This window comes from Etheostoma cragini, chromosome 12, assembly GCF_013103735.1.
Source record: "Etheostoma cragini isolate CJK2018 chromosome 12, CSU_Ecrag_1.0, whole genome shotgun sequence".
NCBI classification, from domain to species: Eukaryota; Metazoa; Chordata; class Actinopteri; order Perciformes; family Percidae; genus Etheostoma; species Etheostoma cragini.
This window is the reverse complement of record NC_048418.1, coordinates 13,259,155-13,320,102: the sequence shown is the minus strand read 5'-3', so window position 1 is coordinate 13,320,102 and position 60,948 is coordinate 13,259,155. Positions and strand designations below refer to the sequence as shown.

The 60,948-nt window shown below is 41.3% G+C and overlaps 1 protein-coding gene and 1 long non-coding RNA gene across 5 annotated transcripts; one reads left to right on the top strand and one right to left on the bottom strand.

The window, feature by feature from the left end:
* The first annotated feature begins 323 nt into the window (after window positions 1-323).
* mib1 (mindbomb E3 ubiquitin protein ligase 1) lies at window positions 324-59,076 on the top strand. 4 transcript variants are annotated; one of them, XM_034887257.1, is made up of 23 exons: window positions 324-1,242; window positions 2,111-2,282; window positions 6,034-6,163; window positions 10,055-10,159; window positions 11,253-11,319; window positions 12,975-13,179; window positions 15,070-15,253; window positions 16,536-16,680; window positions 16,809-16,942; window positions 17,859-17,966; window positions 18,117-18,314; window positions 18,449-18,600; window positions 47,855-47,987; window positions 49,348-49,434; window positions 49,910-50,068; window positions 51,409-51,590; window positions 52,440-52,629; window positions 52,727-52,805; window positions 52,917-53,003; window positions 55,430-55,498; window positions 56,181-56,281; window positions 56,771-56,916; window positions 57,314-59,076. In XM_034887257.1, the coding sequence occupies exons 1-22, from the start codon at window positions 1,014-1,016 to the stop codon at window positions 56,909-56,911; spliced, it is 3,057 nt and encodes a 1,018-aa protein (XP_034743148.1). In that variant the 5' UTR covers window positions 324-1,013; the 3' UTR covers window positions 56,912-56,916; window positions 57,314-59,076. The 4 variants fall into 4 exon arrangements, with proteins under 4 accessions (XP_034743148.1, XP_034743147.1, XP_034743146.1 ...); XM_034887256.1 differs by having other exon boundaries at window positions 55,427-55,498; XM_034887255.1 differs by having other exon boundaries at window positions 52,917-53,069.
* On the bottom strand, window positions 25,642-32,214 carry LOC117953859. The gene is made up of 2 exons (XR_004658700.1): window positions 29,474-32,214; window positions 25,642-26,120 (listed from the first exon to the last, which is right to left on the bottom strand). It is a non-coding gene; the product is annotated as an uncharacterized LOC117953859 (long non-coding RNA).
* Window positions 59,077-60,948: the final 1,872 nt, after the last annotated feature.

Below are 60,948 nucleotides of genomic sequence, written 5' to 3'. Positions count from 1 at the left end.
ATGTAAATAGTAAATGGAAAAATGTATATTTTGTTCCACAAAATCAACAAAAACATTGACTTTTTAATGTGTAGCCTATTGTCTGTGCAAATAAGGACTTTAAAAGAGTTAGTTAATCCTCCTTTAATAAAAATAATAATAATAATAATAAAATAAAAGTCAAAAAAGCAACGCATGTCTGTTTCTACATCATTAAATGACTTTAAATACTAAAAGTATGTTTATTTTTTCCTCACAGAGCTGGGATTGGGCTTGCATATTGCAGATGCACACGCGCTCCGTCGGACCGACCGCGGACTCGTGCTTGTTTTCCAAGCTTCGCATCTTCGGGCTTTGTCGTTTACCTCCGTAGCTAGTTGTTGCTCGTCTGAGGTCTGAACGATGATTGACAATAATGGCGACGCGTTTATTCTGAGTTGACTCCAGAGAACCATCTCTGGTGGACGAAGGGAACATCTTGGTTGGCTTTCTGCACCACAAACAACAACAATAAGGATAAGCAACCAAGGACTACATTGACCTCAACGAAAAGGACTTGCTAGCCAGGAGAGGTTTTTCTTGCTAGCATTGTGTTAGCTAGCAACTCGGCTCGCTAGCTTGCTAAGTTGAAGAGGTGGCATTCTTGCGTGTGGAGTGGATGAGAGAGAGAGACAGTCTGGTTACTGGGTACTCATAGCTGGCTAAGCTAGCAATGTGGCTACCTAAAAGACTTTTGGAGTATTAGTTCCTCAGTCTAAAAGGAAACACCGGGAAGGTATTGGCTTGCATTTAACGTCAGCTTGTGGGAATAGTTTTTGTAAGAGGATCCAACAGCCTTCCTCGGTAGCTAGCTAACTTAGCTAGTTAGCTAGCTAAGAGACTAGCTTTGTGGATTGTTTCCGTCTCTTTCCTGTTAGTCATTGCTCGCACTTACATTTGAAAACTGACCACCAGCGCATCGATTTCTGGCTAGCAAGGTCTGCTAGCTTGCGAACTTTAAGGAATTGTTGTGGTATTGTACGTCCTTTTCTTAAATGACTACCGGCAGGAATAACCGAGCGATGATGGAAGGAGTAGGAGCGAGAGTGGTCCGTGGACCTGACTGGAAGTGGGGAAAGCAGGATGGTGGAGAGGGACATGTTGGCACCGTAAGGAGTTTTGAAAGTCCAGAGGAGGTGGTTGTTGTCTGGGATAATGGGACGGCCGCGAACTACCGTTGTTCTGGAGCGTACGACGTGAGGATATTAGACAGTGCTCCAACAGGTAACGCTAACTTTACATTACTTAAATGTTGTTTGTCAATACTTTAAGACTAATTTAAGACAAGTGTCTTTCAATGCAAAATAGTTATGCTCAACATACAAGGTACTGAATCTGTTTGGCCTTCATTTGGTTGGCTTTGGTGGGTGCAGGAATGAGTGATTTAACAACCAGACAGCGTTTATTAATTGTTGCTGTAATTGAAAGATGATTTAAAAATGCTTAGGTTTGTTGAAGAGACTCTTTGTATAAAATTCCTAGAAGCAGCAAATTAGTTGTAGCTAGTTTATGATGTGTGTTGAAGGCAGATAACGTTTGCTTGACTATCCTGATTTGTATAAAAATACAAGGTGATTATTTTATTAAATACATCCTCAATATATTAACAATACATCCTCAGCTTACATCATGGATATATAAAAAAAAACGTTTACATCCTGTAAGTTTACAAAAAGTATATACATAAATACTTAAGGACCATTTTGCCTTTGTTTACCTTTCTCTGTACTTGTCATAGTGTTACATTACAATTACAATTTTCAGCATATAGCATGTGTATGTTGACTGGCTTCATTCAGTTCCATTTATCTTTACCTGATGATAGTCGTGTGAGGACGAGCAATTGAGATTTTTGTAGTTCTTTAAGTATCAGCCCGATCTAAAAAAAGAAAGTGATAAGGCATAGGGAATATATAGAAGTTTCATAGTGGACACAATTATGTCAAACTATTCCAAATACATAGCATTCAGATTGCATACATATTATCAATAGCAGGTTGTTCCAGTAGTACTACTACTGATATACAATGTACACATACTACCACAAAATACAACTCCAATGTAATAATGTTGACCAATACAACCCCCACAGGCATCAAGCATGATGGAACCATGTGTGACACCTGCCGTCAACAGCCCATCATTGGTATTCGCTGGAAATGTGCTGAATGCACCAACTACGACCTTTGCACAACATGTTACCATGGAGACAAGCATCACCTGAGACACAGATTCTACAGGATCACCACCCCAGGCAGTGAGAGGTTAGTTAACCTAGCAATATTTACCAGTATGGTGTCTCATCTTTCCGACCCATCAATGATCAAATAGACACAGGGTAGCCAGCTAATCTCTGCACGTCAATGTGATTGGTCGGTACTTCCTTAGTTTGTGGTTTATGTTGCTTTGTGTGTGTATGTGTTTGTGTGTGACATTTGAGAAGTCTTTTGTGCAACCTGCCTCTCAGGCAGACATAATCTATCTCTATGCTCCCGGCCCTCAGTTGCCAGGCAACAACTCTGGCTCGTTTTAAGATCCAGTTATACCTTTTTTTTAAATTATATTAATGCAGCACTCCCCATATGTAGGATTCATTAAATCAATTTTTGTATTTATTTATTTGAGAAGATTACCCAGATGTTTTAGTATTTATGTCTTTAGAAGACTGCATGCTCATAAAACATAAGTGCATATTGATTGAAAAGTCTGTTTTGCAGCTGACTTTCAAATTTCAGAATTTAGAGCTTTGACTGCCGAAAGCATTGTAATTGCATATGATAAACAGAGATGATATATAATACTGTTTCACTACATTACAATAAAGGGTGGGGAAAAATTAATTTTTAGATGCATGGTGATTCTCTCTTGAAAGATTACAATTGTTACCACGTCCACTTGCCGTTAAACGGTTGGCCGGTGGAACACATCCAGCACAGGAAGGTGAAGTTAGCTGCCAGTCCCGCCAAGGGATTGGAGTGAGCAGCATGTCCTGCCAGGGAGCATATGCCTCTTTACCACAGTGGCCGACCATCAGCCACTTTTTGAATTCAGCGCCACTCCAACACTATGTCTTGATGCAGAAATATCAATCAAATTTAAAACCCAATTCTCAACATTATGATCGCCTTTAAGAATTTTGAAAGACAAGACTGTCTAAGAAGCTTATGGAACCAATTGGATGGTGATAACGGATGTAAAACATGGGTTTTGGTGAGGATGGCTTAAGTGTGAACAACCGCAGATGGATACAATATGACCGGCATTCCCTGGCTTAAAAGCTAGTGTATGGAAGCATTTTGGCTTCTTTGAAGTTGAAGGGAAAGGTAGAGCCACACTGTATGCAAGTTGTTGTCTACCTAAACAAAAATATTTTGGGAACATAACAAACATGAAAAACCATATGTCAACTTTCTTGAATTAATAAATCATATTGTAAGTCAGTTTATCTGTTTGTTTTAAGTACGGATCATTTGCATGTTTTAAAAGCACCAAGTACACAGGAATACAAAACAAAAAATGTATAAAAATCAAAAATGTTGATGCATCAACATGCACTAATTATTTCTTTTTTTTATGTGCCCACAAACTTTTGTAAATGCCCCGATTTTTAAATTAATTGTAAAAAAAAAAATCTGTAAATACAAAAGTTACAAGTTTGTAATAACTGTCCCAGAAGTTACTAATTATATATTAATATGAAGAACAACACTAGACAGGTACAGCCCAGTGTTTTCACTTCATTCCGTCGCAGCAGGGTGCTACAGAAATCCTTTGTGCTTAATAGTTGCACGTTTCTACTCGTTATGAATCTTTGGCCTGAACTGGGCTTAAAACTACCATTTATATGAAATCTACAGCACTACTAACATGTATCTGACATTAAATGCAATTATTTTCTTTAAGATTATTTTTTGGGGCATTTTTGGTTTTTATTTGATAAGAAAGCTTAGACATGGAAGGGATGAGAGAGGGGGAATGACATGCAGCAAAGGGCCGCAGATTGGAATTCAGCTAAAAATAGAATTAGTCTTAGCTTTTAGTCAGGACTTTGGAAGTTGGGGCAGCAGAGTTTACAGTTTGTGGACAAACTTCAAACCAGGGCATGATCAGTGGTAATCAGATTAAGGGATCTGTGCACAATACCATTAATCCTACAGGAGGTACTGTGTGTTTTGGTGCATGTGATGTGTATCTACCCTTAGGTCTTATGGTAAAAAAATGACCTATAGTTTCTAGTAGAAACAATGTTTTAGGCGTGGTGTATGGAAACTTGAAACATTGTTACCAATTAATTCAAGTACAGACAAGATCAAGTCAAATGTTTTGAAGGCAGCTTTACTCTCTGCATTCAAATATGCAGATTGTGCCTCATGTGTTGTGGGAAAACAAGCAATCAAATCAGTCACTGATTTGATTTAAAGACTTAAATTGTATTATTTGGACCTGTATGTGAGTATGCACACTCACTAAATTCCACAACATGAATTTTGATTGCATCATAGCATTGGCTGTCATTACTGTGATGGTGCTTCATCTGTTTCAGGCCTATTTCAGCCAAATATCATAGTTTACTAAATGAACACATGGCCCAACAGCTGGCAGCCTTTTCAACTGAGTACGACTTCATTTCCCCCGAGACGCACCTTGCATAATGCACAATGGGTGCTGGAGGTCTCCCCAGCTCAAACTGCTCCAACAGCGTAGTGGGGTGTTTTGTTACACCCCATTAGATTCTGTCACTAACTGCCGAAGAGGGAGTGGTTAGAGGCCACAAGCTGTTTGCAGTGGTTAGACCTACACTGTCCAGCTGCCGTGTCTGCCATCAAGGCTCATACTTGTTTGATGGTTAGAGCTTAGATATTAATTGCTATTACCTTTTTATTTGTTAGACTTGTAGCTAAACCGGAGTTAAGACTGCAGCTCACAGCAGTATAGTGATACCAAAATGTTAAAAAAATAAAGGCATTTGGATGCTTAAAGGGATAGTTTGGCTTTATTAAGGTGGGGTTGTATAAGGTACTTATCAATATTCAGCTACAGTAGATGACGGTTAGCACGCCGCCAGTTAAAAGAAGCCGGCAGGAGAGTACCAACATGCAAGCTGCTGTGGACGAAGTAAAAACTAATTTTAGCCAACTTACAAGCCCCACCTAAAAACTCAGTTTCAGTATAAGTGTACCCTATATTTGTAGTATTTTTACCAGTTTACTTTGCCATCAGACACCCCTCTCCTCCAGTTCCCACAGAAGTATCCCCTCTCTCTCTTTCGGCCCTTCAATCTCTCTCTGTAAAAGTTATTTTTCTGTATACTCCAGTCTCTTGTCTCCACAGTAAATGGCATTTGCTAGTCACTCTCATCTCATTTTCGTTTCATATTTTTTTGTTGATGAAAGGGATATTAATTTTCAATAAGATATGAATGCCATGCTATTACAAAAATCATTGTTCTTTATTTCTAATAACAACATGACACCTGCCGCTCAATGACACAAAGAAACGTTCTTTAATTTAGCTGCATGAAAATACCATTCCTAAAGGCAGTAGAAAGTCACAATTCATTCTGAGAAAGGTCAGTAGTGGTTTGTTGCTTACTACTCTGACAAAAGTTTCTGCTTGGATTTGTTTTGCTGTCATCAAAAATCAGTTACACAATTGTGACCGTTGAGGATTGTCTGGGACTGTATGGTTGATACAGCAGATTAGATGCTGTTATGGGCAAATGCTTTACAGTAAGATGTTTTTCTTCTGTAACCATGTCCCACGTGGTCATTTACACCATGACTCTAGAACAGTGGGCACACAGGGATGGGCCGTTAACGACACAAAGTAGCAGGAGGGAGACACCGGCATCCACTTAGCAGTGCATTTTTGCTAGTAATTGGGGGGGGAAAACTGTGAATAGATCCATGTACACAAAGGGCCTGTAAACACCTGTTGATGATTACTCTGACCGTTTTACATGAGTGATTAAAGCTTAACCCAAATGAAAACAATTGTGTGTTTTTCTCTGAGCAGAGTACTTTTGGAGTCACGTCGCAAGTCAAAGAAAATCACAGCCAGAGGAATCTTCACTGGTGGCCGGGTGGTGAGAGGAGTAGATTGGCAGTGGGAAGATCAAGATGGAGGCAACGGAAGGAGAGGAAAGGTAGGGTTCCTGCCTAGAAAATAAAGATGCAAAGCAACCAAGCCCCCACGTTACATTTAGAGAGGTACACGTCAGGCTACGGCTTAGGGTAAGAAAAGAGAACAAACAAAACAAGAAGGCCAATTAAGAGAATTGTCTCACAGAAATCCTTCTTTTTGGTAAAAACAAGGACCCCTTGATTTGATTTCATTGTCATTCATATGCAGGGGCGTCAATCCAAAACAGAAATGGCACTGCCTTACTCAACATGTTGGTAGCGTGGTAATTTTACTTGCAAGTGACACAACCGGTCAGGTCCTGTGATGCCTTGCAAGGTGTGCAACATTATGCTGTAGTTAAAGTTATAATTGTTCTGCAGCCTTTTTTAGGTTCTTAAAAAATATAACACTTACCGGCAATCTACTGTAATGGATACTACAGTAACCTAAATCACTATGTTATTTCATATCACTGTGTCAATAATGTATTGATACCAGACACCTGTAGTTGGAGAAGAGAGATAAAACTTAGTGAAAAAGTTTCTGCTTCATTTTCCTTAAGTGAATAACACTAAGTTTGCTGTGTTGGTAAACTTTATCTGTTTTAGCCTATAATCTAGATTTAGTGCAAAATAAAGGCTGATGTGTTGGATCATTTCAAAGTTTTTTCATGTTGACAAGAGGTTGACTTTGACATGGTGCAATGTGTTAGAAAATGATCAAAATGCAATAGTAAATTTGTTTAGAAATGATGACAGGAAAAATAGTTAAATGCACCTCTGAAAACCCTTACTTGGTTTAATTCCAAGGATTCCTATTTAGCTCTCCTGAGGCTATTCATAGACTTCCTTGCTGCAGGTTGTTTTAGGCTTAAATACATCATTAGAAAATAATACAATGTTGTATGGGGTTGCATTTGTGTAGGACAGTCTATTTAGATTTGTACTGTATATGTGCTGTAAAGTGCTTGCGTTTTGACTCTGGTCCAGACCCCCAAGTATTAAATTGAAGACTTAATTTTGCTGTGTTATTTAATGGCATGTCTCTTTACTGTTTTATGATGCTGTAAGCAATATGCTCTCCAGAAACCTGCTATTGCATGTCCTGCAGCTAAGATGTTCCGTTAGTTTAGCATGAATAGATCCTCCTGAGGCCCATTAATCAATTACCTCTGAAAGGGGCCTGAAAATAATTTAACAATTTGGTTTCTTTACTTCCTTAAGGCACAGCTTTTTATTAAAGAATTAATTTACTCTAATACAGCTCTTCTCTTCAGACAAAGCGTTGGGCTGTTTGTGATGGAGAAAGAATTGTCTCATGTCAAAATCCCAACCTTATCTTCCAAACAGAATTGATTTTGCGATCCCCCATTTGTAGCTCATTGCTTATTCATGCTAATAACAAATCATGTTGCGTGGCTTACGGTGCCCTTTAATTTTCTTTAGGCAAAATCTGTGAGCTGGTTCTCACTACAGAAGGCAAAAACCATAGCGATAATGTAATAACTCAAGAAACTAATGTGAAAGATGTAGTGGCAGATGTTTGTTGGGATGCTTTTAGTGGTTTTGATCAGTCTCACACACTCATACTGAAGAGAGGAAGGTGAGCCTGGGATAGTTGTGGCAAAAAAAGTGGACTGATTGCTGTAAATTTCACATATACAGTGGCAAGAAAAAGTATGTGAACTTTTGTAATTCATTGTATTCTGAATAAATATGTCATAAGATGTGATCTGATCTTCATCTAACTCAAGAGTATTGACAAAAAATCTTTCATGTCTTTAAGAACAACCAAAAACTCATAGTGCTTGTGGAAAAAGTATGTGAACCCTTGATTTGATGATCTCAAAAAAGCTAATTGGAGTTAGGTTTTAACACACCTGGAATTTTGTTTGATAAATAGTTTGGAGGGGCGACTGATGCTGCTTTCAACCTCCTTGTTTTCAAAAATAACTTTGTGCACACATATCAGTTTTTTTTAGAGAAGTGTGTTTACATGTACCTGTGTATATGTGCCATTGCCTACAAACCTGTAGGTGGGAGTGTAACAATAAACTCAAGCCCACATTAGCCAATCAGAATCCTGAAAATAGCAACAACAGCAACAAATTACTTCTTATATCTTCTTTCGATCATTTCCTTGTCTGCTTAAACCTCAGTTTACATGCAAACGAAGATTACCAAAATCTTCACTCTGACCGTAGTTTTTAGAAAGACTCGTTTTCAGAGGTGAATTCTCAGTTTTTGTGTAAACGAAGGGCTGAAACAAAGGTAAATGTCTCCCGTTTTTTTTAAATAACCATGTGCGTGTAAAGTTTGCTAAAGAGCACATTGACACTCAACAGCGGTATTGGCAAAATGTTTTGTGGACTGATGAAACTAGTACTATCTACTATATAGATTGAACCATTTGGAAAAAACGCAGCACTACATCTGGTGTAGAAAGAGCATGGCATGTGATCATGAAAACATCCCACCCGTAAAGTATGGTGGAGGAATCCTCATGGTTTGGGCCTGCTTTGCTGCATCAGGGCCCACCTTGCTTGGAATCATTGAGGGGAAGATGAATTCCCAAGTCAGTATCCGACAATTCATCAGGATAATGTGAGAATGTCTGAACGTCAGCTGAAACTCTGTAGAAGGTGGGTGATGCAACAGGACATCGACCCAAAACACCGGAGCAAGTCCACAACAGAATGGCTTCAGAAAAACTAAATCTACCTTTTGGTGTGGCCAAGTCAGAGCCCAGACCTCAACCCAATAGAGATTCTATGGAGTGACTTGAAGAGGGCCATACACATGAGACCAATCTCAGGAAGAATGGGCTAAAATTCCTCCGCAACGATATAGAGGTCCGATTCCCAGCTACAGGAAGCGCCTGGTTGAGGTTATTGTTACCGGTTTTACATTAGTTTGACTTTTTCTACTGCAATTTTGAATGTTGAATTAGTTCGTTCGATACAGACATTAAGGATCAGTTTTATTATTTTAGACACATTATGTTTGTCAATAACCTTGACATAGATGATGATCAGATCACGTTTTATGACAAATTTTTTCAGAAAACACTGAAATTCCAAAGGGTTCACATATTTTATCTTGTATGTACATGTTGGAAAGGATCAGTACAATGGCATGACGATGAAGAGAAAAAGCTTTTCATGCTGACCTAAGCATACTGTGACAAGTGAGAATTAAAACTAAATCCAATTGGGCCCCCTAGAATTGAAGCCTAATCAAATATGTTCTTGATCAATCCCACTTCTAGTATTTCTCAGTAGTTAGGGAATTCAACTTTACTTTAAACACAGTGACTGTGCAGCATACAGAGCTTCTACCACTACGCCCCCGTTTTCACCTGGTATAGAAAACCGATCTGAGTGCCCTGATCTCAAGTGGAAAGCTCTAGGTACGTGTGTTCCCACCTGGTAAAGTAAAATGTATCTCCAAATGTGTCATTAAAAACCATGGTACAGAAATCTGAAACTCTAAGCTTGCAAATTAGAACCCTGGACATGGCCAGAAGATGTTAGACCCCTCAACTTGAGGAGGTCAAGTTCAACTTGTGTTAGCTGACATCTCCTTGTCTTTGAGCTAGGCACTGAATACTTGCTTGGCTCGAGGGGTGCTGTCCTGTAATTCAACCTTCAACCTGACCTTCAATTTCAAAAGATAACTTCCCTACAAAGATCAATAAAGTATCACGTTTTTATATCATTATGAAGTTTTAAGATGACAAATACCTTCTAGAAATGTCACACTAAGAAAATTATTTTTTTATGGTCAATTGTGACATACAGTAAATGTACAGCCAGTCAGATACCCTTTTCACTCTAAAATTATCATGACATTAGGATACAACTGCTGTTAATGTGTCCTTATCTGTCTCTATCATCTCCCCTTCTCCTCCACAGGTGACAGAGATCCAGGACTGGAGTGCAGCCAGCCCTCACAGCGCTGCCTACGTACTGTGGGACAATGGGGCCAAGAACCTGTACAGAGTTGGCTTTGAGGGAATGGTGAGCAAACTTCCACCCTGACCCTCACGCTTAGCCGGCTCACTCACACACACACACACACACACACACACACACACACACACACACACACACACACACACACACACACCAGAGTCTCACAAAAGATCAGCTGTCAGGTGGCTTTTGTGTTTGACCACAGGGCTGAAGCTCTTTCTTTTGCTGCCGGGCCTTTGTGAGAGCCACGCAGCCAGCATGAGTAAGGCGGCATTGTACAGGCAGCTGGAAGGGGAGGGTATCTGCATGATAAAGGCAAGCTGTCCTTACTGCTTTTTAGGGGTAGAGGGTAAACATGGAGGTCAATTTTAGAGGAGGGGGCCCACTCTAGGGGTTGTTACAGGCGCCGCTACACACGTGTCTCAAATGAATAGCATCTTCCTCATTGGTGGAGACTGCCCTGGCCTTTTTACAAAAGAGGCCAATCAGGTTTCTTGGTTGCATAACAGATTTCCCTTTGTTATTTTAATAGGCTGGTAGGAACGTAGACGGCATCTGCCTCTGGGTTAAGTAAATCACAGATTCTACCCCCCATCTTGACTGTTTTTTTTTGGGGGGGGGCTTTGTTTCTTATTGAGACAGTGATTAAATCCTGCTGACACCTGCACAGGTACCTCGAATTTGGATGTGTTCCAAATGCAGCATGACACACCAACACCTTTTCCTGTTTAGTAATGTCGGTTTTGTGCTCATAGCATCATAAGATCAAAAGTATCTTGCTGTCTGAATACAGTAGGATAGACTGAAGTAAAAAATTTGTTGAGACTTGTTGTACTCGGGTCTTTAGTGTTCAGTCAGTTCAGAGGAATGTTTTCTCTGCCTCAGGATCATCTCTACCCTCTAACTCTGCCACAGTGGCTGCACATCTGAGATATGTTGCCTTCTCGTTGTAGCAATGTAATGTTTTATTGTCCTGCCTTACCCTTAGGGCACTGATATTGTTGGTATTCTCTGCAACTACACTGACACTGCAGCTTTAAGTGTGGATATCGGTTTCTTTATTCAGGATCATTGGGACCCTCATCTAATAGAATTACCCCGGGTAATTATCTAACCCCTTCTCCCTTTTCTCTCTCAGTCGGATCTGAAATGTGTCCAGGATGCCAAAGGTGGCTCTTTTTACAGAGACCACTGTCCCGTTTTAGGTAAGTAAGCCTGTGATCTGTGTCCATCGTCATTATTGCACCAATTCTCTCACCTATCGTTGTGGTGCAGTGAATTCAAGGGCATTAGGAGAGTTTCACTTTTAGTTAGTTTTTTTGACCACTAGATGGCAGCTCTACATAATCACCTGGCTGCCAAGGCCAAGTACAGGCTCAGGTCATGCAGTTAGAGTCTTCCCCAAACTCCAGGATTGAATTGTTTCAATTCAACACTGCAGCAGAAGTCTCTCATTAGGTTTCGTAGTGTCATTATTCATAAATAGCAGCAAGTTTTATGTGTATTACTTGCCTTTTGTTGTCACCAATTTGCTGCCACAAATGTACTTAAAAAGATTTGTAGTACTATTTCTGTTTCTCTAAAAATTTTTTTTTCCCCAGATATACAGTGAGGAAAATAAGTATTTGAACACCCTGCTATATTGCAAGTTCTCCCACTTAGAAATCATGGAGTGGTCTGAAATTGTCATCGTAGGTGTACGGCCCCTGTGAGAGACATAATCCCCCCCAAAAAAGTCCAGAAATCACAATGCATGATTTTTTAACAATTTATTTGTATGATACAGCTGCAAATAAGTATTTGAACACCGTAGAAAATCAATGTTAATATTTGGCACAGTAGCCTTTGTTTGCACTTCCAGAGGTCAAACATTTCCTGTAGTTTGCACACACTGCAGAAGGGATTTTGGCCCACTCCTCCCCACAGATCTTCTCTAGATCAGTCAGGTTTCTGGGCTGTCGCTGAGAAACACAGAGTTTGAGCTCCCTCCAAAGATTCTCTATTGGGTTTAGGTGTGGAGGCTGGCTAGGCCACGCCAGAACCTTGATATGCTTCTTACAGAGCCCCTCCTTGGTTCTCCTGGCTGTGTGCTTTGGGTCATTGTCATGTTGGAAGACCCCGCCTCGACCCATCTTCAATGCTCTAACTGAGGGAAGGATGTTGTTCCCCAAAATCTTGCAATACATGGCCCCGGTCATCCTCTCCTTAATAAAGTGCAGTCGCCCTTTACCATGTGCAGAAAAACACCCCCAAAGCATGATGCTACCCCCCAGTGCTTCAGAGTAGGGATGGTTCTTGGGATGGTACTCATCATTCTTCTTCCTCCAAACACGGTCTGTGGAATTATGACCAAAAAGTTCTATTTCAGTCTCATCTGACCACACGACTTTCTCCCATGACTCCTCTGGATCATCCAGTCAAATGGTCATTGGCAAACTTAAGACGGGCCTTGACATGTGGTGGTTTAAGCAGGGGAACCTTCCGTGTGTTCAAAAACTTATTTGCAGCTGTATCATACAAATAAATAGTAAAAAAATCATACATTGGGATTTCTGGATTTTTTTTTTTTTTAGATTATGTCTCTCACAGTGGACGTGCACCTACGATGATAATTTCAGACCCCTCCCATGATTTCTAAGTGGGAGAACTTGCAAAATAACAGGGTGTTCAAATACTTATTTTCCTCACTGTGTATATATATAATCTGAAAATTATTTAAAACACAATACAGAGAGGTGTGTGTGTGTGTGTGTGTGTGTGTGTGTGTATATATATATGTGTCTCTCTGTATTGTGTTTTAAATAACTTTTGTAGTGCAAATGTTATTATTAATAAACTTAACTTGACCTACATCCCCCAGGTGAGCAGAATGGCAACAGAAATCCTGGTGGTCTCCAGATTGGAGACCTTGTCAACATCGACTTAGACCTGGAGATTGTTCAGTCCCTCCAACATGGCCACGGCGGGTGGACTGACGGAATGTTTGAGACGCTCACCACCACCGGCACAGTATGTGGCATCGATGAAGATCACGATATTGTGGTTCAGTACCCCAGTGGGAACAGGTGAGTCTTTAGATGGACTGGCTCAGATGTATTGGCTGCCAATGAGCGGAACCAATGAATCTGCATCTCATCACCACATTGTAGCATCCTATGAATTGAGTTTTATATAACTCTTTTCTTCTCAGCTCAGTCAAAAGCCACTAAACACTTAAGTACTTCACCACAAGATAAAATGATGGTTTGGATCCCTTGAGAGAAGAGACTCTAAAAATGAATGCTCAATTTAAAAAAAATAATAATAAAAAAGTGGATTTTCTTAGCATCTTAACTGCTAATTATCAGTCACCTTCTAGTATTCATACTTTTTTTTTATCGCATAACACTGTCTAACTTTGATCATTTAGGCTTTTTAATAATCCTGTTGTTACTTAAAGTGGCTATATGTAATTTTCAGTTTGTGTTATGCCATGTTCAAACTGCTACACTGCAGTGCCCTGCTACGTCCTGCTGTGCCTTGTAATGCCGCACAGCGTCCTGCTATGCCATGAACTACTACAAAGAACTGCTACAGACTACTAATTTTTTCTATTTTTGTTATTGCCACTCTTCATTCTAACCCCAACCGGTCGTCAGACACCGCCTACCAAGAGCCTTGGTCTGACCGAGGTTTCTGCCTAAAAGGAAGTTTTTCCTCGCCACTGTCGCACTGTTGCTTGCTCTGGAGGAGACTACTAGAACTGTTGGGTTCTTGTAAATTCTGGAGTGTGGTCTATCTGTATAGTGTCTTGAGATAACTCTTGTTATGAAATGATACTATAAATAAAATTGAATTGAATTGAATTGATTCTAGCAGCCGCTTTGGACAAAAGCAGTAGTGTTTTTACAAACACTTGCTATCAAGAAGATATTATCTTGACGGTGCTGTATAACTGAGTTAGCGTTACCGGGAGGTCATATAGTTATGATGAATGTTTTGCTCCAACAGAAAATGATTTACAATAAGAGAATACGTTGCATCGTTGCATTTCAAGTGTTGCACACGGTAACTTAGCCTACTTTGGATGTATAATGAGCTAAACCGGGTAACGTTATTACTGACACTGTGTGACAAGCCAAAGCATTAAGAGTTTTTCGTAGGAACAAACCTAATAACTTAGATTACTATAGTGTAAAAAAAAAAATAGTACGCCAACACAAAGATAAAGAAATAAAGATCTCTAACCAGGCGCCAAATGGAAGGGGGGGTGTAATTTCATGTTGACTACTGTTCTACAACCACATCACGCATTGTAAAGTTATTTAATGAATGAAATAGTCATAGTACATACCTGAGGGCCAATTCGGTTTTGAGTAATGCACAATTTCGTAATTACCTCCACCTGTTAAAAACCCGACCGAGGTTGACTCGGGATTTCGTCTGTCACTTAGCTTTTAGTTGTTCTTTGTTTAATTTCCTTTTTTTCTGTGATTGCCCTGGCCCAGTATCAGCCGTAACTACAACAGACAACGTTTAAAATCAAAATACAGTATGGCCTGTCTAAAGAAATTTCCAGGTACCCTTTACCTGGCTGAATACATTAACACAGGTTTTTCCAGCGTTACGCCAAAATCTGTGACCCATTAGAATGTGTTACTGTAGAGCTGGTTTGCCTGCCGTAAATCATTTTGTGACTTTGCGGGAAAAATTGGACCCGGGCAAAGGCATTAATAAAAACTATATAAAAATTGCGTTCTTTTCACTCTAAGTCTCGTTTGCTGTTTCTGGTCATTTATGATCATGAGATGAAAAATGTTGGAAACATTTAAAAGTTACATATTGTTTCTTAAATCGTAGCTTGCAAACCCCCAAATAGCCCATGGTCATAGCTATACTTGGTTAGGTATCATATGTTATGAATTGTGAGTGAATTAGTCTGAGTTGTTTGATTGCATCAATTTCTGTATCCTCAGATGGACATTCAATCCAGCCGTGCTGACAAAGGCCAATGTAGTGCGCAGCGGTGAAGTAGCAGCCGGGGCAGAGGGGGGCAGTTCCCAGTTCCTAGTGGGAGACCTGGTGCAGATTTGCTATGACATCGACCGCATCAAGCTGCTACAAAGAGGCCATGGAGAGTGGGCCGAGGCAATGCTACCTGTAAGTCTGAAAGATGTTCAAACACACTTGTTCAAATTGAACCACCATTAAAAGGCCCCTTATTTATTTAAATCAGTTATATGAATTTGTATGCTAACATACATGTAAAACATGTTCACGTTAATAATAAAAAAAAAAATTAAAAAAGAGTTTGTAGAATAAAATTTAGAATAGGGCCTGTGGAGATTTATTTATTTATCTCATCTGATCATCTTATCACTGGACTGTAGTTGTGAAGTTTTGTGAGTCACAAAACATCTTCAATTCTGAACTACTCTCCAGTGGATAGTTTCATTTAAACCTGAAAGGAAAAATCTGTTATATGTTTGGTACTTCAAATTATTGTTGTTGATATTAGACTTCATCACGAGTACACAATTTGTATGCAAGAAGCTTCCGTAAATTAGGTTCTATTCTCCGTAATTTCCTTCTGTTCGCCTCAACTCAGCCATGCCAGTCCATTATCCTCTTTAAAGAAATTTTGCAGTATTGCAACATGAAGAGACACAATTCCTCCCCTCAAATCACTCTATTGCTGTTTTACTGCCATTTTGTTGTTGTTGTATTTATCTTTTTTTTGGTCTCAACGCAACATTATTCTTCCCTTATTGTGAAGTGTGTTTATTGCTGCCCGCCATGCCTTAGATTATGTAATGTCAATCCACTCCAATATGTCACCTGTCCTTGCCAAACTGGCCCCCTCAGCAGCTAATGAGCCTTAAAACCCTGAGATGGGTCGTAGCTTTGAACACTAACCGAGGCTTATTGTTGCCTGCGGTTGCTTCTGCAGCTGTCCTTATTATTGATGGCATCCTCCAACTGCCCAAGACCTGGCTTGACAGACTCAAAGTGCCTCTTTCTTATATAGCTAAGATCGAGATGATATGATTCAAAATTAGAAAGCATTATGCTCTGTCCTCTCTATATAGTAGTAATAGTCTAGCCAGTAGAAGGGTCTCTTTCATGTATATCCATCTTCTGTCTCGTGCAAGTAAATGTCCTCTGAATAATGAGAACACAGCTTAATTAAGTAATATTTAGTTTTTTTCTGTCTGTTCTTATTTTTTGCAACAAGCTTGGTTTCGGCTCCGGGTAGAACAATTGTTTTGTGGAGCTGGTATTTTCTCCTCTTTATCCTTTCCTCCACCCTCTCATCCTTTGCTCTTTCTAACAATCTCTCTCCATCTTTCCTCTGCCACTTACAAGCTCTGTTACACAGAACGTAGCCCAAAGACAACAACGCACCATATACTAATGAGTTTGTCACAACATTTACCAACAGACCCTTGGCAAGGTGGGCCGTGTGCAGCAGATCTACTCTGACAGTGACCTGAAGGTCGAGGTATGTGGAACATCTTGGACGTACAATCCTGCCGCTGTCACCAAGATTGCCCCCTCTGGCTCTGCTGTCAGCAACGCCTCCGGAGGTATGTATGAACATGCACTACTGACACAGAGAGGGTGTCGTCATAGTTCTTTGTCCTCACTGCTCCTTGTTCTCAGACACCTACACGCAATCACTTTCTGATATTTTCCCCCTGTTTCGCCCTGCCAGAGCGTTTGTCTCAGTTGCTGAAAAAACTATTTGAGACACAAGAGTCTGGAGACATAAATGAGGAGCTGGTCAAAGCAGCTGCCAATGGTGACCTGGCCAAGGTGGAGGACATCCTCAAGAGACCTGAAGTGGATGTAAGTTTTCAACATACAGTACTTTGGAATGAGAAGCTGCTGAATTTCTAGGCAAATTTTTAGTGAACACCAAGTAATTTTGCCATTGAATATTCACAAAAAATCCAACTACATTGATAATTGGAGCTGAAATATCCCTGGCTGTGCTCTATGCTGTTCTGCTTTCAGTTTATTATGGAGGCTGAGAGTCTCCTAGGAAAGGGTTCTGAGATCCTCCCACTCCTGCATCTTTCTCAATCTGAAAAGCATTAAGGCTGGGCCCACAGGAGGCACCCAGGAGCATTGGTGTGCACTGCAGCACAGACCCGATTCAGTCTTAAAATCAAGCTGAGATCTACAAACCCCATATGATTGCAGATAGCGTTCTAGCACAGTCTACAGGACAGGGAAAACACCCGTTTGCCACAGGACAGCAGTCTTTGGCCTGTATAGGTTATGAAACCTGTTTATATCAGGTCTACAATACTGTCCTCACTCAGAGTGTGTGTGAGTATGCAGGCGTGTCTGTCTGTCTTTTGTGTGTGTGTGTGTGTGTGTGTGTGTGTGTTTGTGTGTTTGTCTGTATGTATGTGTTGGTGTGAGACTGGCCAGATGCCCTGCTGCCTTTCAGTGGAATTATTTGCTTAAAGCTGAGCACACTGAGCTTGGCCAAGTGATCTGCCTGCCAGGACAAGAGACGTCTTGAGACTCCCAAAGGAGTTCACATTAATATTTATGCTCTGAGTATTTGCAGTGATGCAGTTGGTAATGAAACATGCACACACAGCCATGCATGCTCATCCACACATACAAATGCTTAAACATACCCTCACCAGCCTTATGCCCTTAGGTGAACAGCTAATTCAGTATATGCACATCTAAACTGGAAACGCATGGCATTGACACACCCATATTCTCACTCTTGATGTGTTAACAGGTGAACGGGCAGTGTGCTGGACACACTGCTATGCAAGCAGCCAGTCAGAATGGTCACGTAGATGTCCTAAAGCTGCTACTTAAACACAATGTGGACCTGGAAGCTGAGGTTTGTATAATATAATAAATTTCTCCTCATCCATATTCTTACTTATCACAAAGGCATCTTAGCCCATGTAAGTGCATTTTACTATGTAGGAAAAAAACTGCTCACAGACATAACATGAGTCATTATTGTTGGGTGTGTCACTGCGCTCAGGACAAAGATGGGGACCGGGCAGTGCACCATGCAGCCTTTGGTGATGAGGGCTCTGTCATTGAGGTGCTGCAGAGGGGCGGTGCTGACTTGAATGCCAGGAACAAGCGAAGACAAACTCCATTACACATAGCTGTCAACAAGGGCCACCTGCAGGTGGTCAAAACCCTTCTGGACTTCGGCTGCCACCCCAGCCTTCAGGTATCTATCACTGCAAACGTTTTACGTATTGAGAAATGCTTTCTGATACAGTATAGAGTAGACAGGTCATATTAACCAGGGTTTGAATCACATATTAGAACGAGAGTAGTAAGTAACAAAAGGTTTCATTTTAGGATTCAGAGGGGGACACACCCCTGCATGATGCCATAAGCAAGAAGAGAGATGACATGCTGTCAGTATTGCTTGAGGCTGGTGCTGATGTCACCATCACCAACAATAACGGCTTCAATGCCCTGCATCATGCTGCTCTGCGAGGAAACCCCAGGTATGGTACACTGTCCTGCTCTCCCGCTCGCTGTCGCATTGTTTTGGTGTCTAGGGGGGCCAGGGCATGTTAAGTGGAATATGTGGAAACCGTATCCTGAAGATCTAAATCAATTGGCTGCTTAATACTTTCAGTAAAGCCTAGATTTGGTACAGATACGCTGCATACCTAAACTCATACCTTAAAAGCCATATTATTTACAATGTCCACACACTGATTCTTTCTTGACTTATTTTAGCGTTGATGCTTAAGAAATCAGATTGGTGGTGCTTAGGGATTTTTAGCCCTAACAATGTACGGACACCAGAAAAGTGTTAAATTGTATGTGTGACAGTCTTACCACAAACATTTTTAATACTCATGTTCTTTGTATGATTTAGACATGATTATCAAATTGTAACTTAACCGATGCATAATTTGGTACTGAATATTCAGCACAACTGAATCAGCTCAAGAAATAAAATCTCTGTAAATTATTGTCAAGCCATATCAAACCTTTGAAAATATTAGTCAAAATTATAACCACTACACTTCATGCTTTGCTTCTCAGCAGCCAGATGCTATGGCAGAATCACTAATCTGTTACTACTAATCTGTTACTTAATCATCCTCCGTTGGAATGAAAAATGTGGGCTCACCACCTACAGGTCTAAACTAGGAGACTGACTACGTCCAGTCGTTGACATAAACAAATAAGAAATGTTGATTACCGACAGAGGATCCTATTGAGGCCTCAGAAGTGTGTAAAGGCATGGCTTCAGAATGTGGGTTTATTTCACAAATTGTTGTAAAGATCAATTTTCAGTGTGTGGACATTCATATGGACATTTAAAATTCTTCCGCATATTCCACTTAAGTAGTTTAAAGCAGTTAAATTGAAAATAGGTTTAATGCTACAACCTTACTTAATATTTCATATAAGTATAATATATGTAAAATGTACTTTGGGATCTTAGTTTAGTTTGACATTGATTGAAGTTTGAAGCAGGCCTATAGGCTTCATCCATCTTCCCAACAGATGGTATGGTCTCAAATTGACATTAGATTACCTTTGAGGCCTTAAAAGCATCTGTCTTACATTGACTTTTTTATTAGTGTAGTTGATAGCCCTTGACATTCATTTGTTGTTTCTTTTCACTGTTATGCTGGTCCATCACCGTGTGTTGTGAGCAGAGGCTGGCCTGAAGCGGCCGGCCTGTGCAGCAGCAGCAGCATTTCTCCTTGTCCTTGGCCATAGCTATTTCTGGCTGCAGGAGGTGACTGCTCCGTTCTTTGGCTGCTTTATTCTTGTCTCTCAACCATGAGCATATTAAAGATGGCTCAGTGAGACGGCTATCTGTATCAGGTTGATCCTGCTGGGTCTTTTAAATTGATGGACATTGACGTTACAGGGTCAGTGTATAGACTTGAGTGACTGCTAGATAAGTTTACAGCTGCTTCCGGTGCTGAGCGCTTTTGGTGTGTTGGTATGGTTGTGCAGGAGCATGGTTATCCCAGGCTAAACGTCTTTCCCCCTCACTGGCATTAGGACAAATGGAATTGAGATCAGTGGGCTTTGGAACACATGCCGCCTGCCACAAGCCTGGCCAGACCCAACCCTCGACCTCTGGCACACTACTTTCCTCACTTGATTTGCAGATTGGATTAGACAGAGAATTACTACACAAAAACACAAAACATTCTTTGCATTAAAATCTGTTATCAATAGGTAACTCTCCATTGACTTTTATTGGCAAATAGATTCATGAGACAAAGAGATTGTGGGGGAAGGATTAATTTTCTTCACAACCAATTTATCAAAAAAATAGTTGTAAAAACAATAATTCCGGACAAAACAAATTACGTAGCATTTCTGAAGACAATACAGTGGTTTAAAGAAAAAATGAGGTCAAAATCAGAAAAGGCATCAACCAGAAAAAAAATATATGTATAATTAAAAAATAAATATGAAGTATGAATAGCAACAGAAGTGCAGTAATGCACAAAATATAAATAGGTAAAGTAAGTCTATGATAATGTGTTTTTCTTGTTAACGATACGGAACTAGTTTTCCGGACCTATCCTCTTTGGCAGGTCGTTTCAGAGCTGATGATCCCTGCAATTTTATAATGAAAGGTAATTATATAGTTAACGGTCTATTCAATGAAACCACACGTTAAACCTTTTTCATGTTATACCCATAAATGACAAAATGTTTAAAAATCACCCAACACACAAAATTGGCCGTATGGTCAGCAGTCCCCGCCTGACTTTGTTTTCCATGAGGGGGAAAAAACAGGCTACTCTTTTATAGCACAGCTTTTAAACTTTAAATAATAGTAAACTTATTTAGGAAAGGTCACAGACTGGTAGTGTAAACAAAATTGCTTGCATTGTAAATATGAATATGCAATGGGTGTGTAATGTGTGTAGGTAAACCAGGATTCAGAATGTAAAGGAGTAGAAAACTGGTCTGCTGTCAGACTCATTGATTTAGCTGCGAAAAGTGCTGGAGTACAGTATTCCCTGTATCAGGGCTCCTGTTGTGTGTGCGTTGCTTGCTTCGGTCCACGCTCTGTCCCCTTGCCTTCAAAGAAACGAAGATATATGTTACCTTCTCCAGTCTGCCCATTTACTTTTATTTCACGCTCGAGCTGCTGCAATATCGGGGAGACAGTCCACAAGTCCTAAAGCCCTCAAAAATCTCTCCCTAGGTTGAAATGAAAGTACCTTGTCTGGTGTGTTTTTTCTGTTGTTTCGATTGAGTGCTTTGAGGTATTCCTACCATAGTCATATTTCAAAAAGTGCCTTCTATGACTGTCATGAAGAAGTGCTTGGAGTTGGAAGTTGATCAGAAGCCCCTTAGATGAAGGATATGATATGACGCCCCTCTAGTTAATGTATCCTTTATTTATAGTTAATCATTGATGTTATTATTGCTTCCTGATAATTTGTCCGTTCTCCCTTCTTGTGTTTAGATTAAAGGTGCAATATGTAATACTGACAGCTAGTTTTTAAAATAGCTACTGCAGTACAAATTCAAAATACTGGAGAGAGTCGTCTCCCTCACCTCTTTTTCCCCAGACTTGAAGTTTACGCTGGTTGCCAGTAGGCCTGCGTGGTTAATCGTTGTAAACTTGCGATCTCGATTCACCCTGTTTTCATTTTTAAATTATTTTGGTTTGAAATAGAAAAAAAGCATCACAACCACTACTACTTTCTTCTGTGAGTCTTAAACAGACTGTATGAAATAGGTTTTAAAGTGCTCCCAAGCGCTGCAATGCTCCCCCTTCTTTTTATTGAAGCCTTTATGTTTACAGGCTTGTGGACCACAAGCTACATTGCACATGTGCTATAGGTGCCAAAATGTGCTATAGGTGCCAAAAATAATCTGTTTTGTTTTGTTTGGTTAAAATTATCGAGTAAATGTTCTCAGTTTTCGTCTTTATTAATGTCTTTCATAGAGCAAATAACGTTATCTTTTTGACCGTGACATTTCCCGTAGATGTGTATAGTTTCCGACTGGGAACCCAGAATTTCCGACATTCCGTGTAAAATTGAACACAACAAACAACAGTCCATGCCCCTCACCCGGCCTCATAGTGGTACCAAAAGTCAGAAGAAAGCAACAGAGACCTATTTGATCAAGACTGTGTCAGATTAAAGCAAGTGCCTTGCAGTGTAAGGTGGTAAAATATGTGGACAGTTTATTACAGGGAAACATCCCATGAATGTGAAAGTAGTCTACATCTGAGAAACGAACACAAGGAGGCTAACCTACCTTACCTTAACAAGGTAAAGGAGAACGGCAGGCCCCCTTTCCCTGAAACAGAAGCTAACCCTGGTACAGGGCATGGATTTATGCATACGTAGGGCCAGCAGCACGACTGAGACAACCGCAGGACAGAACACTACAGGCTGCTTTCACCGGCGACCCGATGACTGGTTAGTAAATACGCTGGAACACCAAAAGCGGGAGGCAACATTTGTTAAAATGTGGTGTCTTCTTTAGTCTGTTGGCTGTTTAGTTTTTTTCCTGGAACACGTCAAACCCATTCTGCTCTTACTGCGGCGTCTTGTGTTTACAGATCTGAGCTCCTCATCATATGTACATTGTTTGTACTGGTGTTATTGTTGAATACATTGTGAATACATATTTCTAAAATTGTATGTTTTTTTTTGTTCAGTTATTATTACACAATACTTTTTTGAATCCCCCGACAAATAACCCATATTACAAAAAAGACTAAAACTAATAAAAACTAAACTAAAACAAAGCATTTTCAAAAAAAAAACTAAACCAGCAAACCTGTTTAAAAAAAAATAAAAACTAGACAAAATGTAATAACAAAAAGTCAATACAAAAAAAAAAAAAAAACTAATGAAAAATGCAAAGCTATAATAACCTTGGTTTGGTACTGCCAATTTGTTTTGTTTTGTCATGGTCAAAAAAATCGTGTCAGGGATTAAGATAGATCGTGATAAAAATTCTAAGCAAAAAAAAAGTCCCAACATACAGACCCCTCTCTCGGCTTAAAATTACTCCCTGCTGTTGGCTACGGGCCGCTGAACACGCACGTTGTAACCATGGCCCGCTTGCCTGGTCCTCCGGTAACGTTAGCAGTTAGCAGGGTTAGCATGGTGGCGTTAGTCAGGACCAGTCGGGATCCCTTTACTGGCTATGTCTCCATTGTTTTTGCGAGTATGTAAACAACTTATGTACTATAGCTATATAATTCAATGTGAGGACAGAAATGTCAAAATGACATAACATGCCCGTCCCTAGTAGCCGTGATAAATTAACCTGAAGCTAATGCTTACCTGTTCAGGAGGAAATTAGCCAACTCGGCATCCTTTTGGGCTCCAAGCTGTCTCCATCTTCCAATTACATCTCTAATATTTACCTTGGGTTTGTTATGTCTCTGGTCGCGCAATTGTTTTTTTTGGGTACATTCTATCTCTATGATCCGATTCCTTCATGGAAATTATCAAAGGAGAAAATACTGGCATTAACATTGTTGTCAGAAAAGATAGTATTTTAACTTTGCATGTTGCCTTAATATCTGAAGAGGCATTGGGGTAATTTTTAGATTTATTACAGTAAATATATTGGACCTTTAAGCACCGGCCCAGAATGTCATGGCCTACATTGCTTCTAATGTAACATTTTATCACAACTATTATGTTACAACTGGGATACTTGTTCTTTGTAATTAAGATAAGTTATCAACATCAAATGCTAGCTTTTGGGCTCAAGCAGACTGTGTGTGTGTGATGTGTGTGTGATGTGTGTGGAATGTGTGTGTGATGTGTGCTATGTGCCTGGGTGTTTTAAGAGTGCTGGTTGGTTTTCCAGCGGTGGAAAGAAGATTGAGGAAGACAGGACACATAGGAAGTACCCTGTGGGTGACAGATGAATCTTTTAACTTATACAGAGACAAATCAAGTCTACCAACAGGGCTGGAGCAGAATCGGGGGAATTTCACTATATTTTGCCTTGTTCATTACTCACACACTCACCGCTACGGATTGTAAAGGCTTTTCCTCATAAATTAGACCTAGTTTTTTTCTTTTTTACAATTCTACTAGATTGAAAGTGCTGTTATAACCACTAGTTACACGTTGAGCAAAAGATTTTCTCGGACATCCACATTGTGTTTTCTCCCTGTGTGTGTTCACCGCCGGCCGAGCCTGCAAGGGGAGCTTGGCTCGTCTTTCTCTCGGGCTGCTAGAAGCCAGTAGCTGCTACAATACTGTAAACAATACGATTAATAGCCCATGACTCATAAACTGGCTCTAAACAAACCCTGCAGCGGCAATCTGTACCCTTTTACGTGTCACCTCCTTGTGATATTTGCCCTCCTCCTTCTCTCATATGGTTCAGTGTTCAGATTTCTTTTAATATGCCAACATACAGGCAAACCCCCTACGGTAACCGAGGACTCTGCAATCATTCACACCGTGTTCTAAAATGCTGTATTCCCAATATAATGACTAATACTAAGTACTAATAGGCAACAACATAATGGTAGTATTGTAACAAAGTGTTGTGGACCCATAAAGACCAATCTGCTTGAAGCTTTATTCACGTTCTTCATGGCTGCCATTGATTGAATTAGGAGTGTTTCCACATTCTCTTGCTCATTTCAGACTAGTCTAATCAAGTCAGTCTACTGTAATTGAGTAAGCCAGCGCCTCTTACATTACCCAAAGAGATTTCATGGTTATTGGTCCAATGTAAAACACTTCAAATTTCAAAGACATGGAAAATGCAGTACTATTCACAATGGATTTAATACATTTATATTTATATATATATATATTGCATTTTTATATTCTCTACCAGCATCATCAAATCGGTTTAAGTAATGTGAAAAATTAGATAGATTGTTGTATGTTTTCTGAGTTTGAGAAAAGGTCAGTTTGACATAGTGTTAATCATTCAATTAAAAAGGCTTAAGAAATAAGAGAGGCAAGAAAAGGAGGGGGGTCAGGTGCCAGTGTGAAGGTAGTTTGGTTTGATCTGCCTGTTCTGCAGTAACAGTGAGTGAATGTGTGAGACTGTAACTGCTTGCGAGCGGTCTGCTCCTGTGATTTGTGCGTTCAGCTCCTGTCCTCTAGAGCATCTGGCTATCATCTAACCCAGCTTGTCCAACCTAACTGCAGGAGGTTTCAGGGGAAGGAGGCCAACATGTTGGAATATGTGTTGTACATTCTCTATTCTATTCTCTAATTAATTTTTTATTTCTTGCACTCTTATTATCTTAGTTCTACTTTAAATCACTTTACATTGCCATTGTACCCCTGCTGAGCTGCACTGGCTATCTGCTTTTGCTTATTCCCACCCACAGTGTAATTGAGTGTTAGCATCCAGTCACAGTCAGTTTAGGAGGTGTCTTAGCAAGACAGCCGCACAGACATGCGAGTGGTGTGTCAAAATAGCTCACACTGCAAATCCACCCCCTGCTATTTTTGAAACAGGCATTGACAGTGTGGTCAGAATATCAAACCCGTTGGCAGCAAAGAGGTAACACTCAGTCATGAAAGTGGACCATACCAAAGTTTTGAAGCTCGGATTGATTTCTTTATTAGTCAAAAATAAGACATGACAGGAACATGACAGTTACACTCCAGATGTTGTTGGTACAGAAAGCCATAAGCCAGTCATCCATCAAGAAGTGGCTCACTGCCATTACAGTGATTGTTGAAGGCATCACAGCTAAAGGAGCTCCTGTAGTCATCAAAGCATAGCTACAGCTGGTTGAAGGGGACCAAATCCATTCAAGAGGTGATTTGGTTCCATTTTACCAGCTTTAGCAAAGCATTGTGGAATCATTGTTTCCGGGATGGACTGGGAACTGCTATGAAGGGAGTTTTATCTGAAAAGAGCAAGGGACACTGAGCAGAGAAAGGCCATGTTGCATTCAAACATCTTATTCAAACATGGATGTGGGTTTGCACACCATGCTCACCCACTAGTTAAAATGGACAATGCTCCCTTCGCTCTCCTGATTTTTCTTGCCTGTTCACCTTCACCCATTCTGTGTGACACACATTACATTTAGCACACTGCACCCCATATACCACCACACCAGTAACACATAGGTACAGTTGCTTAACCTTACCTAACTTTCTCCTTTCCTGCCTCCCAGTCTATTTATCCTCCTCACTATCTTCTTAAGTTTTATGCTTGCCCCCTCCCAGAGAGAGAGAAAAATTGTTCCCTGAGAAAAGGATAATAATAATCTGTGGCAGTGCACTTGAGTCAAATGTCCTGGAGTCATGAAGCAATTACAGGCTTTGACAGATGGGCTCTGCTGCAAGCGCGCTGCCGCTGCGGTCACCGAGACGGCCAACAGACGAATGCAGAGGCATAACCACACACACAAGCTCTTTCACTCATGCCCCTACAGCAGCACTCTGGGGTGTCAAGTCATAACATTAATTGAAATCAGTCATTGAAGTCCTAGAGACTGATTTGTAGTGTAGAGGGTACTGTTTGAACAGTGATTGAGGGCAGATTATTTCATGTCTATTTCAAGGCTCTCCAGTAGTACAGTAATGTAACATTTTCTACTAAAAATCTATCCCTGTGCTAATACGAAAATGATAACAGTAGCACCCACATAAACAACTTTAATTATGTTTTTATGTATGTGTGCCTAAAGCTTGTGTTAGTTGATGTCCAAAGCTCAGTAAACTATTCATACCATTAGCAAACAACAATCAAACATTTTTCATATTATAGCCATGTATAATATTATTGTATTTTTGCCCCCCCCATTTAAATCACTGCTGAACTAATTGTAGCTCAGTCTTTAAATTAAGATACAAATAAGTTACATTTATTTCAGCAATTTTTATATTTATATATTTTTTAAAATAAATTTACCATTATTATTAATAAATGTTCCTTTGACACTATTTTGTAAGGGAAGCTTGTCATTTTCTGCCAAGGCACAGATGAGGTTCTCAGAGTGGCCAACGACAGCTGAGTGATGTACGGCACTGCTTGTAGACAGGATGGAGGTCAATAAAGGGCCAGTTTGATATGGCACACCAGAGGCAGGTCTATTTGTAACATACACATGCACATTCATGCTTGCTGACTTACACACACACACTCAGAGTCAGGTGGCCAGGCTGCTCACCTCGTCTAAGGGCCATAACAGGGCAAAAGCAGGGGGGACGACAGGCACTGAGCATTTGATTATGTCAGCATCTGCTGTGTTTGTCACTCAGACAGCAGGTCATTGCTTTTGAGGGCTTGGGAGAAACATGCAGTGCAAGCCATGCACTCCTAAACGCCTCTGTCTTGACAGAAAATAGAGCAAGACAGAATATCATGCAGATGGGTCCAAATTGTGGAAACAAGTGAATACTGAAGCCCAAAAATGCAGCTTCATTCTGATGCTCTCTTCAAATTAAACAATTTTTTTGTGTTGGCCTTTGCTGTTAAGAAAATGTAAGTAGGATTTTTGTATATTTTCAATACATTATATCCAACCTTATCAGAGGAAAAATGAGGAACGTCAGAAAGGGATTTATAGGCGTCAAATTATTTTTGTCCATGAGTTAAGTATTGTTCCATTGTCAGTAAACTAAAGGTACATGGTATGCAGAATTTTTTTAGTTTGGATGTCAGCTGTGTTACCTCAATTTAGATGATTCTTTCAATTAAAGGCAAATAGAGTAAGTCAGCCTTACACTTGGCATATTAATCAGTTCAGAATGAAGTGTCTTATATTTAATAGAGAGCTGTTGTACTACAGTGGCATACATACACTTTTTCATTGCTACACTGCGGGAGAAATTTTGTAGGCACACATACAGCCTAGCCTGCCGCATCTAACAACATTGTAATAAAGGAAAATAAATCAAATTTTATGAGGAAGTAATTCATATGCAGGTACTGTATTTTACTCTTAGCAGTTTACATGTATTAATTTATATTTATTGTTGAGACTTAAATTGTCTCATTTGTTAATCAGACCTCAAATAACAATGATGAAAGTTCAAATGCAGTGGAAAATATTACCTTTTAGTACAGCAGTATATATCTACATTAAAGGGGTTTAAAGAGAGGTAAACCTGTGCTAAAACATGGTACAGGGATTATGTGCGATCCAAGCACGGGCCAGAGAAGGGGTCAGAATAGGTGAAAGTGCTAGATATGAATAGCTTGCAATGCAAACTACTCCCCCCCTCCCCCCTCGCTTCATTTCTCTCCGCGCCCCTGTCCATATTCTGTTGCCTTTATTTGTTTGAAGCAGTCAACAATTGGAATCGGCTGACAGGCAGGAGTTGACTCTGATCCTGCATTGTCACTTTTTGATGGTCTAATCTGACTGCCATGCGGCCCAGCAAAGCATTTGGCAAGCATAGCAAACGTGAACAATGAGAGCAGTAATCGGGAAAGGGAGGGGAGCCCGGGCTAGCCGTGTTGATGAAGGGTGGGGGTGCGAATAAGGGCATCGGCATAAAGGGAGGGCAGTCATAGTTAAACACACAAGATTGTTAACATAGAAGCCATATAATACAGCAGAATGATAGAGCCAGCCCCGGTCCCTCTTCTTTTTGCCTCCTCAGCAGCAATTTCCTGCTCTTTCAGTTGCATGTTTAAAAAAAAAAGAGACAGAAACAATGGCAGAGTTTTGGTCCAGTTCACCTTGCTTGCTTTTCCCCTTCAGCCATATTGGAGCACTAGAAAAGATTATAGTATTAATGGTCAGCAGCAGCTCCACAACACCACTCATGGCTTGCTTAAGTTGGTTCTGAGTTGCAGCTGACTAAATTTCAACGGCTATAATGCAGTTAAATTGCCCAATAATAAAAGGAGGCCCTGTTCATATGGCAATGTCACAAGACAACTATTTGCCCATAGTTGGTGTAGGTGGCAAACTCACAATGCTGACAGAGCAGGCTCAAAACATGATTTCCATCATTCTGTGCTTACTTACATAATTGTCCAATGAATTGTTGGTATATCTGGGATGAGAGGTTTTTATTGGCCAAGTCAGCCAGTTTTAGAAAGCAGTAAGTTCCCTACAGCGATTATTGCTGCAGTGAGACTGCCCAGAGACAGTATAGCTAATGTATGAGCCTCACCACTCACATTCATACTCTCCCTTTTCCCCTCTCTTTCTCCCCCCCTGTCCTTCTCTATACTTTGCCTGATATTTTCTCTCACACCATGATAACACTCATATTAACAATCTGCAGAACACAAACATATCCTCAGACACTGCTGTCCAACATCATTTTCCCAGAACGAGGACTAGCACCCCACCAAGAATACATACTTCTTTACATTCCATAGCTATCATATGTTCATATGGGTACATAAAGAAGTATGTACACCAAGGAGGTAATCTTAGATATGAAATTTTCTCACCTTTCGCCAAGGTCAGGAAGTTATGAGCAGAACATTTTTCCTCACCGTTCTCTCTCTCCCAAGTATGGTAGTCTGCACTGTAAGGTGACTTTGAGAGTAAATTCAGTTCAACACTCAAGGCTTTCCTTTGGTTGCCATGTAAGGCTGAACAGCCCGTCCCCCCGCCCCTGAACATAACAGAAGGTTTGCAGTCCATACCATAGTCAACTGTCCCGGTGACCCCGGCTGTCCTCCAGACAACTGGGATAAATCAGGGGGAGGAATACAGCTCCCCTTTTCTTTTTACTGCATTTAGAAGGTGGCCTTTTCCTTTTTCCATGAAAATGTTGAGGTAGATTAAGGGGTTGGACAAAAATGAAAGCAAAGGAGGGAAGAGTTTTCTCCTTGATAGAAAGTCCATGGTGTAAGGTGCCTCTGTGTGCACCTTGTCTTGTATGATGATCATCTGCTTTGGACCGTGTGTCTTGCAAGCAGGGGTGCACCTATAAGCTGATTGGCCCGCTGACACACTAAACACTTTCACTTCTCTCCTCCCACTTCTCTTTTGGTCTGCCTCCCTCACCACCATCTCATTCTCCTATTTCACCCCCAGTTTCTATATTCTCTCTTCTTTCCTACTTCTACTTTTACTAATATGTAGCTAATGCCTGTCCCTTGTCTCTCTTGTGTCAGCAACGTCCCCAGTCGCTAGCTGGAGCGCTTGCTGATGTTTGAAAACGAGGGTGATCCAAGTGGAACAGGAAACTATTGTGAGCAGGATTTGGGCTTTAGGCGCGGAGGCAGGCCATAGGTCACATGAAGGCGCTAATGCCCACTCAGCACTTGTGGATTGGTCCTAGCTATACCCCCCAACCTCCCCCCTCTCTCAATTTCTGTAGCTTGTTTTCTCTCTCTTCCCACACATAGACAGATCACTGTTTTTATAGTCATCTTTTCTCACTTTCTTTTTCCTCTGATCCAACCCCACTTGTCTGTGTCAACAGAGAAACCTGCTGTTCTGTTGCAGAGTGGGTGGAAAAGATCAATAACCATTTGCATGGTGGCGAGAATTGTTCAGCAAGTCTCTAATGAAACTTTGCCCCCGAACAACACATTCCACAAGTCAACCCTGCCTCCAGCCTTGCTTAGCTAGCCAGCAGACTGGGTGCTGAGGCTATGGGTGTAAAACGAAAAATGGATTGGGGAAGACTAGCTTAGGGTTGAGTTTGTAAACTCAATTGCAGAAAACAGAATAAATGGGAAAAATTGGTGCAATATTTTTTGCAGTGGAACGGTTTGGAATATCAATGAGGGGAGCTTGAACTGGAGGTGACAGTTGGTGGACAATCCTGGTCCTAAACGTGTGACGTCCTGTTTAGGAAATGTCACAGCCACCCGAGAGGGTGAGCAAATAGGAGAGGGGGGGTGAAATTCTTTCTACACACAGTGGAATGAAGGTTGGGAATGTGAACCAGCGAATTGACCCAGTGGTTATGTCTGTTCTGGTTTGGGCGATAGCACTGCAGTACTCTGGGCCCTGCTTGCCCTGCCTAGCTATAGTAATCCGTTACAGAGAGAGAGAAGAAATTGGGTTACTACCTTAAGTGCTGTGGGTTCGGCTGGTGACACACATCTACTCAGCCAACCAATGCTGCCCAATAGCCCCTCCCGCCCATCTTCACCTTCCGCACCCTCACATCTGTGTACACTTCTCACAGCTGTATGCCGTCAATCCAATATTTCCCCCCATTCAGCACTCCCGACCTGCCCGCTGTCCATTGTTTTGATGCTTCGTCATCCCTCAGGACGCCACATCCCATCTTTCCGCCCCAATCAACCAACCTTGGGCTTCAAAATGTGACATGTCCTCAAACTTACCTCCCATCAATTAAGAATGGCAGTGACCTCCCCCGCCCCTCCAAACCACCAAAAAGAAAAAAATAACACTGACAAGTCCCAGTAATTATAGTATCCTTAGAGATGGTACAAAAACATCTTGGAAGGTGTCGGACACAGAGGGCGAATTGTGCATAAGGGAATGTCTCTCCACACCAGTGCAGGTCTCAGTTAGCGAGTCTGTCATTAGATAGCGGCAGGGCTGCAACCATGAAGCCTAATGAGCCAAAGAGCTCTGCTGCTGCAGCATGTCCGGCCAGTGCCAGGAACACAAGAGAGTGAGAGAGAGAGCGTGCAAGACGAAGGAGGGAGGGATGGAGGGAGGGAGAAAGATGAGAAAGATAGACTGAAGAGTGCAATAAAACAGGGCAAAAATCCATATGGACCGTAGCAACTCCCCAGCCTCCCTTTTCCCTGCTTCACCTTCTCCTGCATCCTCCTCCTCTTCGTACTTTTTTCTATTTTTTTTTCTTCTTTTCCCTCTTTTGAGAAAAGAGGAACAAGAGAAGAGGAAAAAAAGCCCAAAGGTGGTCTCTGGTTAAGTTGTGTCCCAGTGCCGCTGCAGAACAGTGCATTCCACTCCCCCTTTTGACTGCGCGACTCACAGGCAAACCATGCGGTTAATAACTGATCGCATCCCAAGAAGAGAGAGGGAGAAGGGAGAGGACAGGAGACGTCAAGGCCCGTCAGGGGGTAAACTCCGTCCGAAAGCGAAGGAAGAGCATATATTACCTGTCAGATTAGTTTCCTATCTTAGCTGCTGCTCCTCTCTTCCCCTCCTCCTCTTCCCGTAGTGAAGAGAGCCATAATGACCTAGAGAGTGCTCCAGCTGCTGCAGCCATCGTGTGTGCCGGGTGCACGCCTGACTCGCTGAATCAGCTTCTATGATTGGGGGAGTAGGGGTGGTGGCAGGCGGGTTGAGTGCCAGAGTCAGGGAGGGGAGGGGAGGAGGGGAAAAGGAGAGAAAGCAGGGACACACATTCCCATACACAAGTCATACCTTTTAGAAGAGGAAGACATACAACTGAAATGAAGAGCTGCCATTTGAAAAAAAAAAGGGGAGGCAGAGAAAGAGGGAAGAAGGAGGGGTGAAAAAAAAAATCTGCAGCACTCCTCTCATCATGTGCATTCTGAGGGAGAGAGCTGAGAGGATGCCCTGGTCGGTGGAGGAGGCAGAAAGTGTACCAACCATCCTCGTACCCTGCCTTTTTCTTATTCCATCAAAACACACAGCCCCAGAGCTTTTTCACTGCTCCTTAAATGTGCTTTTATTATTCAGTGGAACTTTATACAGCAGCTTAGAAGAGGGAGTTTACTGAATGTTTGAGAGTAGAATTGTGATAGAGGTATTTATAAAAAAAGAAAGAGCTACCTCTGCAGTAGAAGGTAGCTGTACTTTTAATAGTCTCTTGCCATGCAAATGTGATTCCCGTTTTCAGGATATAGAGATGTGGGATATTGCGACATCTTTTTGGTATTTTTGGAGGTTACAGTTTTTGCACTTGTGAATGTTAATACGCAGCTTATGCATTCTTGATAGTGCATCTCCATGGTCACCTTTTTACCAGAAAAATATCAAGTAGCGGTGCTGCTGCAGTTTGGCGGAAGAGAGCCCAGGACGAACACAGTGGCAGCAGATTAGGACCACGAGGTCAACCAGCCAACAGCTTCCTACCCCACAGTGCAAAGGGCTAAGTACTAACGGTTAGCACGTTGTGGGAAGCCAAGCATTTGAAACATGCCTCGGCCCCTGTTGCCGGGTTGCTCCTGTGTCTTGTCTCACCAACTCCCTGACCATATTTAGTCAAGCAGTGCAAAAAATAGTTTGCGCTCCACTCCACTCTGCTCCTCTCCTTGCCTCACCCCCTCTCTCTTTCATCCCCCCGCCCCAGCAACTGTTGGCTACAGGCTCCGGGAAGCCTCCCTTATAGCTCCATGCCTATTGATTCCCCCGGCCTCGAAGGAGAGAGGAGCGTTAGGCCAGCTAGCCCTTGCTACCATTTGCTGTGCTATTTTTAGGAGCTCCAAATAAAGTGGTCTCTCGTGCTTCTACTTGTATATTCTTATTCTTTCCCCCCTCCCCTGCTTTACATCCTTCACCACCAACTCCACCGCCTCCCCTGATACCACCCCTTCACTATCTGTGTCCTTTTGACCCCCCCACCACCACCCAGTCTCCATAATTTTTCTTTTTAAATAGAGCTGGAGCACTCTACTTATGGTAGACCTTCCATCTGCGCACCTCTATACTTAGAATAAGTGCATATCCAAGCAATGGAGAAGAGGGAAAGGGTAAATGTGTAGGGAAGAGAAGCGTCCGTTTTGTATTTTCTCCAAGTCTGTAACTGTTTTTACTACAGTAAATCGTAGTTAAGTTAAAGCTCACATGTCTGTGTGTCTTTCAGTGTATGTCAAAGTTGTTTGTACAAAGATAGAATAAGGGACCGACATAACAGCGTAGAGGCTGCGAGACAGCAGGGAATATTATTGTTTTCTCATTTATTTTATTTATACGGCTTTTGGAAATGCAGCGAGACAAGTAGAAACTCGCCTCTGAGGCATTGAAAAGTTTGGGCTCCTTTCTCTTCTTTTTGAGCTCTCATTAATTTTCAAGTGTCTTTTTCAAGCTTTCCCGAGGCGCGGCCACTAAAGAATCTGTTTAATTAGTTGGTCTCATCACGGGGCACATCTATACTGTACGGAAACAATGTCCTCTGTGCCCTCCTATCTTTTTCTCTGTCTCGTCTTCTCTCCTCTTATACCTCAATGACAGCGCACAAGTCCTCTTACTTACCCCACCTGAATTTTAAATGCAGAACACCCAGGAGGTGTAAGCCAATGCCTTTCTACACCGCACCGATATGCTCTTTTAAGTAATCATATGAAAACCAGACTGTGGCATTTCAGTTGTAGTGAATGAGATTGTGAAAACTCACAAGCACCCTCAATACAGTATGAACATTTGTCTAAGTGTATTTTCATGAGCCAGAAAAATGTCACGCATTTCTGTTTCTTGATTTGATAAGCTTTTTAACAAGCTCCCAGTCATTCTGCCCTCACTCACATTTATATCTCAGACCTTTTTTTTATGGTGGAGATAATTCTGCATAGATTTAAGTATGCAATTTAATTAATGTAGTGTCACTGCAATTGATAGCTTTTCGGTTACATTATCTTTACGGCTGTTAAGAATTGACCATTTGTGAAGCAAAATGGATTCCAAGCTAATGTGTCTGCTCTAAACCTGACCTCACATGGCCAATCAAAATGCAGAATTGCAGCAATATAAAGGGCAATTTTGAACATCCACCTGTTATCTCCCTGCAGTCTCTACCTTTACACACCACTTAAAGCAGCTATGAAGAACTTTCAGTTTGTTTTGATTCTAGCGGCCCCTTTGGACAAAAGCGGTATTGTTTTTACCACTCCTGCTGTCGTACAGATCTTTTCCAGCTGTCACGAGCCAAAGCAATAGAAAGAGTTTGTTGTAGCAACCAACGTAATAATAACTAGAATTGCAAGCAGTTATGAACGGGGTCCAAGCCCTACTCCCCCAAGGCCTCTTTACACAATCATAGGGGGACAAAAAGAAAATAGTATGCTACACAAACACTGTTTGAAAAGAAATAAGAACTGGTTGCTACATGGAAGGGGGACTTAATTTTATGTAGGCTACTGATGTACAACCACAGCTCACAATGGAAAGTTATGTTATGAATGAAATAGACATATTAAATACCTGTCTAGGAGGAAGAAGGCCAATTCAGGATCGGTTTTAAATCATTTACAATCTCGTAATTGTCTCCATCTGTTGAAAGCCCGACCGCGGTTGACCTGAGTTTAGCCCGTCGTCGGACTCTCTCCATTCCTTTCATTCATTTATTTTTCTTCTGTGTTGGCCCTGCCCAAGTATCAGACATAACTACAAGAGATAACTTCTAAAATGAATGACAGGGGGTCTCCACCCTGCTTGTCCCAGCCACCCAACCCACCAGGCTGATCTCAATTACATCCCAACATCTCCTCTGCCCCTAGAACTAAGCAGCAAGGTTTACATCTTCCCACCATGATGAATAGCACAGGGCTGAATGTTTAGCTGAGCCGCTAATCGATCAATAAGTAAAGGGTAGACTAATGGATGTGCTTTCTTTCACTGGATAAAGGGGAGAGACATGTTGTTCTCCATATGAATACTGCTCAAGACATTTCCATTTGAATTTAAAATAATAATACAACCGATTGGTTTGAGCGTAACAAGTTGCATTTTTTATTGATGCCTTAAATTGTTCAGAAAACAAATCCAGCATTAAAAATAGCTGATTACAAGTATTTATTTTAGTTACCTAGATATTTGAAGCTTTTTTGTCCCCCTTTCGTTATATTTTTTAAATTATGTGCGAGGATTCCCATCCAATTATTGTTTTTGTTTAATTCTGTTTCTAAATCGTCCGTGGTGTTTTTAGATGTTTTTTTTAAATGTTGAATAATGAATAGAGTTAAACACAACTGTTTTGGGGCATTTGTAGGCCCCATGAAAGGGGAGAGAGAGGGGGAATGACATGCAGCAAAGGACTGCAGGTCGGAGTTGACCGCTGCGTTGCGGAGTAAACAACTATATGTGGGCGCCCACTCTACCAACTGAGCCATCCTGGCGCCCTTAAGTTCAACACAACTTAATCTGGAAGGCCCACCCCTGGTTAGTTAACCTGCTTCTGATCAATACTTAGTGTCAGGTTCTCTATAGGGTTGTCAGTCCTAATGAGAGCTCATCCCTTTGGGTTCACGCAAATGAGTGGCATGTCTACTCTCAAATTGAAATGTTTTGGAAAGGAAGTTCTGGTTAGCTTCAGATGGTAAAGAAAGCTTTGTCTTAATTCCTCCTGTCTATGTCCCTTCCCACCAGACAACTTCATAGAGGGATTAGAGCCATTTCTAATGAGTCCAGTTTGTGCTTTTTGAGTAAATCTCCATGCGCCTCTACAATCAGTGTGGCTCTTCCTTGTGCTTAATTTATCTCTCTTGTCAGTTCCTCTCCCTATCCCTCTCTCACAACCCCCTCTTCTGTCCCCCATCTTGCCCCTCCCTCCTCATCCCTTTACACAATGCATCATTTGAAGAGGTGAGGCTGTTGAGCGCTTAGAGGAATAAAAGTGATTTATGAATGGGCCAACCTACCTGGGTGCTGGAGGGGGAAGCCAGAAGCAGTCAGGCTCTCTGATCCAGCAGCCCATTGTTCTCTCCAGCCTCACTGCAGGGGAAGCTCCTCTGCCTTTCCTGCCTCTGATCTTTTACCATGCCTTACTGGTGCCGCATGTAACTGTTAAGTGACTCGCAAATTGCACAAATACAAAAACTATGTACTGCAGCGGTGCATATGTGCAAGCCCATTTTCTCAAAGGCCCACACAGTATAATGCTTTAAATTTATGTTTATTTGGCAGTTGCCCACTAAAGTAGATGGGTGCCTTTTTGCTTGCGTGCACCGGTTATATTTGTATGCGTGTCCTAAGTTAGTCTTTTATGATTAAAGTGTGTACGATTTTAGAAGTTGATACAGGTGAGGACAACCAGGTGCAGCAGTCAACAGCCCTATCTATGAAATAAAGACAGATGACAGGAAAGGTGTTGTAGCTGCTGAGGACAATGTATGAGTTCCTCCTTTTCACCATATGCTCATGCAGATACACACACACATTCACACAATACATGATGAAAGCATATTAAGGTTTTACAGGGTAAAATTAAGGTGGTATGTCACTTGGGCATAGTGATTTGGATGATATTGGTTAGTGTTTGTGTGTTTGTCTGCTGTGTGTATGATCATGTAATTTTTACAGATATGATCATTTCTGAAGGCAGGGAGGTGGAAGCAATTAACTTGGTCAGGGCTAAGGTGCCCGGCTGTAATTCATTAAAAGATAACCGATCGCAGAGATATGTTGAAGTAACCTTTGGAATCCAGATGAAGTGCACTTGTGAGTTTTTGTAGCACACAATGGGAGGTAATATCCTCATGTTGGACAATTATCATAACATACTCTATGTAGCCTAGAGAGACTGACTCTGCTGATTTGTTATTTGCAATTACACATGTCTCCTTAGTATTATCTGTTATTATCTTCAGTTGTTCAATTAGACCCTGCATTGTTTTGTTGTAGCTTATTCTAATTAAATTACTCACTGAAGAATGTAGTCATTAAATATGTAGTGCAGTGACTGGTCAATTCAGAGAGCCTGGGTACCAGTTTGCTGCAGCATGCGCTGTGACTTAATTGAAAAGTCGCCCAATCCTAAATGCCCTCCCAGTGTCCACCTCTGTATGAGCTGGGACCAGTCCAACAGATCAACCAGAGGACAAGCTGATACAAGCCCCAATCCCCCTGTGACCAATCAGAACGCCCACACTTCCTAGGCCTGGGCCAACAGTGGCACTGAGCCAATAGATAAGCTCAACCATGCTGTAATGCTCTGTCCTGTGGCATGCTAAAACATTGAATCCTGGCTGCTATGTTGCCATAGCACATGTTGGAAGAGGGAGGGGTAGGGGTAGCAGAGGGAGGGATGGATGGAGGTGAAAGAGAGGAAATAAGGGATGGATGGATAGATGGATGGATGGATGGAGGGAGGGAGGTAGGTATATGGAGGGACATATCTCTTATTGAATGGACTCAAGGACATAAAGGGCTTTTGGGAAAGTGACTATTGCATGCAAAGAGAAAAGCTTGCATTGTGAAGGTACTATAGCCATCAATGGTGTGGTTTTTTTTTGCCCGCTTGGGAAACCTAGAAAGAGTAGGATTTATTTGTGTCACTTTAAGTGCCTCACCAATACAGCTAATAAATATGACAGAGCAAGGTGATATACTTCCATAGCACAGCTGTCAGGCATCTTTAATATTCCCCCCCATTTGAAAACAAATATAGTTCATTTATTTACTTGATCCATGGAATAAGCAATATAATTTATATTTGCATTTGATTGTACTTAAACATCAGGGATGGGACTTTAGTTTGTGTCTTCTTTAAAACACTGAGAAGTGTGCTGCATATTTTAAGCTGAGTGAACACATGTCAAACATCAGCATATGCCTTTCAGTATATTAAATATAGTTTCACACAACACAAAGCTCAAGAAAACACATCACTGAATATATTAACTAGCTGATCACCTTAGAGGATTGAATATTTATTTGTAAATACAGTATTCCAGTTCTGTACCTCATAGTTTGGTTTTATATCAATATAATACTGATAATATATTTATATTATAGATTTGATAATGTTTATATCAAGCTAATGTTAGCTCAGAAATGGTCCATGCTTGCGTAGTAAATTGTTATAATCATTTAAGGAATGCCTGGACATACACGTAGATTCTCTGAAATCATTTAGAATTTTTAGTGTGAAAATGCAATGACCCATTTTAAGAGTATCAGATGTTTAGGGAGCCAAAATCGCCGATCTGAGTCTTATGTTGGGCGAGAAAACCATGTCAAAACAGGATCGCGATAAAATTCAGGTCGATAACATTGATAAGTTTGGGATATATATCTAAAACTTATCGTTATTGACCTGAATTTTAACCCAATAACACAACTGCCAGAGTTGAGCTTATTGGCTTGCTGGGCAAGCCTACTTCCTGTTTTGAGCGCTTGTCTGTAGCTGGTGTTGTGTCAAAGTGTGTTCCCCTGTCAAATAGTATTATTTTCCCCTCTGTTAAAATGTGTGGGGACCCCATTATAGTTAGGGATAAGGGTTGGTTCAGGTTTAGGTGTGGGGAAGTAGGTAAAGTTGGAAAAGGGAATAGAAATGAGCGGAAGTGGAGCCGAGGGCAACAATAGCGATGGTGTACATGAACGTGAATTGCGTTGTCCTATCAAGCTGAATACATTCAACAAGGGTTATAAAACGTCAGTTGTGTGGAAATGGTCCGGATTTCACAAAAGTGACAAGGAGCAGATTAAGCCGATCTGCATAATATGTTGCTGGTTGTTGCCAATCAGGACAGGAAATGCAATCTTTTCCGTCACCTGACCAGGCACCATCCCATCAACTACACAGAGTATGAAAATGCGGACTTATGCTCATGAGTCCACACACACAGCCTGCAAGTTAAAAGTAATAACGTTTGTTTGTCTGCTGTCAACAGTGCAGCCAATGCCTCTGTTGAAAAACATTCAAAAAGGAGCAAAAGTGTATTGAGCAATATTTCTTATTGTAAAGCCAAAAGGGACTTGTTTACATGTGCACTTGTTTACACCCTTGTTTGGTTTTGTGCTACAAACATTTGAAGAGCTTTCTTGACTTTCTTGGAGTTTAGATTTAATAAATTGCTTTTTAGTAATCGTTTTAGGTTGTTTGGAAAAATATATATTTATTCACCACTGTTTAGACACAATGAGGCATAACAGTATTTTTTGAGGAACTGTAGGGCACTTAACATCTACAACAGGTCTACAAGATGAATTTTACAAGATATTCTTCATAGGGAAACTGAATTCTATAGACTATTTCCAATTTAAATTATATTATACTGACACGCTTACCGTTTTAATGTTTCCAGATGTTGGATATCAAGACGACGAGCTAACAGAACTGTAAAGTTGTTGTTGAATGTTGTTCAATTAGAACGGACCCACCGCTTTGACGTTTTTGGTGGAGCTGTTTGTTTAATAGTCGACTCGGACAAAGCGAGCGTTTTGACAATAAACTACATCAACATAACAGTATATGGAGTTAAACTGGACGGGCCAAATAATCTCTAAATAGTTCTACTTGTTAAATTGCAATGTGAGCGGCAGTCAGCGGGGAGTGCATTATATTGGCAGAATAATGTAAAAGGCAACCGCGACTACATTGTGCGTCTGCTCTATTTCTGACACAGTGGCGGGAGAAATTTTGCCATGCCGGGATGCCACTAAAAAAATCAACATAGAAGAAACTCAACAAGACAAAACAATTTTTTTTTAGAGGATGGGGGTATTAGTAACCCTAATGTACTCTGAGGAAGACACTCAGGTCGATGCTCACAGCTAAACCAAGCTTAGCTGTTGAATAATGCAGACCATGTTACCTTGGTAAACCCGTACGGACACTGAAGTCAGTGGCTCTCATGTAAATGCAGTATGACAGGTCAGAGAGGATAAGGATTTGTGTTTGTGTCGTTTGTGTGTGGATTCTTGTGTCCAAACAAGCAAAGAATACTGAAGAAAATGGCACAGCATTTTCTTTGTAAAAAGGAAGAAAACCATTACATTATTCAGATTAGGCGGACACCTTTCAAAATTGTTGCCGAAAATCTGTAGAATCATGAATCTGTGTGGAATACACAGAGGGCCTTATCTGTGTAATGTATAGTACATTTAAACAAGCTCTATTCCCCTGCTATTAACAAGTTGGTTGTTAGACATGTTCTGTGCTGCTCTGGGGCACATGGCCTGTTGTCTCAGTGCTTAGGAGAGGCAGTAGCTCACACAAGGCCCTTTGATCCCTATTATTTCCCTTTGCAAACAAAAGATTTGAATTACCAAAGCGCTCTTTCAGCCACAACTTCTTCCTCTGCATGCGTGCCTAGAAGTGTAACTGCTGAAAAAGTCATTAATCAGTCATTCATCAGCTGAAATATGGCAGCTTATTTCTGTCACTTTGGTTCTCTTCTGCCAATTATTGTGGAAGAGAATTTGATGGTGCGTTATCCTTATTTTTTGGTTGTGTTTAAGGGGTGGTACTGTTACTGCTGGCTTGCTTTGTGCAAAGGGACCCTTACAAGTTCCAACATACAAAAATGAGCTTTTTAGGAGTGTAATGTGTTTGTGAGGGCAGAAAGGTGGGAGGCAGGCCAGGGAGTGAGGGGTGATTTAAAGTGGTAGATTTGCAGTGAGGCTGTAGATCATGGGAGCCTCTCAGACTGTTTGCCCGTATGGTGACAGTGTGGCATGCTGCTGAGTGGCTGTCGATCGAAGGACCTTCAGCACGGCTGAATTCTCCACCGCTCTGCAAAACCCAGAGTCAATCCCTCTGTTCTATTTACTGCTTTGTACCTCAGTGTAGAAGCACTTGCAGTTAATTTCACCAGGCATGAGTAAGTCTGATTATATTTCATAGAAAATGAAAGGAACTTTATATTCCCAAAAGGGCCAGAATCTCAGCCACAAAAAATTTGAAGTAAATAAATTTAGGTCCGAAATTAAACATTGGCTTTACAGATAAGTCATTTAGATGCTGTTGGGTAGGTGATACCAAAAAACCTGACAATTATTCAAATGACAATGGCATGATGGCTTAAAATACTGCTAATAACCTAGGAAGTTAGAAAACATGTAAATATTAAAAGTTCAAATTCAGGGTTTTGCAGCTCAACCTGAGACAAAGAGGGTACATATCAGGGTGTACTGTAGTTTGGGTCAAGGAAATTATGTCCACTTGTGTAAAAAGCAACCAATGACCAAAAAGTATAGAAAAAAAATTTCCAGAGAAAAATTTGCTGCTGCTTGTAGCTTTGGTTACAATCAAACCAACATGAGCTAAGCTGTTCACTGTGTCGACCAATAGTATCTCTGCACTTTGGACTGAAGAAAAACACAGATGAAGCATGTATTACATTACCCTTAGGTTTCAGAAGGGATGTTTTTAAGCCTTGGTTTGGGATTCACAGAGTTCATAAAATCCAAATAGCTTGTAGTGCAGCATATTAATAAGTTCAGTTCAGTTTATTTAGTTCCTTAAAACCGACACAGTGGATAAGCACAAACCATCCATCAAATGACATATACATACAGTAAGTGAAACAGCCGATACTGTATGTCATAGTGCGTAGGTGTTGATATTGACAAGTAGATTTTGGTTTCATTAGATCAATTTTTGCATTACTGTCACAGAAAAGTGTAAAAGAGTTTAAAAAAAGAAAAAAGGGGGAGTGAGCAAAGTGAAGGGGTTAGAGATGATTTTCTTTGCTTTTTTAGCAGCTTGTTTGAGGCACATTGACTGTAATCACAGAAAAGAGGCCAGTGAGTGTGGATGCTTTGGTAATAGTGTACTCAAGTCTGCTTGTATCTTTGGCTGATAAGTGATTTGAGCTACACCATCCATTTTCTATGCCTTGGTTTATGTACTTTGTCCTTCATCAAGTCAGCCATTCAAAATGCTATTATCAAATCCTGCCTGGTGGTTTTGTCACCTTTCAAATGTGTCATTGGCACATTATCCAATTGTATTCAGTCCTTATGAGTAATCTTCACAGAGCAGTTTCCTTTTTATTTCAACTGTATAAATATTTGTTTAACTGTCCCCAGATTTGCACTAGCAGAAGACTAAAGACGAGTGGGATCCGGGACTACGCAAGCCTATGCAAAATATGTTCAATAATGACATGTTATCTATTTATTTATTTAAGTTTTGATGCTATTGAGCGATGGTTCAATATATTAGCATGAATCAGGTATCTCTTTATTCTAATATAATCTGTCCTTGCTTTATCTTTTATGTCAGTCTTTGCTTTTTGAGTTAGTGGATGTATATTATAACTATTATGGCATGTGCATGAATTAGAATAAGACTTTTTCAAGGAGCTGGGGAGACTAAAGTGCAAGGAAATAGTAGCACAGGGATATAATTGGGTCATCTTGAACCAATGGGACATTAACACACCATTGGGCTTCTCTGACTATCTTGCTTCCTCCTCTTTCATAAATTGCTATGAATCAGGTCCCATAATACCCGGTGATTTAAAGCTGAGCCTTTATAGACCCCCGCCTACTTCCCAAATGGACAGACAACTGTACCTGAGATGCTTGAAAATGCACCCGGCACCTTCTAAACAACCTTCAAGGCACAGGCAATAGCTATAGTGATAACCAAAACATCATAAAAATGCACCCCTTTCCCGTCTTTCCCCTTCCTGGTTTATGCAAATAGTCTTTAATAAAAGCATGCTCACTCAGGGGCCTCAGGTACAGGCAGGCAGGGGAAGGTCACTTTGTAGGGAAAATTATTCTCTTCACGGCATGGTAATGAAAGCCTTTTTATATTGAGCAGAGCCAGCTAGGTTCTTGTCCTCAGCCCTCTGCTGCACTGCCGGCCTGAGCGCTATCTGTGTTTATTTACTCTGTCCACAGCAGGATGGCCAGTAGCTGTGGGATGGCCCTGACAAAGTGAACTGGTAACTAATTACTTGTTGGGGTGGAGTGATGGCCAGGGGCGGGGGCGCTGGCGACATAGGGGGAAGTCAAACACTGTTCGTCTGCATATACTACCCACACCGCGATGATGCAATGCATTGCATCCCTTTAATTTTTCCCCGTTTTTTGGTTAAAGTTATACATATGTTCAAAATCCAAGCAATATGTAAGCCAAAATTCTCATTCAAAGCAACATATTTTGAGATCAGTGAAATCTTGAAAGTTTATGGCTCTAACCCTCCCAGTTGCCACTGACTAAAATGCTTTGTGCCTTCCAAACCTTTCACACATGATGGGGGGGTTCCATTTGGAGTTGGTTTGTTGCATTTGTGAATGATTTGTTGGGAACAGGGTAAATTATTTCAAAGGAGCTGAAAGTATTGATCCTGTCCCCGATGAGCTTACACCTCATGTATTGTCTGAAGTTGTCTCATCACAAAAGGCTGTTCCAATAAGGACTCTGTATCTAAAAGAACAAAATCCTGCTGGTATTGGGGAAGGAATGTATAGACGAAGCTCATGAAACATTCTGACCTTCTAATTTTCTTGAAGTTAGTATAGATTAGGTTATGCAACTAAAACCATTTTTGTCAAAATAATTTCAACCAAAGGCACACTCACCAGCTATTTCTCCAAAGGCTCATAAAAGGTGTTCATCGCCGAATAGTCTGCTCAGCTATTGACATGGAGATGGATTTTTTTGACACGCCAGCTGTTACAGTTTAACCCATGTCATTTTTAGGACGTCTTTCGTAAATACAAAAATCTACAAAGTGGTATGGATAAAATATAATCTCATCTGCTGATGAAGACCATGTGACATAGTATAAAGCTCTTATAAAAATTTGAAAGTGGACCTTGAGTTGGGATTGTATTCCAAGGTCAAGAATTGACTTTGATCGTTTCAAAACATTTTGGGGTATTGGGGTGTGGAATATTTGTAGTATAAATTCGATCTGTATGTTTGACCATACAAGGACTCTCACAGAGACAGCTAGACTCATCATTTTCATCATCAGGTTTATAAAGCATTTTATTTTCCCAAGGCAGGTGGCACCTTTTGGCGACTAATTTACGATGCAGAAACTTTTTTTCTTGAGCTTGAAGCCTTAGTTAATGGATGACGGTATGCCAAACACGTCTCCTACATCAGAGTAACCATATGTTTGTGTGAAGCCATTAATCTCAGGCTGGATGTTGACTGTTCCCATTTTGCCCTGTCCTACCCAAGTTATTGTCCCCCGACTCTCACTTCCTGTTGTAATAACGACTACTGACCACCACACAGATGGCTGTCAGCCAGGTGAGGGCAGCAGAAGGGACCTGTCGACCCCTACACACACACTGACAAACTCCAACAGACAGAGCTGAGGGCTTCACAAAGCGTCCTGGTCAATGACAAATTGCAGCCCAAGACAACAGGCCCCTGTGTAGCTCTCCTGAGGGACTCTGAGATCTCTCACAGGGTGACCCAGTTCCATCACGTCTCCCCTTCTGCCTCTTTCCTCTACATTTCCTTTCCCTCAGCTGCATATCCTTCGGCATTCACACAGACAATGGCATTGGATTTAAAGTTCAGTTCTAATAAGGGGATCCTCTCTTCACTCTAAATATCAGTCTTCTTCTCTTAGCAGATAACCTGAGTTGTCTAAATGTTAACTTCCAGTTCAATTCACTGTCTTCTGCTCAGTAAAAGGTCTGCAGCCTGAGCTACCTCAAGGGCCAACACACAGTTCCTCTCATACTTCCCCCGGTCACTTTGAACATCACTCTTATCCGAGAGAGTGAGATATATATATATATAAAAACTAGGATTTATTTCTTGGTTCTTAATTCAATCTTTTTCTGCCTTTACAGCAAATAACTGAACTGCAATGCAGCAGTACCAGTATGGGGCATTAATATTAATGTCCGCCCATTTGGCCCAGTGTGGCAGGGAGCCTGTCAATCTAGACTTCTATTGGAGGGGCTCCCTACACCAACAAACACCTGCCTGCACTTAAGTGCCTGCTGCTGACACTAGAAGGCGCCAGTCTGCCCCTATGGTGTTGCAGGCATGCATTTATTGGCCAGTAGTTTTACATACAGGAGGTATTTCCAGCCAATCCAGATCACACAAATGTTATACATTGCACCAATAGGAGGATGAAAAGGGGAACAAAAAGAACAAAGGCTTTATGTGGGAAAATTGCCCTTGATTCTGATGGAAATTGCTGTAGTTTAAAAAAAGTAACCACATTCCTGTATTGTCTATTGGTCTTATTTGAAAGAAAAATAAAAGAGTGCTGTTTGGAACGCTTGGGAATAAGTTTTATGTTATAGCTTCAGGCAAGAATCTGATGTGGCAAGGTCTTTTCTTGAATAATGTGCTTGTTTAAGTCTCAACTGCTATCCAGTGGGAGCATAACGGATGAAATTACTCTAAAGTCCCCCCTGAGATGGTTAATCTACAGTATGCAAGCAAAAGATTCTTTGTAACAAAGGCGTCACTTTATGAATGTGAGATTAGGGAGAATGGGTGCGGTTGCTATCACATTTAAGCAGTGCTCCTCTGCATTAAGTGGTTGAAGATGGCTGCAGGCAATGCAGGTGTGTAAGCCTCTGTGCAATGAGAGGTAGAGCGAGAGAGCGAGGGAGCCTGGGATCAGTGTGCTGCACTGTTCATCACTGCAGCAGTACACCAGCCCCGGATCTCTGTCCGTACAGAGGTGCTGGCTGCCTGCCCCCCCTGCCTCTCTGCCCCTCTTTCTCTGCTTTCCTCAAGAGAGTGTGCTGATGATGCTCTCTTTCATTACTCCAGAAGGAGGGAGACGAGCTGTAGGTTTAGCAAAAACCCGCAGGGAACCAGCCATGCTGATTACCTGCAGTCTGAAAGCCTGCCAGCATGTTGATTTGCATTTTTTCTTTTCTCTGTCTTAATAATTTAAGTTTATAATAGTAATCGTAGTTTAATTTCCATTGATTGTGCAGGCTGTAACATTCTTGATCCTTTTTGGACCCCATTTCCTTTCAGTAATGTTTCAGACCCAATTTACCATACGGTTGTGTGTGTAAACACTCCAGTGCTCGCATGGGGGCTGTTCAGCCATATTAAAGTAAAATCAGCTTCCTCCTTTTGTTGAAGTTCAAAGCTATACCCTGCATGATTATTCAGGGTTAATCAAGGTCAGAAGTGTTCCCTCCAGCATTGTTGCTTTATTGCTTATTGAAGGTACATTGTGTTCCTAACAACAGACAATATACAAGAACAGTTCAGGGATATGGCTTTTAAGTGTCTTGTTTTATATTCCATAGCATTTGGGCATTTGGCCAGGGGCTAAAGCAAGACAAGTAGAGAAGGTAGGGGCTTTAAATGGATAATGGTTTAGTTCAAACACTTAATAAAAAAAAATAGTAGGAAGAAGGGTGTTTACTCAAAATCTATGTATTGATATTTCAAATAAATCTTTCGTGCTGTCTTTTTTGTGATTCTTGGATTTGAGAAGAAATGGCAATGTACGTGGATTCATTTTACTAGGAAAATAGTCTCTTTTTTCAATGACACTGTAGGAAGTGCCCATCAGCCTCCCTCTATCTCCACGGTGACACTGTGACTCGCTCTCAGCCTTCCATCCATGTACAGCAGTCTTTGCAGACACTTCTCTCTGTGACACACATCCTCTAAATGACCTTCAATTGCACACAACTGACTGACTTTTTCTTTTCACCACAACAGGCTACTTCTGTTAAACAGCACTGTTTAAACAATTGATTTGTTTTCACTTCCTACCCTGTCTGTTTCTTCTCCAGGAGGAGATCTGAGTGAATGCAGCTAAATCTTGTGTAATTACAATTTTGCCTCCCAATGATAGGCGCGTTTGCGCATCATCAAGAGAGAAGTGGCTTCCCTTTTTAACTGAAGCGATGGTCGGGGGAATGGTACTCTAACATATCACACAGCTCTTGTACTACTCGAAGCTTAATGTAAATAACACTCTGCTTGGGAAAGCAACTCCCTCTCTAAGTTGATTGAGTATTTGTGTCCCCATGTGTGAAAATGGGATATGCTCTGCTCTAAAAAACAAAAGTGTGTTGGAATGGAATTGGAATAAGCTGTGAATCAGCAGTACAGACACAGTGATGTGTTTCCTTATAGCTGTTTTTGTCTGGCCCCCAGCAATCATACAGTGCATGAGACATCCAGTCACAGATTCATTTTGGCAGTTTACATTTACAAACTATCAAATTGACAATACCTTCTGTACCTTTTTTTGTTTTTTTTCGTCATGCTTCCCAACTCAGCCCATTCAAACACTCAATTTCTTCCCTTTCTCCATGTCTCCTCTGTGCAGTGCCATGCGTGTGCTGCTATCTAAACTGCCGAGGCCTTGGATCGTAGATGAGAAGAAGGACGACGGTTACACCGCACTGCACCTAGCTGCCCTCAACAACCATGTGGAGGTGGCTGAGCTCTTAGTGCACCAGGTAACAACACACTTGCTTTCATTTCAGTATTGTTGTCAGTGTCTTGCTGGGATTGTGTGTGCTACTCACAATCTAGTTTGAATAACATTTGGGTTCCAAGTGGATCTTCACACTTGTTCTCTAGCCTTATTATGCCGAAAGAACCCAGTCCTGAACAGTATGCAGTATTGTATTCTGGGGTGATGGAGCTTAAAGGTTGTAGAGGCTTGTGACTGGAAGGTTGCCATTTTGAATCCAGTTTGGTAATTGCATTGAACTGAGTGGTAAGATAAAGTTTGATCCAAAAACAAAACCACATCTTCAAATGTTTTTTTTTTATATATATACGGCTCACAGACCTATAAATTGCAGATTTAATTGCATGCTTAAAACGTAACACAAATGCAGTTATTCTTACTCTCTAAGAGACCCCTTTTGTTTACAATTATCAGTCCAAAGCATAGCTGCATAAGCTTAGCTTGCACTTCTGGCTTTACAGACAGAAGCCATCAAGAATGGCTTCCACTGCACTCCCTGTAGCCAGCAAGCTGCAGACCATTTGAAGCTGCTATAAGTCCCTTTTTTTTATTGAATCCAAGCGTTTCACAGAGGGGGATATTCTTTAGTGCTGTTGGGCCATTCTACTCTTCCAATCATAGGTTTGTGCACTTTTCCCTTCTGAGATTGCAGATTTAATTCTCAGAAGACACATACAGGAGTTTTCAGCCAAAGTCACCTGCTCAAGCAGGAACTGGGTTAATTAGGATATGGTGCAAGGCAGCAATGTTGCTGCAACATTCCAACGCTTGCTACCTTTCAACGGGGACAGCCTTTTTTCCAAGTGCCTGCAATGAGCTGGTTCACACTCTCTGGCTCAGCTTTCTATTCAGAAATTGCACCACACTACAAGGTGCACTGCAGATTCCCAGCCAGTCAGCCAGCCAGTCAGCCAGTCAGTCAGTCTTATTACTTGGGGATTTCACACACTGCCTGATCACAATGCTTATCTTCCCTCCACATCTTCTCAGCTGAGGTGTTTGCAATTGGAAATGACAATCACATGTACTGTAGCATTATTGTAGGATGTGTTTTTTCCAACCCCCTAGGTGACACTTTGTTGGTTGGCATGGTTGAAGGAAGGAATATTCTGTCATGCCACATAAAGCCAGACTGGTTGTTACACCCTTTCATGTGCTAAACAATTATTTTACGTTTTAACTGAATTATTTTTTCTAGTCCTGTTTGTCTACATTTATCACTTGTCTGTCAAATTTACATGCACATAGAGTATGTATTTGTGATTCATTAATGTTGGTTGGTAATGTATGTAAGCCCATATGTTTATTTGTGTGTTTTCTCCTCTCTTGTTCCCACCTCCAAGGGCAATGCCAGCTTAGACATCCAGAACGTCAACCAGCAGACGGCACTACACCTGGCAGTGGAGCGTCAACACACCCAGATAGTCCGGGTTAGTGGGCTTTCTTTTTTATTATCCCGCTATCATTTTTTCTCCTCCCCACCACAAACCAAAGGTTCTGTCTCTATTTATCTTTCTATCAGTCCCTCATTCCAAACTACACACAAAGGGAAGTAGAACAACATCAGCGCAGCCCCACATTTAATTTACACTGGTGGATGTCCTGCAGTTGAATGAGGTCCTACTTCAGATTAATGCGGTGTAGGGAAAATGCTCTCTGAGGCAGTGTCTCATTTGGCGTAGTATTGGATCAAGATTGCCACGAGGCCATCTTGTGGACTCAAGAAAAAATGCACTCCATAATTGGGGACTACAACACTGAGGCAGTTCATTGTTAGCAGCAACCTCATAAATCAGCACTGTGGCATTTGCATTGTAGCATAAAATTAAAGTTGTTTTACAGTTATTGCTACAGTTTCTGTTTGACTGCCTGTTTGTGTTTATTTATGGATTTTTTTCTTGACAGCTGCTGGTGCGTGCAGAGGCCAAGCTTGATGTGCAGGACAAGGACGGGGACACACCACTTCACGAGGCACTGCGTCACCACACACTGTCCCAACTGCGACAACTCCAAGATATGCAGGATGTCAGCAAAGTGGAGCCCTGGGAGCCCTCCAAGAACACAGTGCGTATACATTTATTATTAACCTCACTGCTCCTTTACTTACTTTACCTGTCATTTACTTAGGTCAAGGTTCCTTAAGGTATCTTAAGCTTTGCAGCATGGCTCAGTAAAAGGCGCAGTTTAAAGTTTAAAAACGTGTTCCATATATAGGCTATACCTGCTTTTTCCTATTGAGGGTATTAAACGGTATAAATTGGGCAAAACACTAGAAAACACCCTGAACCAAGTCACCGGTGTGTTGCAGGGCTGTGCACATTCAAATATATTCACACTTACAGACCGTTTCTGCCTCTTTTCAACACCAGCCCTGTGTGGGAGACAGAATAATCCACATTTTGCAGCATGCTGGAGATTTTATTTATATGTTATCTATTTGAGATTGAACAGTACTATTCATGGTGGGCAACAGGTTGGGCAAGAGGTTTTTACCAATTGCTGCTGTGGTTCTAGTAATCCTATAATACGTTTTTTTAATTTAAATGTATTACATTTTGGCTGGGAGCAGGGTTGTAATTCCCCCGTCATCTTCATCACTGAACAGCCCATTCTGCACTGGCCCATCATTCAGACAGCAGGCCGATACTAGCCTGGAGCAGCCAACCAGCTCGCTGCAGCCTTCGACCAGCCTGTACAAGTTTGTCCCTCTGTAGAGGCCAACAAGGCCATGTAAGACCTGAACCCTCTTAATGTTAACACCATATTACTAATCCCTACAGGGATGAGTTTAAGGCTACGGGGCCTCACTGCATCTACAGACTGGTTCCCCGCTGAGAAGCGGAACAGACAGACAGCGGGCTAAATTGAGATATGCGCAGTTGTGTCAGTCCCCCATAGCGCTCCCCTCCTTCAAGATGAGAATTGAATTAGTCGGCCCGATGGCTCCTTCAACAGAGAAGTAAAAGCTAGTGGTTCAAGACAATCAGACATGGAAGGCCCAAATTGCTAGATAGAAAGAGAGAAGCTTTGATTTTGGGCAGACTGACTGAGACGATGAGCTGGAGGAGGGAGTGAGAGAAACAGGACAGTTAATGGGATTTTGGGTCTGGTTGAGGGGGTTACGCTGACAGCCATCTCCAGACATATCTGAGTAGCTAATTAGTGATGATCTGATAGTTCTTTGGCATGGTCCTTCCGGATCTACAGTAGCTCTGAAGCCCTCTGAATAATATTGACATAAGGACTTTCTTACTTTTCTTGCTCATGACTCTAGTGCCAGTGTGTAAGGTAGAGACAAGACACTGGTCCCACTGGATTCAAATTAAAAAACAAACTTTTATGCCAAAAGTGCCTGATGTGCGTCTGATTAATCTGTTTTTGTGTGTCTGTCTGGCTCCATGCAGTTAATCATGGGCTTGGGCACCCAGGGGGCAGAGAAGAAGAGTGCAGCATCCATTGCCTGCTTCCTGGCAGCTAATGGAGCGGACTTGACCATTCGTAACAAGAAGGGCCAGTCCCCTCTAGACCTGTGTCCAGACCCCAGCCTCTGCAAAGCTCTGGCCAAATGCCACAAAGAGAAGAGCAGGTAAACATCCCTTAAAGGAATAGTTTGACATTTTAGGAAATACACCTATTTTCTTTCTTGCCTGGAGTTAGATGGAAAGATCAATACCACTCATGTCTGTCTGTTAAATATAAAGCTGGATCCAGAAGACAGTTGGGTTACTTTAGCATAAAGTCTGGGAACCGACAGAAACAACTAGTGTATTCTCTTGTTGTTTGTTTCTTTGGACAAAAGTATATGCCTATAATGTAATGCCTAGATTGGATGGTATAAACATCCACTAGCATGTCTAAACCTCAATAGTTAGTAACACATTATGTTTAGTTTATGCAACAACAGATTTATTTTTTAAGCCTAGATTTCTTTATAGATTAACTAAGCCTTCATCAGACTGTCTGATAATATCAAAACAGTCATGTAGACTTAGATTTGGAGACCTAGATATTTTGTTATTAGTTTAGCCTGCTTTTCACATTTATGTGACCAAATAGCACTTAACTGTTCATCAAACTGTGCTATGATGCTTCTAAAAAGTTTTTAAACAAGCAGAAAACTTTTATTACACACGGATGAAAAGGATGGCTTTACAGGAATGTGTTATTAAGTTTCTGCATGCATCCATAGTGACTTTTCACCTGACCGGGAAAAAGGAACAGAGCAGGAAAGATCTCAGGAAAATTATCAGGCAACCTCATTGATTTTCTTTCTTTGCTAAAAATGTTTCATGCAGTGCTTTTTATTCTTTCTTTTTTCACTCCTGTTCTTTTTTTATTCTCTGTCTGTCTCCCTATATTTTCTTTGCTCTCTGTCAGCCTCTCTGCTTGTAATTTCTTCTGCTCTCACATTGTGTTTTCATTCTTAATGTCCCAGTGGCCAGGTAGGCACCCGCAGCCCATCTCTGAACAGCAACATTGAGTCACTGGAGGAGTGTATGGTGTGTTCAGACATGAAGAGAGACACTCTGTTTGGGCCCTGCGGACACATTGCCACCTGCTCCCTCTGCTCGCCTCGTGTCAAGAAGTGTCTCATCTGCAAGGACCAGGTGCAGTCAAGAACCAAGGTATCAGAAGCACTACCTGTCCCACGCAGACAATAGATACATGACAAAGAGTGGATACTTTTATTCTTTTTTGTTGTTTTATTTTGTCCCTCCACAGATTGAGGAGTGCGTAGTCTGCTCTGACAAAAAAGCAGCCGTGTTGTTCCAGCCCTGTGGTCACATGTGCGCTTGTGAGAGTAAGTTACACCTTGGTCTCGTTCTGATCAGCTGCTGCATTAAAAAAACACACTGTATATCAAATACACTTTGCATTCAGCTCTGACCAATATGTGTTTTGTTTTCACCAGACTGTGCCAGCCTCATGAAGAAGTGCGTACAGTGTCGGGCTGTGGTGGAACGCCGTACCCCCTTCGTTCTGTGCTGTGGAGGGAAAGGTATGGAGGATGATGCCGCTGATGATGATGATGATGATGATGATGATGATGATGATGAGGACCTTAGTGAGTGAATCTTCCACACGTTCCCTTTTAATTCCCCTTTTCATTTTTTCCTTCTTTCTTTTGTAGTTTTTCCACTTTCAAAGTATCTGCTTTAGCCCTTTTTACCTTTTGCTTTTTCGCTGCCTTGCTTATGCATTTATTCCTTTGTTTGCATCACTGATACACTGTTTAGTTGGTTTTGTCCTAGGAGACATGTTAGAAATGTTTAGCTTAAGTTAGATGCTGAAATTGGTTAACCCTGTTTCCCAAACTCTTTTCCACTACTAGATCTGGTGTGTATTAATTATTGCATCCATTGTGATCATATCATTTGTTCTAAGCTTCTATTTAGATACTAGCTGAAATGGACAGTGGCCTAACAAGTGTTTGGCTGCCTTGTCAGGAATTCTCCAAAGAGAGAGGATTTTGTGTTTCAGATCATAATCCTTTCAAAAGTAGATCACAGAAGCCATTTCTAAATTGAGTTGCTGAATAATACAGTAGTGTCATCATGATATACAGACAATCTGATTACCTTATTCATGTTCTGTTGCCTCTAACAGTTAGACCAATCAGCTCAGCCTGGGTGGACAAACTTATCTGTGAGCATATGCCAAAGTCCTGTAGTCATAATGATAAATTTGCTTATGAATACCCACATGAATGTGAAAATTGAAAATTTCAGGTTTGAACTCATAGTTATTAACATTAAACACCTAGCAAGTAGAGGTGGCACAGTTCAGAAAACCCACGGTTTGGTTCCTATCACGGTTTTAGGGTCACGGTTTTGGTTTTGTACGGTTCTTGTTATTTTTTCTTTTGATCTATAACCCTCCAGAAATATACTTCAGCATCTGATATATTGCTTAATTATCCACAATAGTTCATATCATCATGTAATTAAGCCCAAACTGAATTTGACTTGACTTTAAGCACATTATTGGGACCATCTCTGAGGAAGGCAAGGCGAGGTGAGATGCTGATACAGCAGAACGGAAGACATTGATGATTTCCACAATTTATTGAAGGAATCAAATATAAACATATCTGTCAGTGGCTTGTTGATCTTTACATTATTAAATAATTTCCTATCCTGGCCTGGGACTGACATTCATACAGTTTGATAAAGGAGTTATTGGACTTTAACTTGTCATTGCTCATAACAAGTGTAGCTGTCCTTAATTAAGGTCATCCTGTCGGTTCATCTTTTTTTAATGCATGCACCGTGTGTGTGTTTGCGCGTGCGTGCGTGTGTGTGTGTCCGTGTCGTGGGGGGAACTGAGCAACCCCGCCTTCTGCAGAGTTGACAGGATTAAAACAGCAGGGAAGTTAAAAATCGTTACAGCCTACATTGAAGTAGATATTAAAATACAGGTTGGCAGGACGATCTGAAATGTTTTACGCAGCCTTTTGCTGTACGTTTTTTTGGTATCTTGTCCACACCTAATCTTTCGCGTGAAAGGGAAACACACTGTCTGAGGTCACATACGGGCACAAGGCTACATTGCGTTTGAATTAAACCGTGCGACGCACACACGCTCCGAACCGTGACTGTTTAGGATGTTTTTCATGAACTGTACCACCCCTGCTAACAAGGATGTGCACACAGGCACCTCATCAGTTTTATCCCAAACAGTCCAGTGAATAGGGATGTAATGAAGTGTGTAAACATATTTATTTTTGGTTGCATTCACAATCCATCCTCTTGTCTCCAAGTTGAAAACAGTGTTTTATGCCCATGACCTTCTTTTAGTGGTAAATTTCACCAGTGGTTATTCCTATCGTGTTTTCCACATTTTTATGTTGAGTTAAAAGGGAATTTGTTGTAAGTTCACCTGTAATAATTATTTAACATTTCTCCACGTGTCAGCTTGTTGGCATGCAAATCTCACTTGCAGTCATTACCAGACGTGCAGAAGTGAATGCAGACCCAAACACGCATACACTCATGCAAGGGGCAGCAAGATTGTTTATCTCCTTTCCCTTCATCCCAGTAACACTGACTGTTGATGTCTGCTACAAAAACAAATCTTGTGCACAAAAGTCATCTGTCACTTTGATTGTTTTGACTCCCTACTTCTCTGACATAATGTACTTCCAGCTGAGTAAGCCTAGACATTAGACTCATGCTTTAGCATTGGCTGATGGCAAAAAGAGAAAGAATCAATTGCTGCTATTCATTTTAACTATTTATTCTATTTCGAAGCGACTCTTTTCCCCTTTCTTTCCCTGAGCACTGTTTCCAACTTGCCAGCTTCTCTTCAAATTCTTTCTCTGAACCTCCCTTAGAGGCTGTAGTGAGTAGTTTTGGTCCCCAGGCCAGCTGTTGAGCTGGTGAGGACAACTCCCACTATAACAATGTGACTGGTTATTCCCAGCAGGGAGCTCTAACACTATGGCAGGGGGATCGCAGGATCTTCTCCAACCCAACAATCTGGCACTAAGTTGGTGTAAGTATACCTTATCAGACCCTTTTTTAAAGAGCTCCCCCAGTGCTGCCCTGGCCCCCATCCCCACCCCTTAAACCCCCTCCCTTTTCTCTTTCAGTGACGCACACACCTAAACAGGTGATGCAAAGGCCAAGAATCACATTCTCACTATTTCTGGCAGCTGTTTGCCAGTCTAGAATGGAGTCCACAACAGGGCTTCAGTCCAGCTAATCCTTGTTGAGTGCTCAAATAATATATTCAAGCTGTTTTACATTGGCATCATTAAACTCATGCATCCTGTGGCTCTTACAATGCCAATAACTTTGTATGAGCTTTTTCCCTCTTCCAGTTTATGTTTCAGATATAAACAAAGTGTGCATTTCTGAATTCAAATCATTTAAAAAAATAAATGCAATGCCAACACAGCCCAAGTTTGATCTGCCAATCATATTGAAATCCACAGTGCATGTGTTTGTCATCCATGCTAGAATACAAAACACATATTTTAATCCCATCTTGTTTAAAAAGGGCAATGTCAGTGTGGCTGCATTTCAGATGTATTTATAAAGGTTTATTAATTTTTAGGAGGTGAAGTTTGATGAGGCCACTGGTTTGGGCCATCTCTTAATTTGATCAGTCTCTCGGCTGGTAACTGCATTCCCTTTTTTCCTCAACATGTGCATGTGCCGTTGCGTCCAAACAGCCAGCGGAAACATCCCAGCCATGCAGAGAGACAAAGACAACACCAACGTCAACGCTGATGTACAAAAGCTACAGCAACAGCTCCAAGACATCAAGGAACAGGTTAACGTCTTCAATTTGCAATATTGAACTCACAATTATACAAAAGCAAATCAGCAAATCATCCCATTTTGTGTGATACATGGTTTAAATGTTCAATCAATCATTAATTATTTTTGTTCTAATGAGAATTGTTTTAAAATGACAGAAAGAGGTAAATGAGCTGCTCTGGAAGCAGCTACAGTAACAAGTACCAAGGCTTTGCAGGCCATTCAGGGCACGATCATATCTGCTATTGTATAAATTGTATAAATAATGTCTTACCATAATGTCACTAAGCTAGACACACCCTGTTTTTTTATGTAGACACAAACCACGTGTGGCTCGTTAACTACCAAGGATGAATAAAATCAATGGTGATGTAAAAAGTGTGATCATATGAATGTCTGTCATGAAGTTTTTGTATAGGGCTTGGCTCAGTTAATGATTCCCTGTCTGTTGTTGGAACGTTGAAATGACTTTATCACATTAAAACATGAACTGTGATTGCAGACTATGTGTCCGGTGTGTCTGGACCGGCTAAAGAACATGATCTTCATGTGCGGCCATGGCACCTGCCAGCTGTGTGGGGACCGAATGAGTGAGTGCCCCATCTGCCGCAAGGCCATTGAGCGCCGCATCCTCCTTTACTAGGACCCCCCCCCGCCTCCCAACAGACTCTTCTTCTTCTCTTAAAGCCTACACCGACCACGCCCGCAAAGCCACAATCACACCAGCTGCCGCTGCTCGACCATCTACACAGCACCCGAGTCAGCCAGCCGAGGGCATTCTCAAATGTCTTATTGGACACAACAAATGCTCTCTTAATGGTTTGGTTGTGTTCAGATGGAATTTCTTTTACGAAACAAGGAAATTGACTTTCATCTGTTTTGCTGTTAAGTTGTGTGTCCTAACTGCAGCCAGAAAGATACTCGCATCACAAGCGTCGCCTTTCTCTAATTTTTCTCTCTGCCTTTCTTCTCCCACCATCCCCTTTTCATTCTCCTTTCAGTGTCATTCTCTCTGTTTTCACTTAATATGTGTTGGTTTTCTGATTGAGCTTATGGCGGCTCTTTTAAGCCTCATGATCTTGGATATGAACTTAAGGGAACTATTTCTGGATTTCATCCTTAGACAGCTCCGAGAAAATTCAGAAGTGTAGAAGAGGTGATGTAAAGGTTGGCCCTTTACTTTTGATGTAAAGTTCTCATGCATCTGTCACAGTCAATGCCAGCTGCATTCAAGTTTTAATGTATTTGTAAATCGTTATGCTTGTGTATTGTTATCGGAAGGTCCCGATGTGGATTTTCATTTTTTAATATTTTTTCACCACAGTATGGCAAGTTTGTGACGTGTTACTGCCACACTTAAAGGTCCTGTGAGTGTTTAAGCGTCATGTCTGTGTACAGTTTGACTGTCCTTGCAGTTAAAGACCAGATGTTGGCAGTTTTGCACTAGGAAAGCTGAGTCAGGGTAAAAGCTCTTTTCTGCACTGACTTTAGAGGTCCACTTCAGCTCAGTGATAAAACACAGATAGAGTTGTAGTTACTGCCAGGTAGCACACCACACCCCTTCTTTGTTTACTGAGCTGTACCAAGAACGACAGCAGCGGTGTCGCAACACCCTTTTGGCTGAGAATTCCAGAGCCGCCGTGTAGCGATTTAAGAATTCAAGACAAGCACATAAAACTCATTCAGCTTCTGTCCAGTGATCAGCCCGCTTTACCTGATTGTTGTACAGGTACACACAAACCCACATGATGCAAACACATCAGTAACAAGAGTCTCTTGTCATAACGTGATGTTAAATTGTTGAGACTTGTGTGTGTGGTCTGACAAAAAAAATGTACAATTCAATGAGCATTGCTAATTTACCATTGATGACTGTGCCATTTGCTTCCAAAAATCTACATGTCAAATTACTTGTATGGGGATAAGGTGCTCTTTATCTTGTATTACTTTTTTATTTAAGTGTATTTCCTTTACTCAAAAACGACATTTATTAAGCTAGAGAGTACAATCTATTAGAACACTAAGATAAAAATGTAGAATAAATTATTTTGTATTGCTGCCCAAAAAAAAGGATTTATAGGTATCACTGCCTTCCAAATATGTAGCCTCAAAATCTCTCTAACATTCTGCTTTGATATTAATATTAAGATACGTTTGTGATGTTTCATGTTTGGCTTTTTTGTTGGCAATAGCTTTCTAGCAATCACCAGTAGAAGCATTTTTCCTCTAAAATAGGTCTCTGTAAGCCTAACTTGTTAATTTGTGAAACAGAAAAAAGACATTTTGTTGTCAAAAGTGTCGAGTATCTTTTCACCAGTGTTTTACTAGGGAGGAAAGCTAATGTTTTTTTAAGACAGAACTTGCCTTACCTCTTTTAAAAGGCAGTTGCCCATGTGGATACTCAGCAAGGTGGCTAGCTTGCTCTGCTATGTGGGAATTTGCAACCGAGTACAAGCATTTCTTTTCTTTTCTTTTCTTTTACAATAGAAAGGAACTTTTTTTGAGTAGTTTTAATTCTTTTCAATGATCATGATAACACTTTAAGCTAGAAGCACTAAAACGCTTTATGGTAGTGTTGTCTTGTTATGGTTGTTATGAAAAAGCCTTTTTTGTACTTTTTTTTTTTTTTTTTTCCAATACCTGTAACTGTCCTGTTGGAAATGTATCGGTAGTATTTTCTTTGGCATGAATGTTTGACATATGCAGTACGACATGTATCATGGAAACCGTTCAGTCTGTATTGCTAAAAAGTGCTTTTAAAACAACCACAAAGCTGAAATAAAGTTCTACATGAACCACGGGACATTAGAAGTGCTGTTTGTTTTTCTTCTACTTAAATGTTTGTCAGCTTGTATTTTTGTTTGTTTTGTTTTTCAAGTCAAGCTCAGAACATTAGCATTTTGTTGCTTTTCTCCTGCTGTGCAGCGTCTGCCTCACAGAGGAGACAGGGCGGCAGAGATGGGAGGTGTGAGGTAATTGAAAATGCTAACACCTTATAATGACTCAGCACCGCTGTGTGATAGGTCAGCGTTGCTATTTAGAAAGAGAAAAGAGCAAGAGTAAAGAAAACCTCTTAGGACAGAGACCCAAATAGAGTGATGCATCTTCTCCAGTGAGCAGTGTGACAGCGGGACATCTCACAAGACGGCGTCTTAGCACTAAGAAATTATGACCGAGGGACATTTATGTTCTAGCTCATTGACTAGTCCATTCATAACCTGGACATCTTTGGGCTCGGTTCACATGCAGCAGCAGTATGCAGCCGCTCATAAAAAGACATTCATCATGCTGTCACCCTCTCACTCCCATGCCGACTGTAGGCGTGACTCTGACACCTTTTTTTTTTTATACCCTCAGATCTCTGTGGCTTGGCATGAGGCCTAGACAGTTGCTGTGTAGTCAGGTGTCATGTCTGTGGTGCTTAGTCATTTTACACTCAAGTACCTGTCTTGGAAACAATGGGCCCTCATATGGTTTACCTGTTACAGCGTTAGACAGTGAAGTGAGTGGCAGCTGCTGGTTGCCTCTGTCACCATTTCCTGCATGGAGAATATAAACAATTTCTACCCATTAGTGTGTTGACACTCCAATTGCTTAAATAGTTTTCTTCTGCAGCTATCACGAAAGGGAAATCTAATCGCTGCATAATATTGGAAGATGAAAATTTCATGGAGTTTTCATTTTGTAGATAACTTTAATCTATCTAGACTTACTGGGGTGACAGTTCATGGGAATTGTGTGTGTTTTACTGCTTAAAATGTCTCCTGTAAAGATGGGGAACTAAATAATGCTTTGCACATGACCTGTAGTGTTAATAGTTGTGATGGAGTGCTACACCATAACACAGGGAAGTAATGCACTGTATAAGTTACCCTGCTGCCATGTTCCATAATGTTGTGGAAAGCCTGATTTGCAGCATATTAATACCCTTAGATGGTGCGTGTCTATATACTTTTGTCCATCTGTGTCACAATCCATAGAAACCATATCAACTTTATTAGAAGACCATTAGGATAGTCTGCAAGCTGAATAGACATTCAGGGGTGAATGTCCATCATTGTGATCCTGCAGACGCACACTGCCATGCTGACTGACTGACAGGGTGCTGGAGACGCCACTATCTCCCCCCTGGCCCCGGCCTGATCCTGGGGAGGATCCCTGACCGCCATGCCGGCCCGTTTCAGCTGCTTGAAAGCTGCAGTGTCTGCTGACTGGACTGCAGGGGTTGTCACTCCCACGCCAGGGGGTCAGCTAATCCACCGGCTGCCCTGCAGAGTGTGAGTGATGGTGGCTCAGCACTGCAGGCTTTGCTGAACGGCAGATAGAGATGAATTGGACCCATGGAGAGAAGAGCGGGCGACCACGATCAGGAAAATGATTGTGACCCTGCTTCATGTCTCTGCTGTGATCAGCGGGGAAGGGTCAGCGACATCCATCTGCCGGTGGAGTCAGCATGCCTGCAGGGAGGACAGCCCGCGTCCCCCCTCAGGCTTTGCTCTTGGCACTGCCGACACTTCTAAAGTTATGACCTCTGATGAATTAATATTTGCTCCACGTTTACTGTGATGTGAATATCCGACAACAGGGGTTTGACGTGCAGGTTTCAGAGCACATCACAAGGTGGCAGTGCATCCAATGACTAAATACTGTAGGTCTCTCCTGCTTTAGATGCCCTCGTGT

Coding starts and splice junctions, on each gene's coding strand:
- mib1 (XM_034887254.1), top strand. CDS start 1,014: ATGACTACCGGCAGGAATAACCGAGCGATGATGGAAGGAGTAGGAGCG. Junction 16,943..17,858: donor TCAAGAGACCTGAAGTGGAT/GTAAGTTTTCAA, acceptor ATGTGTTAACAG/GTGAACGGGCAGTGTGCTGG. Junction 56,282..56,770: donor TCCAAGACATCAAGGAACAG/GTTAACGTCTTC, acceptor CTGTGATTGCAG/ACTATGTGTCCGGTGTGTCT.